At 40.1% G+C, this 72089-nt stretch overlaps 2 pseudogenes; both read right to left on the reverse strand.

Moving 5' to 3' along the window:
- Nucleotides 1-35033: 35033 nt before the first annotated feature.
- Nucleotides 35034-35683, reverse strand: LOC149263031 (plasma membrane ATPase pseudogene; annotated as a pseudogene).
- Nucleotides 35684-40947: 5264 nt separating this feature from the next.
- Nucleotides 40948-41629, reverse strand: LOC149263032 (ATPase 1, plasma membrane-type pseudogene; annotated as a pseudogene).
- Between the last annotated feature and the right edge of the window lie 30460 nt (nucleotides 41630-72089).

A 72089-nucleotide genomic window follows, 5' to 3' on the forward strand; every position in this document is an offset into this window, starting at 1 on the left:
AGACGAAATATTGTGGTGTTATGTGCTTGACTTTGAACGAAGCATAATCCTTGTTGAGGATCATGGAGGAGCTGCAGGGGGACATTATGCAGGGAAAGCAATAGCGTAGAATATTCTACGCGCTAGGTTCTGGTGGTAAACCATGCACAAGGATTCGAAAGCATATTGTAGGGAATGTGATGCATGTCAAAGGACTGGCAAGCTGTCACAGAGGGATGAACTGCCTCTGATGCCATAGGTGATGTTACAACCATTCAAAAAATGGGTAATTGACTTTGAGGGACCAATTCAGCCTCAAGGAAAGAAGACAGGTGCGTGGTACATCATCACCGCAATTGAGTATTTGACCAAGTGGGTGGAGGCATAGCCTATGAAGGACTTCACAGGTGCGAAAACAACAAAATTTATTTTTGAGTATGTCCTCACAAGATTTTGGTGCCCAAAGATCTTGATGAGCGATCGTGGTACGCACTTTCTTAACAAAACAATCAGTGCGTTGACATAGGAATTTCAGTAGTATCATCAAAAAAGTACCCCTTATCATTTGCAGGCTAATGGGATGGTGGAAGTGTTCAATAATATACTAGAGAGCGCACTCACGAAGGTTTACAATGCTCAGAGAAATGACTGTGATGTGCGCGTACCCGCGGTGCTATTGGCCTACAGAACGAATTGCCAAAAGCTGACTGGACAAACACCTTTCAGACTCGTGTATGGTGTAGAAGTTGTGATGCCAATGGAATACATTGTACCTAATCTATGCATAGCAACACTTATAGGAATGGTGGATCATGAAGTCGTTGAAGAGAGCCTTGCGCAGCTAGCAGATCTTGAGGAGGACTGATTTCTAGCTAGATTTCATCAACAAGTTCAAAAGCAGTGCGAAAAGGCATGGAATGATTGACACATAAAACTGCGCACCTTCAAGGTAAATGATCTGGTCTTGTTATATGATAGCAAATTTGATAAATTTCCAGGGAAAATTAGGACTCACTAGCTAGGGCCGTATGTCATCAAGGAGATTACCGATGGTGGAGCAGTTCAGCTGGTCAAATTTAATGGAGAACCCTTCCGAGGGAAGGTGAATGGTAGCTGATTGAAGTCGTACACCAGTGATCTAGCTAGGTGACTATATGAGGGAAGCATAGTCTTAGTGCTCCAGGAAGCTGAAAGGAAGCGCGGATTATAAACTAATTTGCCAGGGTCGAAAAGTTGTGTGATCGGGGAACTATGTGAAACAAATAAATGTCACAAAACCAGCAGAAGCATGCAGGGATCTACGTTACCAAAGGAAAATCCATGCAGGATAGCTGGAAAGTGATTGTTAAAGTCATTGTTCATGATTTGATGGTGAGAAAATGGCCAAAGTGACCAGGGGGCAGCATTTGAGTCAGAATTTATGGACCATATCTTTGAAAATGTGCCTCCAATCTCACATTAATGAACTGATTTTTGGGGGAACGGTTGGATTATAATTCGAAAATGCCTATAAATTACAAGGGGTTGCCCAGTGGAAAACACTTTCCATTTTGAGAATTGAGGTGTTGAGCTCTCAGGCGCACATGAACCATTAAAACTTTGAAGTTTTCATAGCAAGTTTATTATTTGAGACATTGCCAAAGGAGATAGAGGAGTTGTTGCATAGCATCATGTCGATGCCCGCAAAAGCTATGAGAATTGAAGCAGTGACATCTGAGGGAGTTGTTCCAGAGGTAGCTATTGCAGCAGAGGGAGCTGCCCTGGAAGTTGGCATGTGGAAGTACTAGCAGAAGTGCCTAAATCCCCTAGGACACCCAGGACAAGACCTGCGCCAACCTAGGAGGGTCCAAAACCAAAGAAGGACAAGCAGAAAAAGCAATCTTCGGTGCATGCATCACCAAAGAAGCACACATAGCTGGGAAAATCCACCGTGCAAGAAACGGCCAAAATGATTGACCTAGGGTTGAAAGAAGAAGCCGAAGAAATCCCCATGGATGATGAGGATATTGTAGTGGAAATGAAGGACATTGAAATTGATGGGTTGGAGCCCATCTCTACGCTGCCTAAATACATTCCTCCATGTAGGGACAACATGTAGGTTCTCAAAGATATTGATAAGAGCAATGTTACCCTACACACACCCCTCCTGCCGGACCAAATTGTCTTTGAGGGACGGCACTTGGGGTGTGTCCCCCTTTTGAAGTTGGAGGAATAGGATTTAGTTGACACGGAGCGCTTCCCTCATTTAGCGACACACCAAATTATGCATCGTGTCTTCCACAAAAATATTGGAGTGACGGCTTTCAAGCCGATGAAGTGGATGAAAAGCGTAGACAAGGCAGGTCTGCTAAACCTGCTATGGGTGTCGCATTACAACCATGCACCTATCACGATGGTAGTGATCAATCAGTTGATGTGCTTGGTGCATGATGGGTGTATGTGGCTAGAGAAGCCAATGCCCATCACTGACATGATGATCTGTAGGATCATGGGGCTTCCATACACAAGAAAAAATCCGGTCATGGTGTTTGGCGGAAAGGCCAATGAGCATGCACTTACTGAGGCAATGAAGGAAAAATTCAAGCTTAAAAAGAAGCCACATGGCTATGCCATTTCGAGTATCTCTGACCCCATGGTCAAAGTGGTGACAAAAATCTTGGCAGGGAAGGTCATGCGAAAGTGTTGCGCAGATGAAGCGTCGACACTAGTGATAGCTTTGGCGGCCTAGTGCGTAGAAGGAGTTTAATTTAACTGTGCGTGCTACCTATATGGTGAGTTCCTCATGAACTATCGTGAGGCACAAGATCAAGTAAGACTTTCCACTATGCATGGCTATTGTTGTCCATAGTGTTGGTTGCATGGGAGCTACCTGAAGATAGCTAGTTTTCTCAGGTCACGCTAGACCTACCAGAGGCAGCAAAGTTCTCTTCGTTGTGGGCGATGAAGGATCCTCAATGGATAAAGGATAGCAAAATCTTCTAGATCTTGATGGAGATGAGCATCCATATGGCCATCAACCACAACCCGCGGCTAACTCCTACAAATTTTGAGAAGTTGCAGGAGTACGTGGAATTCAAGGCTAACATCCACCATGTCTCAATACGGGAACGAAAGGACCCTGAGCAGAAGTGGCACGACCTACCATACTTGGCCACAGATGATGAAATTGCGGTAGTCCTTGACTGCTAGCTAGCAGATTGGCGCAATGCCATGGACTCAACAATGGGATCTAGCAAGACTGTCGTGCAGCAGAAGAAGGAAGAAGCCAAGCTAAATATGGAACAGCTAGCCATGAAGAGGAGAAAGGAGGTCAACACCAAGGCAAAGGTAGAGCACGTTGCTGTGATTAGTTGGATGGACAGGCAGGTGAAGAGGAGCACAACTCTGACTAGAGTTAGAATTCGCCTTCCCCAGAGACCGAGGAAGAAGATGATCAGACGGAGCAGGGAGGAGTGGACCTGGAGACAACTTTGTTCCACATCAAGCGCACCAAGAAAGCAGGGTTGTGGAAGAAGTCCAAGGCTAGCAAGATGTCTCTGGACCCAATCACCATAACAGAGGGGGACTTATATGACATAGGTGATATGGTGTGGGATGCCACCTCGAAATTGTTGCAATAGTTTGAGAAGCAACAACAGTAGGCATTGGGTGCTATATAGATGGGTCTGCACGAGCTGCAAATCCACACATCACAGATACAGACCAGCATGACGTCAACTATTTTGGCACCTGGCACCTCAGAAGCCACGAGGATGTTGCACGCAAGGGATCCCAGAGCAATAGTGTTGTTGCATGGAGCACTGACAACAAAGACTAAAGTTGACAGACCCGCTGTCAATGCCCTCAAAAGAGTTGGACTCAACCTAGCCACGCTTCCCAATGAGGTGCTTCACCTTTTGTAGGATGGTGTGATCATGGAACTTCGGGCCCGTGAACAGCACACGTTGTAGGTGATAAACAAATAGAAGGTAAACAATGCCCAGATAACCATGTAGAGAGACTTTTCCCTTTACCTTGTAGAAGAAATTAGAGACAAGAACCAATGCTTTTCCTAAGTCATAGCTGAGGTGTGTAGGACTGTCCCAGAGCTGGGCATTCTCGAGGTTGATCTGATAGATGTGAGGGTGTGGAAGCTTGTTGCTAGAGTGCGCGACGCATGAACTGAATTGGAAAAGGTTCAATTGGCGATGAACCTCAAAGTTGCAGAGTTGCAGTTGAAGGCCCAACCTTTGACTCCACTAGAGATCAGAGAGCAGTGCGAGACCAGTGTGAAATACATGGTAGCAGCAGTAGAGAGCATAGTGAAGGACTACACCATGCTCTCCGAGCAGTCTCTCGAGGTAGTCACCTCCCTACAAGAAGATCCTACTATACAATGGCTGGAAACAGAAGCACGAGAGCTGTAGCAGTACTACGACGAAGTCAAAGTGATAGCGCGCACTGTCTCCATCACACACAAGTTAGCTAAGATGCAAGAGGCCAAGGCATTGAAAGAGCAGGTAGATTTAGCTCAGCACAAGGAAGCACTGCTGAAGGCTCGCTTACAGCCTTGGTTGGATGAGGCCTATTTGATCACAACTACAATTTAAGCCAAGCTGGCTAATCTGTAGAAGAATCAGCAAAAGATTCAATCAGATGGCGCAGGGCCAGCAATGAAGAAACTAGTCAAGGTGATGAAGTAGCTGGCAGCAAAGTGTACTGCCGAAGTTGTAGTAGTCCAAGTTGAGCTAGGAGGTCTTTGCGACAAGATCTCTACGCCAGCTGAGTGACTCGAGGGAAAGTCACCATATTTTTGTTGGCGGCTTGTTGGGAACGGGTCCTGTGGGGATCCATTTTGGGGTTAAAAACCCAAGTTTTTGGTGCAAAAGTCCCAACGTTTGTATAAAGAAATGTAAAGTCTCCGCCCTTTGTGGTCACGAAGCACGAAGATATCAAGAGTCAAAAAGGGTTTTCTACCCTTAGTCTAGATAGGTTGTGTTAGTTTTAGAGATCCGCCCTTGGTCTGCGGACCATGGGATTGTATAGAAAGGAGGTCTTAGAGGAGTCTAGGGGAAGAAGTGAGTCAAGTAGAACTGCTTGATGAGTTTGTAAAGGGCTAAGAGTGAGAGTCTTAGCATACGAAGAGGCTATGCATCTGAGTGCGCAGAGACCTAGGGTAGAAGTCCGCAGCTGAGTGCATGGACCCCTACAGCTGTGTGTGCAGGGTAGATAGAGTCTGTATTGAAAATCTAAATCATCAATAAAGAAGTATTATGATATTACTGTGTATTTTTTTTTTTTTAATTTTGTGGAAAAACCTGTGAACAGTTTTGAAACCAACGTTTTCGACTAGCTTAGTGAGTCCATCATCAGGGCAATGAGATTTGTATTTGATCCTATGTGGATCACATGTGATTATGTTATGTTGAGTATTGGGTTTATGTTATAATGCTAATTTCATATGCGAATGTATATGTTTCTATCTGTTATATGAATGCAAATAATGATATATGTTTACGGGAAGATAATCTTAATTTCATGGAAAATTTGGTGAACACTTAAGATAATTCAGGAACTTATACAATAACATATTTACAAAGGCATGTAAGTGCTTGAATCATCGTCTAGGTTTGCACGAAGGATAGTCGGGTATCTTCGTGAAGGCCCTGAAAGATGAGAGAGAAATTACATCAATAAGCCCTAACAACTTATCAATTTGTGCAAAGTAAGAGAAGAAGGTACAAAGTAGACATCATGACCATCTCACGGTGCAGAAACTTGGTTGGTACATCCCCCTATACTGTGTCGGGTGAGACTTCGGTCCGTGCTCCGCGAACTGATGCTGAAAGGGCCAGTAGTGTTGGGATTTTCTTAGCTGACTAAAGTTGAACCTGGGTCAGAGCCCTTAAAGATAACACATCACTTTGCTATTGGACTTCTCTTCTTGTGGTTTTGAAGATCTCCTGTCATTTCTACAGGAAACGCCTGTAGGATTACAAGGAATCCTATAGAAAACACAAAATTTATGTGAAATGAGCTGCAGTGGTTTATAGATTGAAGAGTGGGGGAATAATGGAGGATATGAGATGGGTGAATTAAAACATGGCTTTTGTAGGTCCTGCTATCCTCCTCATGTTGTGTGTATCCTCCTCTTGCAGACCTACAAAACAGAATTGTCATATTTTGTATCTTTTCTTTTTTTCTTTCCTTTTTTCTCCTTTTAATTTTTTTTTTTTTTTGAAAAATAACTAGTCTACTCCCCAGGAGATTTTCATCCTAGTTGCCTACCTTGGGTGCCTCAAAAGAGGTTTTCACCCAGAGATCTTTTTATTTTTCTCCTTTTTTTTTAAACACTCTTGGGCCACCGCAAGCATTAGGGGACTTTTGAGGTCTAAAATAGGCCTCCTAAGAAAAATGTACAACCAAAATAAACTTTATAAGAATCAATAGGATTCAAGATGATGATGTCAACCATGGGGGATGATTCACCATTTTTGGAGTAAAAAGGTACATATATTAAAAAATAATAAAGTAATAAAACTTCCTTTTCAACTCGTATTTCTAAATATGTCCCTAAGGTTTTCCTCAAATTTCAAGTAGGAGAACTCGTGGGATGCAAAATTTAATTCCTCGTCCAAGGAGTACCCATGTTGCATAGTTTCGATGGACCTTGCTACATGAAAAACGAAAAATACATGAAAAAACATGATTGCAATCACGTTTTTCATGTATTCCTCATTTTTTGTGTAGTAGGGTCCATCAAAAGTATGAAACATGGGTACTACTTGGATGAGGAATCATATTTTTCATCCAACGAGTGTTTATGTGCGAAATTTCACTAAACCCATAGGGAGATAAGTTGAAAAATTAGCTTTTTCTTTTTTTCGCTCTAAACTTTGATGATGTAATCTAATCTTATTTTATTATTTCCACTATTATTTTATAATTTCCTTAAGAGGCCCATTTTAGACCTCAAAATTCCCCTAATGACGTTTTCAACCCAACAGTGGGACTCGGGTACCTCATGAAGGTTTTCACCTGAGTCCCTTTATTTTATTTTCTTTTTCTTTTTCTTCAGTGACTTGGTGGGGTGGAAGCTAAGACTGGCTCTACCACCATCACTGTCTTGCTGATGCTATTGATGAATTCCAGCTTTGATAATGGCTTCTTGTAGATTTTTAATCTATACCCATTGAGAAGAAAAGGGATAGCCTCTACATCAATTGTTCTTATCTGCACAGCACCATTATCATGACACTTTTCTATTACATAAGGCCCTAACTATCTAGTCCTTAAATTTCCTTTAAAATCCTTGTATCGGGAATCATACAAGAAAGCCCAATTACCTTTTTGAAACTATTTGTCTTTAATATTCTTGTCATGACATATTTTCCTTTGAACTGGAGTCACATTTGTGTGCAGAAGGGCTTGCATCCTAAATTCATCTAACCCATTCAGATGGATCAATCTTTCTTGTTGTGCCCTAGTGATATCTAAATCCAGTTGTGTTGCCATCCTTGAGGTTTTGTATTCAAATTAAATGGATAGGAGGGTTTTCTTCCCATAGACTAGCTCATAAGGAGTGAAGCTAGTGGTGGTCTTCCAGGTCGTATTGTAGGCCTAGGAGGCCTCAACTAATCTGTCTTCCAAATCCTTTCTACTGCTGCTAATCACCTTGGTCAAAATTCCTTACAATGCTCTGTTGGTTACTTCCACTTACCCATTAGCCTATGGGTGGTAAGGGGTGGATGTTTTGTGCTTGATCTTGTGATGGCTTAATAGATTTTCAATCATGTGAGATGTAAACTTATAAAACACATTCTCCCTTAATAATTCAACCACTTTTTCTTATGTTGCTACTTTGAGGGCTTTGGCTTCAACCCATTTGGTTAAGTATTCAATGCACACAATGATGTACTGCTTCTGTTTGGATGGAGGGTCAATGGGCCCAATGAAATCCATGCCCCACTTTTCAAATGGGTCGAAAGTCACTTGAGGTTTCTAAGGCATCTCATCCCTTGGGGTAGGTTTACCCATCCTTTGGCATTGATCACACTGGCTAGTATACCTCCTCACATCTTGGTGAAGAGTGGGGCAGTAATAACCAGCTGGTAGTACCTTGAATGTTGTTCTTTTGGCTCCAAAGTGACCTCCACAAGGCCCTTCATGACAGGCCAGAAGGATGTCGAAGACTTCCTCCTCCCTGACACATTTTCTTAAAATTTGATATGAACCTAGATTGAAGAGATTTCCCCCAATCCAAGTGAATGGGGCATTCTTTTTTATGATCTTGCTTTTTTCCTTGGAGGAAAAATTTGGTGGAAACTCTACAGAAACCAAGTATTTTTCTATGTTAGCAAACTATGGAGAGAGAATTGAAATGGAGAATAAATGTTCATCTAATAACTGATCATCAACCATTCCTTCCTCCCCTACAAGCAAAGTCAATTTGGATAAAAAATCTACACAACATTCTTCTTTCTAGGCTTATCAATAATAGTTAAATCAAATTGTTGCAATAAAAGTAACCATCTAATAATTTGGGCATTTACATTAGGTTTATTAATCAAGTATTTAATTGCAGCATGGTTAGTATGTACAAATTTTTGGTATCTAGTAATGTAATGCCTAAATTTATTTAGTGAATGCACAACAGCTAAGAGCTCTTTTTCAGTCACTATGTAGTTCAACTAGGCTTTCGACAAATTCTTACTAATGAGGTAAATGGCATAAGACCTTTGCCTCTTTCACCCACCTACCTGAACTAGGATTATATCTTCAGCCCTACAACAGGAATGCATTGCATGTTTTTTTAGTTACCCATTTTGCTAGACCTTTACAGCTGCTTATGGGATTGGCATTGGGATCAGAGCCCTGCCCTAGATCTAGCCTAGAGTTGCTCCTATAGCTTTGTGAGAGGCATCGGCCTGGATGTGAAAAGGAAGAGCCCAATTTGGGCCTTGGAGAATATGTGTAGTAGTCAACTTGTCCTTTAGGGTGTCCAAGGTTTCTTGACAACTTTCTGACCATAAAAATTTGAAGTCTTTGGACAATAACCCAAATAAAGGAGAAGATAACTTGATGGAATCTTTTATAAATCTCCTATAGTATCTGGAAAAACATAAAAAAATTTTGACATCCGTCTGTTTCTACGGAGTCGGGACCCTTTTGATGATGACTATCTTATTTGGGTCTACATGTAGTCCTTCTCGGGATATTGAGTGACCTAGAACAGTCCCTGTATTCATCAAGAACTCACATTTTCCAGGACTAAGGGATAAGTTCATTTCAATGCATTTATTTGGCACCTTACCCAGGTTAGAGAGAGCCTCCTCGAAATCACACCCATAGGGTGTGAAGTCGTCCATATAAATTTCTAGTGCATCATGGACTGGCTCTACAAAGGTATTCAAGACAACCTTATGGAAAGTGGTAGGGCATTGCATAGACAAAAAGGCAGGATCCTATAAGAGAAAGTACCCCAAGGGCAGGTGAAGGTGGTTTTATCCTAGTCCTTTGGGCTAATCTGGATTTTATTGTACCCGTTGAACCCATCTAATAAAGAGAAAAACGTTTTCCCTGCCAGGCCATTTAACACTTTATCAATGAAAGGTAGAGGAAAATGGTCCTTCTTTGTTTCCTTATTTAACTCTCTGTAATCAACAGAAATCCTCCACTTTCCATTTTTCTTTACTACCAGCACCAAAGGAGACACCCACTCACTGTCTAAGATAGGGTAAATGAATCTTGCATCCAGCATCTTTTGTAACTCTTCTTTGGCTATATCCCTGAGAGATGGATTCATTCTCCTTTGAGTTTGTTGGACTGGTTTGGAACCTTCTTTGATGTAAATGTGGTGAGTGCACACCAAGCAGTGAACTCCCTTCATTTCTTTGTAATTTCAAGCAAAGGCATCCAAATTCTCTCTTAGCATAGTACATAACTCTTCTTCTTGGTGTATAGAGAGAGAGGGGTTTATTTTCAGTGTTCTTTGGGGGATGAATTCTATTGTCTTGACACGAGTAGGATTTGAGTCGGCTAAGCATAGATCAATCCAATGGTTGTTCTTGGTTTCCTTCACTACTGCCTCTAGAGTCATGGTATTGGGAGTTGGATTTTGGAGGACGTGTTCATTCAAATCATCTTCATCAGGATGCAACTTCTAGGGTATAGATTTGGGAGGAGTAGACTTCATCTTCTTCCTCCTCTTCTAGCCATAAAGGTAAGTCATGTTCTAAATATGGCCGAGCAAGAGGGTACAGGACCAACTACTTGGATAGATGCCCATTTTTTATAGTCATGTTTCCAGCCCTGCAGCTTATGTAGGCATCAACAGTGGCTAACCAAGGCCTCCCAAGTATGAGATGATAACCATTAAATTTTTTCTTAGGATGGAGAACTAAGAAGTCTTTAAGGTACTCCCAAGAGTCAATGAAGACCATCACATCATCAACAATCCCCTTAGGGGCCACTGTGGATCGGTCTACAAGCTACAAGACTGTCGTGGTCTTTCTTAATGAACCCTGGATATTTAACTTGAGCATAGTGTCAATATTCATTACATTAATGGTAGCCCTAAGATCAATCAAGTTATGGGAGAAAATGGTTCCATTGATGTGTACATCTACTATAGGGCTCTCAGGGTCTAAATACTTTAGGAAAATTACCTACCCCAACATTAAGTTGGATAGCTGTCCAATGACATTAATGGTAGGGGTGTCTCTTTTTCACCTCCCTGGATGTTTGAAACACTTCTCTTTAATTAGCTTGTTGTAAATTGGTACATCTTTAATTTCTTAGAGAAGTGGTCTTTTGACACATAGATTCTTTAATTCACCGAGAAGTTCATTCTCTTTTGTGATATGTTGGACTAGAAGAGTTAATCTTTCAAGAAAGGGTGGTAGATTCACTCTAGGAATACTTTCCTCTCTTTCCTCCTTACTCTCCCTAGGTGGAGATGGAAGTTGGTTATCTAGGATCACTCTCCCAGACCTAGGGTTGATTTCCTGAATTTCCACAACATAAGAAAAGTAGGATGTCTCTCCACTGTAGACCTATTGTGCCTGTCTGTTGTTCGGGTTCGGGTTTGGTAGGTAAGGCATGTGAGGTTGTTTAGGTGGAGAAGAGTGTAAAAGTTGTGGTTGAGATGGAGGTGAAGGCAATAAAGTTAGAGCATTGTTATATGGGCGCCTCCACCCCTGGGGTGGTGCATTCTAATGAGGTTGTGGAGAAGTATATGGCTGAAATGATTGGTCGGTCATCTTGGAATGGTACTGAGGTGAAAAATACCAGTGAGAAGGTGTAGACCAGGAGGGATGAGCAGGGGGGGCCAAGAGGGAATGGATATGTTTTGGTTAGGGTTGTAATATTCATAGGATGACCCTTGCATGCCCTACTAGTATGGTCGAGGCCCATGACACCTCCTTTGATTTATGTAGCAGAGTTGTTCGGTCACCCCTTCAATTCCTTGGTACACATATTTTAGTCCAGGCAAAGAAGGGCACTTGTTTCTGGAGGGGTTTTCTTCCCATACCGAGCATATTTCTATAAGGCTTAATGGACATTCATTCCTAGGGTGCCTCCTTGTGCATCTAGGGCAGAAGATGGCTAATTCTCTCTCTGCTTCCTCTTTATTCCTCTTGATTTGCATAATGTCTATATGCAAGGCAAGGGTTTGCAGCATTTCACTCTTAAAATCTTCCAACATGCTTCCAATTTCACTTTTTATATATGTGTTAGAAGAAGATGAGATGGCCACTGTTTGATTCACCTTACCCCTTTTTCTAGCTGCCTTAGAATGGTTCTTGAAAATGGTCTTGGTATCCTCACAGGGTAGTTGGTAGATTTCTCCTCTTGATAGTAGGTTCGCAGTTTCTAGGAGATCCTCCCTAATCCCCCTAAGAAGGAATAAATTAAGTGACTCAGGATCAAGTGTGCACCTATCCCTTTTATAGCTAAGCTGGAATCTTTCCTCATAATCCTATAAGGACTCATCATGCCCCAAGGTCATTCTAAAAATTTCCTCTTTGGTGTCTTTAGACCTGTAGTAGTCCCTATACTTGTTGCATATCAGCCCAGGTGATGATATTATCCCCAGGTAAACCCATGAACCAGCATAGAGCTACAACCTTGGGAGTGGATGGGAATAATTTCAACTTATGATCAACATTGGTGTAATCATAAGTTTTGCAAATGACAACAAATTCAAACAAGAAAGTATATGGATATTTTGAGGTCAGGCTATGGAAGTGAGGAAGAGCAGAGGGGCTTATGTTTTTCATCTTAGCATCCCCATTAGTTTCTCTGATGGGAAAATCACACTCAATTATTTCTCTATCTTCCCTTTCATTTCTATTTTTAGCAATTATTTCAGTTGGAATGGGTTCCTCTTCTTCCCCTATAAGCTCTTCAAAAATCTTTGGTTGTTCACCGAAGGGGTCCTCTAATTCACAGCCACCAAAGAAGAAGGAAGGTTGGTTGTTTGAAGTGGTGGGGGTATTTGATAGAAATTTTCCTAAGTTATCCCTATTCCTATGAGGCATGAAAGAAGTGTTTTTGTTTTTTTTTTCAATCTTTAAGACTAACTGCAGAATTGAAAAGAAAAACTGAATTGAAACTAGCTACTGAATGAAATCACTTGCATAATGGAAAGGAAAGCAAACCAACTTACAACTACTTTGTGAAAATGAAACTAGTAGCAGAATGAAAGAGATAAGAAATGGAAGAAAAAAAGTAGAAATCACATCTACTCAAACACCTCCCTAGCAACGGTGCCAAAAAATGGTGAGCACCACTATTACAACAAGAATGATGCAACTCTTGGGGCTACCAACTTTACTTCATCAACTCAGGGTTCATACAAACTTGGAGGTGAAAGTGTTGTATACACAAATAGATGTAATGGATCCAATATATGTCACTGCTGAGCTAGGATGATAGACCACTAGGGTTTCTCAAACTAGCCTTCTATTGATTTAGAAGAAGTTTGATTACCAATTGAGAAAGGAGAATATTACCCTAATTGAGAGGATTGAAATGCTACCTATTGCAGTAATGAATGACTAAAATAGATGCCTAAAACACACAACTCATCTAGCTATTTTTTAAGATACCTTGCTTCAAATGAATGATAATTTAACACAAGTGAAATCTTAGCTAACCTAAGCATGAAATATGATCTAAACAAGCACTTAACTGCTCTGCACGTGAATAAGCATAACAACCTTTTGTCTTTTTGTCTTTTTGTAAAAACATGAATGCTAATCCTTCGTGGTTGCATGGAAGGTGGGATAGGTGTGGAGGGAGATGAGTGTAATGGGTCAAATGGCTTGGGAGGCAAGTAGTCTTCTCCAATCTTTCATGATGTTTTTGTCACAAACTGGGCTCAAAACAGACCACTATAGGTTTTCCTACAAGATGTCTACAGGATGTCCTAGTTCACCTACAATATCCCTTGTTTTCCTATAGGAATAGGCCGAGAACATAAGGAGTGATTTGGACGGTAGTATGGAGATTAGTGAAGGTGAGTGATGGGAGGGATAAGGAAAGGAAGTGGTTGGAACTCACTCAAAACTCAAATGAAGCTCTATGATGGTTGGATTTTCTCAACAAGCATGGCAAGTTGTCCTTGTAAAATGATAAATCAAATTGAGAACTTAGTGGCCTTTGGTGATCATGGGTTGGTATGGTTTGGCTAAGAATAATGATATGAGGTCTTCTTGCAATATTGAAACTCTTGCAACATACACATCATTGTTGGCATTTATCCATAAATCATCTCAAAACATAAAGGGTTTACAACAATATAAGGAAACAAAATTTGCATCATTTATTTGCCAAGTTCATGCATTGAAATTCTTGAAGCCTATTATGAAAGCAACATGACATTAATACAAAACTTAAGATATCAGAAATGATAGCTACAACCTATGTTCTAAAACTGAAAAATGTTGACCTAATTAGCAGAAAAACCCTAAGTTTCATAAGAAACCAGAATTCTGTCTTTTTGGGCTAAATGGGAGTTTTTCCTCAAACCATGGTCCCTAAAGGGAGGAATGAGGTAAGATCCACCTATTATCAGCCTTTTTTGAATATTTACTTATCTCTCCAATTCTATTGTTAAAGCTATGCACAAGTGGAAGCAAACTAATCAAATTTACCAATACTTGCAATGTAACAACACCAAAATCAATTTAACAAGTAATCCATGAAATAACCTAAGTATAAAAGTACAGTAAGAGGAATCTCTAATGCTAGGGTTAGGCCCTAATGCAAGAGCTTTAGCCATCTGAGTCAGCTCAGTGTTGGATCAAGGGAATGTTGCTCATTTTCATTAACATATCAAAAAATAACATAACAGTGTTTGGCCACAGTCCTTCAACTCGAAAATTGCTTAGCTATTTTGCATAAAAAATCTGATCCTAATGAGCATTTAGGCCTCTTTATTTATAAAACTGAATTTTCCAACAACTTCCTTAAATCTAGGTATCTGGGCTCCCAATGTTGAGATTAACTGGTTCTTAACTATCACTAGCTTGGTTGCCAATGATCATCATGACTCGACTGCCTGCAATTCCGAGCTGGTGTGATTTTATTGAGGGATATTCGAGTGAGTGAGGATTTAATGAGGGAGATACATCTCCTATAAGCTCTTCTTCTTGTCTCATTCGAGATCCTACACCCTAATTGGCCATAATTTTCCCCCAAAAACTTGCAATCAATGCACATTAGACCACTAGACATGACATCTTACTTTTACACATCTCATTAAGCAAAATATAATTAAAACATGTAAAGAATTATGAGAAGAGTTTATTTTAGTAATTTTGGAGGTGTATTAAGGTCCATATATTTTACCCAATGATGAGCCTCATTAGCTACAAATTTCAAGGTCGCGAAAATGGTGGAAGTATTGTAGAAGTATTTCTATTGCTCGAATATTTGACAAGATGTCGAAAAGTACATCAGATCTTGCACTGCCTACGCCATTGCCAAACTGACCATCAAGAAGCAAGGTTTCTATACTCCACTACCTACCCCTAGTCGACCTTGGAAATCCATCTCCATGGATTACATGTCAGGCCTTCCTTCTAGTAAGCATGGAAACAACTTTAACTTTTTTGTCATTGACAGATTCTCAAAGATGGCCATTATGGTAGCCTCCAAGAAGAGTATAACAGTAGAAGCCATTGCTAAACTCTTCTTTGAACGAGTGTGGGTACACTTTGGGATCCCACAATCTATCATATTAGATCGGGACAGTAGGTTCCTCAGTACATTTTGGTCCAGACTTTGGTTGATGCTGGACACCAAGCTCACTAAGTCCACAACTTTCCATCCCCAAAATGATGGCCAGACTGAGGTCATTAACAGGATGATCATACACATACTGCACATGTACAAATCAAAGCATCCATGCACATGGGATGAGAGCCTCCCCTATGTCTAGCATAGCTACAGTCCGGCTCTCCACAACTCAACTGACCACAACCCTTTTCAGGTGGGCTTGGGATTCCGGCCACTATGTCCCATTGATGTGGTCATACCATTTGCAGTGACTCAAGATGATTCGTCTCATGTCCAGTCTGAAACTGACAAGGAAAATAGCTTCATTGAGAACATTCAATACTTCTACAAACAGGTCCATAAAATATTAGACAAAGCCAATGCTAAGTATAAGAAGCGGCATAATCAACATCGAGTGCCACACAAGTTCCATGTGGGCAACAAAGTTTGGCTACATTTGCACAAGGAGCGTCTTATTTGCACAAGGAGAGTCTTGTTGGGCCCCACCACAAGATTCTCCCACTTCGATATGTGCCATACACCATCATCAAGTCTATGGGAGATAATTCTTTTGAGCTCAAAATTCCCCCATTCCTTGGCTTGCACCCAATGTTAAATGTGGATCGCCTTCGGCCATACTTTCCACCATTACTGGACACATCCGACATTGCAGAACATCTCACACCAACAAATTTAAATCCAGATTGCATGGAACAAATTGCAATTGATTGGATCATGGACACACGTATCTAGAACAATTGCCAGCAGAAGATCCAACTTTATCGAGTTCTCAATGTCAGCCAACTCCTGGACCAAGGAAAATGGCTCACTAGGGCCAAGTTTAGCAGAAGTTTCCTCATCTCACGGAGGAACTCAATGCAATCGAGACCATTGCTTCCTAAGGGGGCAGGAATGATCCAGGTGGATATTGCTGAGCACTTGCCTATTCCCCTTGGACCCGTACCATTTTTTCTTTTAGTTTTTTAGTTTCCTTATATGTAGCACAATTTACTGTTTTTGGTAGTTTTTCAGGTCCTAAAATTCTGAAGCTTTTTTGAGGCCCTAAACGACATTTTTTTTTCTTTTTTCCAGTTGTAGTCCTCAGAGACATATTTCCAACGAGGTAACATGCACATCAAACGGAGATAATAAGACCAAGTTACGACCCCGTGAATTTTGTTGCCCAACCAACCCCAACGGGGCCCATAAAGTCTTGGTGATACATGTCCTCAGGTTAGGGTTTTGGTTGTTTAGGGCTTTCTCTTATAGTTCAATATTAAAAAGACCCTTGGAACTCATTGTAACTTAGATCAAAGGCATGTAGACACCACATCTCTTCTCAAAGATAAGCTACCATTGCCCGACCTAGTCTCATTTCCATTCTGTTTGTAAGCATATTTCATTATTTTATATTAATGAAAGGAAGTGTTATTTATGTTGCTTCTCTGTAGTTATGGTTATACCTGTAAATTCCTGCGTTCCTATTGAAATTTAGATCAGTGCTATCAGTGCAGAGGTTGCTCTTTCTCTATTTTTCTTTGCATGTCCCTAACAAGGTTAGGATATAAGGCGTTAGGGCTCAAAATGGTCGAACCTTTGCAAGACTAGCCTCATAAACCCCGACGACCTCCCATGGGGGAAGAAAAGAAAGATGAGGGAGCAGGAGATCCTATCAAAATATTTCTCGAAGAGGCCCTCGAGAAACAAAGGAACATGATCATGGATAACTTTTCCCAGATCCTTCAATGGTTTCTCGCCGGTGGCACATCCACATCCAACAACCACTCTGGAGGCTCCACACCTTTTAAGGTACAAGTAAACTTTGACATTCCCATATTTTAGGGCCAAATAAATGCAGACGCCATTGATAAATGGTTGAATCGACTAGAAGGATATTTTTTTGTTCATGATTTTTCCAACAGAGAAAATATTACTTTTTCTTTACTCAAAGCTGCACCCCACGTTAAGGACTGGTGGGAAAGTTATTGTGAATAGAAGTATGAAAGTACGACCTCACTATTTTCAGTTGCTACCACCTAGAATTCATTCAAGGACACCATCAAGGAGTAGTACTACCATGTCGGGAGCTACAAGGACAAATACATAAAGTGGGCCATGCTACCACAGGGAAGGGACCAAGACATGCCAGAGTTTAACAATGTTTTTCATGCCCTTTGCACGAAGTTGGGTATCAAGGATTCTAAGAAACAATTGGTACTTAAGTTCCACGACTGCCTACATAGATACATCTAGGATGAGATGGAGTTCCTATACACTCCTCACTCATCAAGACGTACCGATACACTGTCAAGATCGAGCAGAAATTTAAACAAAATAGGAGAAACTTTGGATCTATGAATCTGAAGCAATGGAAGGGTACCCCCAAACTGCAGAAAAAAGGACAAAACCAAGGCGTGATGGCCTAGGAAAAGTCACCAAGGCAACAAGAAAATGACAACATTGCAAAGCTGAAGAAGGACACGAGAAAGAGGTGTGAGTTCCATAAGAGCTCCACCCACAACACAAGTGAGTGTCGAGCCAAGCAGTCACTTGTGGCCAAGCTGAAGGCTTCAGAATTAGATGCATGTTCTGACTCTGTGTTAGAACCCAACAAGGGAATGACAAAGGGAAGCATATTATTGATGCGGAGCCTAACGCCACTATCACCACCACAAAGATCGATAAGGAGGAAGGTGAAGATCCAGAGGAGGAGGGGCGTCTCTTCCACTCCTAGATGTGGGTAACAGGTTCCCTGCTACAGTTCATTGTTGACATCGGGAGACAAAAGAACCTCATTGCAGCATAGTTAATGAAGTATCTGGGCTTAATGGCCATAGCACACCAACAACTGTACACCATTTGATGTCTTTACCAAGGACGGGATTTGCGCATGAGCCAACAATATCACCTTCCATACAACATCAAGCACTTCACAGATGAGGTATTATGTGATGTTGCTCCCTGTATGTTTGTGATGTATTATTAGGCCAACCATACTTGCAGAAGCGGCATGTTGTGTATGATTTGAGGCCTCACGGTGTTATTGTTACATTAGGAAATAAGTTGTACAGGATACCGAAGGTAGCACTGCATACAACCATTTCTCTGGTTACTACAAAACAATGCAGTAAGATCATTTCAAAAACTGGGAATTTTTTTTTCCTCATGATACACCCTTAAGGAAAAATGAAGACAGTGGCCATGACCTTCAGACAGGGCCCCTTCGCATGACAACAACAGATGGACAAGGTCGTGGAGCAGTATGAAGACATCTTCACCTCCCCGCGGGGTGTCTCTGTATTGACAGGTCAATCACTCCATCGATCTGACCCCAGGTGTGTTGTTACCCAATGGGCCAATCTATCAGCACCCTTTTCTAGAGAACGATGAAATCAAGAGGCAAATTCAGGAGTTGATGCATAAAGGTCACATTCGGACGAGTTCATTGCCCTGTCGGAGCCCAAACGTGTTGGTACATAAAAAGGATGGGTCTTGGAGACTCTGTATTGACTATCGGGCGCTACACAAGATCACTATCTGGAATAGGTACCCGATCGCACGGATTGATGACCTTTTCAACCAACTCAAGGGGGAAAAATGTTTCAAAAACATCGACTTGAAGTCTGAGTATCACCAAGTACCAATCGAACCATCTGATGTGTGGAAGATTGCCTTCAAAGCCAAGGAGGGCCTTTTAAAATGGTTGGTTATGCCTTTCGGGTTGACGAATGCTCTTGCAACCTTCATGAGGCTGATGGATGATATATTGTGACCATTCACCAACTCATTTGGATGACATCCTGATCTTCAGCCAGAGTTGGGAAGAGAACCTCCACCACATTTGAGAGGTTCTCCAAACACTTCAGCAACACAAGATGTGTGCCAATTTGGAGATATGCACCTTTGGCATGACCCAGGTTCAATATCTGGGATACATTATTGATGAACGGGGTGTGCATGTGGATCCAGTGAAGATCCAAGTCATTCAGGATTGGCCAGCCCCAAACTCTTAAAGAGCTCTGCAGCTTTCTAGGTCTGGCCAATTCTACCACAGGTTCATGTTTGGGTTCTCTCATATCACTTCGCCCTTGAGTCAAGCCACCAAAACAGGAGTGAAAGAAAAAATATTTTGGTCTGAATCTCAATTGAAGGCATTCACAGAGTTGAAACATTGCCTCTGCTCTGCACCAGTGCTCATATTACGAGACTTGCAACAACCCTTTGAGATTGACATAGATTCCTCTGACTATGATATTGGGGCAGTCCTTACTCAACAAGGGCATCTAGTGGCATATCACAATGAGACACTTTCAAAAACCTGGGACACATTTGTGTTCCTTCAAGTGAGCGTGTGAAGATAATTTGGGAAGCACACTACAGTCAGGCAACTGGGCATTTTAGAGTTGATAAAACGGTGGTATTAATATAGAATTATTTCTATGGGTTGAATCTTTGACAGGATGTCAGGAAGTACATCAAGTCCTCCACTACCTGTGTCATTTCCAAACTAAAAATCAAGAAGAAAGGTCTCTATACTCCGCTACCTAACCCTAGTCGACCTTGGGAATCCATCTCCATGGTTTACATGTCAAGCATTCCTTCTACTAAGCATGGAAATTACTATTTTTTTGTGGTCGTCGACAGATTCTCGAAGATGGCCATTATGGCAACCTGCAAGAAGATTATCACAACAGAAGCCACTGCTAAACTCTTCTTTGAATGAGTGTGGGTACACTTTGATATCCCACAGTCTATCATCTCAGATCGCTACAGCATGTTCCTCAGTACATTTTGGTCCAGTCTCTGGTTGATGTTGGACACCAAGATCACTATGTCAACAACTTTCCATCCCTAAATTGATGGCCAGACAGAGGTTGTCAACAGGATGATTGTACACATTATGCGCATGTACAACTCAAAGTATCCACGCACATGGGATGAGAGCCTCCCTTATGTCCAACATAGCTACAACCAGGTTCTCCACAACTTGACTAGCCACAGCCCTTTTTAGGTGGGCTTAGGATTCCAACCACTATGTCCCATTGATGTGGGCATACCATTTGCAGCGACTCAGGCAGATTCAACGCATGTCTAGTCTGAAGCAAACAAGGAAAATAGCTTCATTGAGCACATTCAACACATCTACCAACAAGTCCATGACATATTGGACAAAGCCAATGCTAATTGCAAGCAGCGACATGATCAGCATTGGGTGCCACACAAGTTCTAGGTGGGCCACAAATTTTGGCTACATTTACAAAAGGAGAAACTCGTTGGGCCCCACCGCAAGATTCACATGCTTCAATATGGACCATACGCCATCAACAAGGCTATGGGGGATAATTATTTTGAGCTCAACATTCCACCATTCCTTGGCCTACACCCAATGTTCAATGTGGATCACCTTCGGCCATACTTTCCGCCATACTCAGCACATCCGACATTGTAGAACAGCTCACACCAATAGATTTGAATCCAGACTACATGGAACAAGATGCAACTGATTGGATCATGGACATTGTTATAGACATTTTTGGGCACTACAACCCTAGTCATAAATGTCTGTAAAAAAGGGCTCTTAAGTCCCTAAAAGTGTTGTTCCAACCTCTAAAAGAACAATGTCAACTGATTACATCTTCTCCCAGATGTTCTCCATGAAAAACTGCTCAGAACTGGTCAAAACTGGACCATCAAACCTGCTCCATGGTCCAAGTGCATTGCATCCCGCCTAAATACACACAAGAGGTGCGATGCATCTTGAAAATCCCTTCTATGGGGTGCGATGGGTGAGAGTGGACAAATGGCAGGGTCAATCTGCAAGGTGGAGGATCATGGAATCTTCTAGAAACTTCTCCTGTGACACTTGCCTCTCTGCATTCGCCCAGGGATGAGTAAGAGATCATCAATCTCCAAGTGGAATCAAGAACTATCAGAGAGAGGACACTAATCAAATCTCAAAAGCTGACTCACCCCCCCTTGCAAACATCTATATATGGATCCCTCATCTCAGAGATCCAGAGGTTGGAATTTCGTATCTTGTAAGGAAGTGCTACTGGTTTCATGGTGCAATATGATAGTGTTGGGTGATTTAAGCTTTTCATGAGGTGAAGAAGGGATTTCTTGCTGAGAGGATGATGCTGGGTCAGAAAAATTGGTTGTAATCCTCTTTCCTATTTCTTGATTATCAATAAAGCTATTCAAGTTTTCCTCCATATTCTTGTATGACTGATGATATATGCATTTGTGTGGTCAATATATATCTGGTCCTATATTGTTTATGATAATAGATCTATGTTCTTGGATAGTTTTATGTTGCTTTGATTCTACAGGTGCTCTTTGAAGCTGGGTAGACGAGGAAGCGAGTGGCGAAGATCTATCAGAAGGGAGAGGAATCGAGCAAGGAACCAAGCTCAAGACAGAGGTCGGTCTCCTTTATTCCCCTCTTATCTATTTCTCATAAAGGAAAATGAAAGTAGTTTCAGTTTGTTTGTTTCTAAGGTAGCTACCAGCCTTAGTGGGGCTAGCAGCTCTGCATAAACACTAGATTTCCCGATAACAAAATGGTGACTCCGCTAGGGAGCAAATAGATTTTTTGTTTATCTACATTTGTTTACTTTATAAACTTACATACAGAGCCTAAAGTTAAGCCAGCTAGCCTTCGAATTACATTTTCTATGCAAGTGCAAAGTAGATCACTGCTGCTACAGTCTATCTTCGGGTTTCATTTATGAACTAAACAATTGATTTACAAGCTCTCTAATTGCCCTTGTGGTGGCTCTAGTAACCTCTTTAGATCTACCCTGTGATTGATTTACCGATTAACACTTGCTCGACCTAAATCCCTGAACTGAGCTATAAACTGTGACTGGGAACCCAGCTAAAGTCTCGTCCCTGGTCCAACGTACTGTCTCTTCTGTGAATTCTGGATGCATCGCACTTCCTGAGTGTAGTAGGTGCGCTGCATCTCTTTTTCACTGTGTTACAAGTGCGTTGATCAGACAAGGCCTTTCATGCTCCTAGATTTTGGTTTCTTTGTTCACTCTTTTCAGCTCTATTCAAGAGTTTTGCTGCCTGTAGTCAGTACACCTCTGTTGAAACCCCCTTCCTTGCCATTATTCTACCTCCATTGTGCAAAGAACTGTAATTTTTTTTATGTATTTTGAGCCATTTTCAATTCTCTTTTAAAAAGAAGTAGCGTAATTGAACTGTCGTTTCTTGATTTGAAAGTGTCGCAAGTGTCATTTTCAGTCATAGAAGAGAATCCGATTGTTCTTGATAGTCGATTACACTGTTACTCTTGTATTTGATTTGAATTAGTATTTTTTCAAGTGTCGAAAGCAAGTTTTCAATTCCAAATCGCAAAGTGTCGTCATTGTCCTCATTTTGTCTTGAAAAGAAACTGGCTAGTAATGTCACTTTGAAAAATAATTCAGATTTGCGCTTAGCTTTCTTTTTATCATTCACACATTAAGAAGGTGAAAAACAAATACATGCACGTGCATTTGCATTTTCATTTAGACTGTTTGTTGGTTTGATTTAGGACAATGCATATAGTGTGTGCTCTCTGCTCTATGTTGAAAGAATATCATCTCTCTTTCCTTTGTAGCTAGGATTTTCATTGCAGAAAGAAGATTAAATGACTGTTTATCATCTTAGATTGCATTTTAGGAATTGTACATCTACATCACGTGGTGAACCTGAAAGGAAAATTTCTTAAGAAAGATCAACTGTAAAATAAATTTAATGAATCTAAGAATGCTTTGGAACCTAACACACAACATTTAGAAGTCTAGGCTAGAGACGTATTTCGGCGTCGTAAAGCCTGGTAACTATTGTTTTCATTGTTGGTTGGGTGATTCCTCCACCTTGAGACGATAAGTGCTAGTAAAAACTTGTGCTCCCACGTATCGTCCAGTATATATTGGGAGACCACAATAGGCTTTATCCTTTATCCATAGGAAACCGTGTCTGCCGCCCTATCGATCGCAATGCACTGAACACAGCATTTGGGAAGATTGACTGTCGTACCGTAAAAAGTATTCTGCAGTTTTGTGGTTGGTTTGGTAATCCCTTTGTCTAGATTTCCAGAGCAATCTCTTTTGTTCCTTTTTAGATTCCTTAAAGGAAAAGGTCCATCTAAGCACTTTTCACTTCATGCTCATTAAAAATCGAAGGCACCTAGAGTCATCTTTTGTTTTTTCTCGACTCTTAAAAATTGAAAAAACAAGTTGTGTCAAAGCATCCAAAATTTATTTTAAATGGAATAAATATCACCTTTCCTATGTTGGTCTTAGGTTGAGAAAAATGGAGTCCACCAACCAAGGAATTCCCCTTGGAGGAAATCCTAGTCCCTTCTCCTCTTGCGGAGATGTTGGTGCACCCCATATGGCCACATTGTCGCTTCCAGGATTGACAATCGGCTTGCCCATATGGCTCTTCTCAACCTCTGTTGTTCAGAACACCGTGATTCCTGAACAATCAAGTCAACAACTAAACGATACCAAAGTTACCCCCCAACCCTCTACTTCGTCCAATTCTTCCTCTCCTCCTTCCTCTTCACTTGATGAAGCTGGTAAAGCAAAAAATCAAGTAACTGAGAAGAAGAAGGAGAAGAAGAAGAAAGAGAAGAAGAAGAAGGAGCCAAAGGCAAAAAGGGCCGACCAGGCATCGTCTAGCAAAAATCCAGACACTGCACCATCCAGGCCTAAATCGCCATGTGTGATTTGCAAAGGAGACCACTATCATCGAGATTGTTGTTGCATCCCTCGGATCTTAAGGGACTGGTCTCCTCGTTTGCATAATCCGGTGTCATCAACCTTTGATGGTCATGTTGAAAGTACACTGTCAACTAGTGAAAGTGAAGCCCCTGGACAAAAAGGAAGATGTACATTTCCTTGTAAACTATGTGAAGGTGATCATGCCGTCCACCGTTGTCCCTTCTTAGACGAGGCTAAAAGAGTTTTGGATGACCGTCCAGTTTCACCGTTACGGCTTCCTCCTAGATATAAGAAGCTCTTGCCGAGTCCGTCACTAGTTGAAAATCTAGGTGACACGCCCTCGTGGTCGATCGAAACATCTATCATTGAAGATAAACTAGCTGAATCCACACCAGACGAAAGTCAAAAGGTCGAGGCGGCAGTTGAACCTCTTGCCTTCAGAGGATCCATCTTCAGATGATACAGTCACTGAAGAGAACAAGAATGACATCGTCCAAATTCTCTTCGTAAGCACAGACTTCGATGAGCATGGGGGCAGTCACCCATTCCTTTACCGCAGGAAGGAAGTTCGTCAGAGTCGTATCCGGCCATCTATTCGGTCCCACCTCCAAGAAACCTAGTTGTTTCCTTCGATTGGAATCTACTAGGCAGACCCTGCTTACCGGCTAGTGTACCATTTCGAATCATTGCTCAAATATACAGAATGGTCATGGTTGGTACCATCATAGATGAAGGGGCTTCTGTGCGTATCCTTTCCTCAAATGCTTGGAAAGCGCTTGGTTCGCCATCACTTTTGCCTGAGATGAGAAATCTAACAGGCTTTGATAAAGGAACCAGTCGACTATTAGGGATCCTTCCCAATGTGTCGATAACATTGAGAAGGAAAAACATTCACATGAACGTAATGGTAGTACAAGGACCCCTAGATTATAATCTACTCCTTGGATGAGACTATATTTATTGCATGGGAGCCATTATCTCCTCACTCTTTAGAGTAATGTGTTTTCTGCATGAAGGAAGAGTGGTCAAGCTCGTATACCAGCTTTCATTCCCCAGTTCACACATAACAAATAGTCATACACCAACCCTGAATGGTCTTTTCAAGCAAGGAATGTCCATCAATCCCCAGTCTGTCCTCCTGATGAGCACGAGTGATTCGGAGGATATGACTGAAACCCAGGGGGCATGCACCCTGGCTTGTTTCGACAGGAAAACCTTGGGTATAGGGTAGGTTTCCACGGAGGATATATGACTGGCTAAAACACCCGTCCATTTTGGAAAATGGGATTAGACTGAAATAAGATACCTTCGTTAGAAGGTAGGCCTTTCCCGATAAAACAAATGTTTTGTCTGCAAATTGAAGGGTAACCTGGAAAAGGTAGGCCTTTCCCAATAAAACAAATGTTTTGTCTACAAATTGAGCAGTAACCTCGAAACTCTACTTCACTATACCTGGGGACATGCAAACCTTTTGGCATGCAAGCGAAGAGCGACCATTTATTTTTTAAATTTATAGGTCCTCTAACCTTTTAAACTAGTAGGATTGGTCGTTTCCTAACTTGCATAAAGAAATGATGCGGGGGCAAAGCTTTGAAAAAATGTCATTTTTATATGAGACATCCTTATTATACGACTGGATCGAGCAGTTTTAAAACGGAATTCAAGCTCGTTAAAAAATAAACATAAGCAATGAGCAAATGTTCCCCCAGAGTTTAAGCTCATTAAAAAATGAACCGATTTCTGGTAAATAACCTTCGTGAATGTATTATCACCAGCCTTTGAAGCCTTGGTCGTGTTCTCATCATCACCTCCACTCTGTATTGGCCGATCATTCACCTCCATTTGATTTTTTACCCTTTTTGAGGAACAGCTGCGAAGAGTGATCCTGTTAGCCATCCTTGTGACACTGCCTTGATTGGAAAATTACAAACCTTACGTGGAATCAGCTACTACCCGAATTTATCACTCGTTCCTCAAAAAATGACTCTCCTTTAAGCTCTTTTCAACTAACTCGTAAAATATGGAAAGATTGTCGAGCCATTGGCCTCTCCAGCTCGTTAAAGGGACCGGAAGTGCTATCTCTCCTTTCGATTTTAATATTTTTGGACTTGAGGGATTATTACACAAAAAGATCAAGCGCTTGTTTTGTTCGGCTCATTAAAAGTACCGAAAATTTATCCCTTTTGTATTGTTTTATACTTTTTCGGACTCAAGGGATTATATGACAAAAAAGGATTATTGGATTTTTCTTTACGTCCCTTTTTCAGACTCTCTAAAATTGAAAAGGACCGAGTTATCCTTGTCATTAAACTCGTTAAAACCGAATAGCGACAAACTTATCCATACAGACAAGAACGCGTTTCACTATCGCTAGGCTCGTTAAAACATAGCGATGAGTTTGCCCGAAGGGTAAATTATAGAACAAGCATATGTTATCCTCCTCAAGCTTGACAAAAATAAAGAGGTACTGGTCAGTAATGACTGGGGAATAATTGGGAAGAAAACTTGAAGAAACTTTATCGGTAGCAAGTCGCTCTTGAACATGACACTTTCACTCCGCATCCGAGTCGGGTTGGGTTGTTCCATTCACTGGTCAAATCACCATGGTTCTGTCACACCATCCATATTTGGGGTTAATTCTATCAATCCATCATGTCAGTGTTGCCGATATGTTCAAGAGAAGTCACTCAGAGAATTCACCTGTGTCTCACCCACTACAATACATTTACGCTCCATTCTTTCATGACTGCCACCCTGAACCTTATATCACCAGATCGTTTTCACCTCCATTAAAATAATTTGCTCTGTTCCATGTCATTGTTGTGGGATTCACTAAGGCCCTCCTATGATGGATCGCTTCTTGTCGACATTAGCTCATTATCCAAGAAGTCGATCTAGGAACAACCCTTTCAGTAATTTGAAGCTTGCATGCCTAAATGGCAAGTTTCTCACTTCCAGCAACAGGTTTACATCAATGGCCTTCGACCGAAAGATTTTTCATGGTGTTCGATGCCAAGTCCCTTATTCACACCACGTGAATTGTACTGTAGTACCTTGAGGGTCATCATCATTATCGGTGATTCCTCTCGCGCCTGTTAACAACTTACATCATGGGCTGGTAATCAGGCGATGTCTTTCCATGTTCAACTCCAGAACATCTCTCACATGGATCGACTTGTACTTTGAGTGAATATCGAACAAGATTGAAGACCTCGGATCTAGTTTCATCCATCTAGGCTGCGATATATATTCAGGAAAATAAAGACATCAAATGTACATCATTACTGCACAGATAATCATCCAACCTAAGTGATGATGGCTCTACCAGAATCATCAGTCTACACTCAGACGATTGTCTATCTTATGTACATGAAAATTAATTGATAAAGCTGAGCCTAGGAATTCCCGCCTCAGCTAGATCATGAAAATATTATGAAGATAATGTATGGTATTATATCTTATTACAGGTCACCTTCCAGCTTGAAAGAACTTCAAATCCTCATGATAAAGCATTTCACCTGACATCAACATATTAACGACCTCATGCTTTAGGGGGCAACTGTTATAGACATTTTTGGGCACTGCAACCCCAGTCATAAATGTCTGTAAACCAAGGGCTCTTAAGTCCTTAAAATTTTTGTTCCAACCTCTAAAAAAACAAGGTCAACTGATTACATCTTCTCCCAGAAGTTCTCCATGAAAAACTTCTCAGAACTGGTCAAAACTGGACCATCTCACCTACTCCATGGTCAAAGTGTGTTGCATCCCACCTAAATACACAAAGGAGGTGCGATGCATCTTGAAAATCCCTTCTATGGGGTGCGATGGGTGAGAGTGGACAAATGGCAGGGTCAATCTAGAAGGTGGAGGATTATGGAATCTTCTAGAAACTTCTCCTTTGACACTTGCCTCTCTGCATTCGCCCAGGGATGAGTAAGAGATCATCAATCTCCAAGTGGAATCAAGAACTATCAGAGAGAGGACACTAATCAAATCTCAAAAGCTGACTCAACCCCCTTGTAAACATCTATATATGGATCCCTCATCCCAGAGATCCAGAGGCTGGAATTTTGTATCTTGTAAGGAAGTGCTGCTAGTTTCTTGGTGCAATATCATAGTGTTGGGTGATTTAAGCTTTTCATGACGTGAAGAAGGGCTTTCTTGCTGAGAGGATGATGCTGGGTCAGAACAATTGGTTGTAATCCTCTTTGCTATTTCTTGATTATCAATAAAGCTATTCAAGTTTTCCTCCACATTCTTGTACGATTGATGATATATGCATTTGTGTGGTCAATATATATCTGGTCCTATATTGTTTATGATAATAGATCTATGTTCTTGGATAGTGTTATGCTGCTTTGATTCTATAGGTGCTCTTTGAAGCTAGGTAGACGAGGAAGTGAGTGGCGGAGATCTATCGGAAGGGAGAGAAATCAAGCAAGGAACCAAGCGCAAGACAGAGGTTGGTCTCCTTTATTCCCCTCTTATCTATTTCTCATAAAGGAAAACGAAAGTAGTTTTAGTTTGTTTTTTTCTAAGGTAGCTGCCAGCCTTAGTGGGACTAGAACCTCTGAATAGACACTAGATTTCCCGATAACAGACATGCAGGTCAAGAACACTCACCATAACAAGATCCAACTATATAGAGTTGCCAAAGCTGGCCAACTCCTGCACCAAGAAAATGGCTCACCAGGGACCATGTTCAGCAAAAGTTTCCTCATCTCATGCAGGAACTCAACGCAATGAAGCCCATTGCTTCCTAAGGGGGGAGGAATGATCCAGGTGGATAGTGGTGGCCACCCACCTATTCCACTTGGACCCCCACCAATGCTTCTTTCAATTTTTCAGTTTCCTTAATTATAGCACAGTTACTATTTTTGGAAATGTTTTGGGTCCTGAACTTCCAGAGTCGTTTTGAGGCCCTAAATGACGTTTTTTTGGAAATATTCCTATGGATGATTTCATTGTAACCATGTTTTAGTTATATTCCTTGGAGATGTATTTCCAACGAGGTATCATGTGCATCAAACGGAGATAATATGACCAAGCTATGCCCCCGGGAAGTTGGCTACCCAACTAACCCCAGAGGGGCCCATAAACTCTTGGTGTTACATCTCCTTGGGTTAGGTTTTTGGTTGTTTAGTGTTTTCACTTACTATTCAATAATAAAACGGACCTTGAGCCTCATTGTAATGCAGTTTAGAGGCATGTAGTTGCCATATATCTTCTCACAGATAGGCTACAATCGACTTAGATAGTCTCATTTCCATTTTGTTCTTAAGCATATTTCATTATTTGATATTAATGAAAGGAAGTGTTATTTTTGCTGCATCTATGTATTTATGTCTATATCTATAATTCGTTGCATTCTTGTTTAAATTCAGATCAGTAGTATCAGTGCAGAGGTTGATCTTTCTCTTTTTTTCTTCGCATGTCCCCAACAAGGTCAGGATATAAGGAGTTAGGGCTCGAACTAGTCAAACTTTTGCAATACCGGCCTCATAAATCCCGACGGCATCCCATGGGGGAAGAAAAGAAAGATGAGGCAGCAGGAGATCCTATCAAAATATTGTTCGAGGAGGCCCTTGAGAAACAAAGGAATGTGAAAATGGATAACTTTGCCTACATCCTTCAACGGTTGCCCACCGATGGCGCATCCACATCCAACAGCCACTCTGGAGGCTCCACACCTTTTAAGGTAGAAATAAACATTGACATTCCCATATTTGAGGGCCAAAAAGATGTAGACACTGTAGATAAATGGTTGAATCTGCTAGAATGATATTTTTTTATTCATGATTTTTCCAACCGAGAAAAGATTACTTTTCCATTTCTCAAAGTTGCACCCCACGTCAAGGATGGTGGGAAATCTATTGTGAGTAGAAGGATGAAAGTAGGACCTCATTGTTTTCAGTCTCTCCCACTTGGAATTCATTCTAGAATGCCATCAAGGAGTAGTACTACCCTGTCAGGAGCTATGAGGACAAATACATAAAGTGGACCACGCTGCGGAAGGGAAGGCACCAAGATGCATCAGAGTTTACCAATGTTTTTCAGACCCTTCGCACGAAGTTGGGTATCAAGGATTCTGAGAAAATTTGGTACTCAAGTACAATGGATACCTACATAGATACATCTAGGATGAGATGGAGTTCCTAGACATCTCTTCACTCAGCATGGCGTACCAATACGCCGTCAAGATCGAGGATAATATTAAACAGAAGAAGAGAGACTTTGGATCTACAAATCCGAAGGAAGGGAAAGGTGCCCCCAAACCGTAAAACAAAAGACAAATACAAGGCGAGACGACCCACGACAACCCGCCAATGCCACAAGAAAAGGACAACATAGTGAAGCCGAAGAAGGACACGGAAAGTGGTGTGAGTTCCATAAGTGTTGCACCCACAACACTAATGAGTGTTGGGCCATGCAGTCACCGGTGGCCGAGATGAAGGCTTCAGAATCATATGCATGTTTTGACTCTAAGTGGAAACTTGACAAGGGGAGCCAAAAGAACCTCATTGCAGTAGAGGTTATGAAGCAGTTGGGCTTACCGACCACAACACACCCACAACTATACACCATCGGGTGGCTTTTCCAAGGACTAGATCTACGTGTGAGCCAACAATGGCACCTTCCATACAATGTCAAGCCCTTCACAGATGAGGTATTATGTGATGTTGCTCTCGTTGTTGCTTGTGATGTATTATTAGGCCAACCATACTTATGGACATGACATGTTGTGTATGAGTCAAGGCCATGCTTTGATTATTTTATATTGGGAAATAAGTTGTACAGCATACCGGAGGTAGCATCGCCTACTGCAATCTCTCTCGTTACTACAAAACAATGCAGTAATCTTATTTCAAAAAACGGTAAATTTGCTTTCCTGGTGATACGCCCTCAAGGAAAAAAGAATATGGTGGCAACAACCTCTAGACAGGGCCCCTCCACCTAACAATAACATATGGACAGGGTCATGGAGGACTACGCGGATATCTTCACCTCCCCCGTAGGGGTGCCTCTGCACTGTCAGGTCAAGCACTCCATCAATCTGGCTCTAGGTGCACCATTACCCAATGGACCAATCTATCAACGCTCCTTTATGGAGAATGATGAAATCAAGAGGCAAATTCAGGAGTTGTAGCAAAAAGGTCACATTCGGCTGAGTTCATCACCCCGTGGGAGCCTGATCATGTTGGTACATAAAAAGGATGGGACTTGGAGACTTTGTATTGACTATCGGGTGCTGAACAAAATAACTCTCTAGAATAGGTAGCCGATCCCACTTATTGATGACCTTTTGGACCAACTAAAGGGTGAAAAATATTTCAGCAAGATCAACTTGAAGTTCGGGTATCAACAGGTAACAATCGAACCCTCTGATGTGTGCACGACTGCCTTCAAAGCCAAGGAGGGCCTTTTCGAATGGTTGGTTATTCCTCTCGGGTTGAAAAATGCTCCTGAACCCTTCATGATGCTAATGGATGACATCTTGAAGTCATTCACCAACTCATTTTTAGTGGTATATTTGGATGACTTCCTGATCTTTAGCCAAAGATGGGAAGCGCACCTCCACCACATCCGACCGGTTCTCCAAACACTGTGGCAACATAAGCTGTGTGCCAATTTGGAGAATGCACTTTTGGCATGACCCACGTTCAGTATCTAGGATACATTATTGATGAACAGGGGGTGCATGTGGATCCACCCAAGATCCAATTCATTCGGGATTAGCCAGCCCCAACCACTCTGACAGAGCTCCATAGTTTTCTGGGTCTTGCCAATTTCTACCGGAGGTGCGTGTTGGGGTTCTCTCATATCACTTGGCCCTTGAGTTAAGTCATGAAAGGAGGAGCGAAAGAAAATTTCTTTTGGCCTGAATCTCAATAGAAGGCATTTGTAGAGTTAAAACATCGCATTTGCTTTGCACCAGTGTGCACATTACCAGACTTGCAACAACTATTTGAGATCGAGACAGATGCCTCTCCTTATGCTATTGCGGTAGTCCTTACTCAACAGTGGAATCCAGTGGCAAATAACAGTGAGACACTTTCAGACACAGTCCAGAAGTATCCCGCTTATGACAAAAGAGATGTGTTACATTGTGCAGGCCTCCCAACAATGTAAGCATTACATTTTGGGGAAGGAAAAGTTCATCCACACAAACCACTGACCCTTGCAGTTCATATAGATGCAAGGGAAGTTACATAATGATCACCATCAGAGGTGGTCCACATACCTACAACAGTTCCATTTGAATATCAAGTACAAGAAGGGCAGCACAAATAATGTTGCAGACCGCCTCAGCCGACCACCAATCATGGCGTTAACCACTGTGCTGAACTCTTGTTGGAATGAGACTTCTGTAATGGCAGAAGTGTCCTTAGACACGTAATTTTATTAAGCAGAAAAAAATAATTACATAATTAATTTTGCAAGAGTTTACACCCAAACAACACAAACACTCTTGCAATGAGCTATATATAATCTCCATGTCCTAACTACCTCTAATTATGGATCACTTATTAAATAACAAGTGTCCATTTACAATAAATGCTATTCAAACCATCTAGCTAACTAATCTCCTAAAATAGAGCCTAAGATACGACACATTTGGAGATTCATATCTAGTTACAACAATATGCTAATTCTAAAAGTCTCCATTAAATAATTAAACATTCTAGAATAATAATTATTAATTTAATATCTTAAATTAATAATTATTTTATTCTAATTTTATAACCTATGATAAGATTGTATTTTTGGATCATCTAACATTCCCCCATATGATCCAAATATACATTACAACAGATACCAAGTTCATCCCTGAACTTAGTAAATTTTATTCTGTCGAGCGGTTTTGTGAAAATGTCGGAGATCTGATCTTCTGAAGGACAATAAACTAGTTTGAGGAAATCTTTGGCAATGAGAGATCTGATATGATGATACTTGGTGTCCACATGCTTTGTCTTTGAATGAAAAACTGGGTTCTTAGCAAGTTTGATGGCTGACTAGCTGTCAATGAATAATGATGTAGCTTCTGCCTGAGAAATGCCCAAGTCCTGCAAAATTCGGCACAACCAAACAATTTCACATGCTGCTTCCCATGCTGAAATGTACTCTGCTTCTGCTGAAGAAGTGGCCACTGTAGCTTGTTTCTTACAACTCCAAGATACTACTGCTGATCCCATGTTCATTAAATAACCTGATGTTGATGCTCGATCATCAATACTCCCAACAAAGTCGGCATCAGAATATCCACCAAGTACAAAATTTTTAGTCTTTGTGTAAAGAAGACCAAAATCTTTTGTTCCTTGGATATATCAAAGAACTTTTTTGGCTGCATTCCAGTGGCTGTCTCATGGTTCTTGCATAAAACGTGAAAGAATACTGACTGCATAAGATAGATTAGGACAAGTATTTGTCAAATAAATCAAGCTGCCAATCAACTGTCTGTAAGTTGTACTGTCCACCTTTTCCCCCCCTTCAAATTTTGAAAGTTTCAAGTTTTGCTCCATGGGGGTAAGAACGGGCTTGCAATCCTGCATGCCAAAACGCTGAAGAACGTCTGCTGCATACTTACTCTAAGAAATGAAAATATGATGTGGACGTTGTTAGCGCTTGAGATTTCACCCTAGGCTGAGGAAGGTAAACCTTCAAGGCTACATCAAACCATTTCACCTCGTAGCTAGCCCTACGAGGTATGAGAAGGCTCTCTCGGGTCAGATTCGGTAGATCTTTCAATAGGATGAGCTGACCCAATTAGAATCAGAGATATTAGGCTAGTAAATTGATAAGGAAGGTTTGTTTGGGGTTTTTAATTAAATGACGGGGCTTTTCTGGGCTGCATGGGCAAAATCACAGCTTTGAACAGAGAAATATAATGACTACACAGATTATCAACTGAGGCAAGGTAGGCAAGCAATTTAACACCAAATCTAGATTTTAAATGGGATGGCAAGACTGGTGAGGAACTAAGGAGGGCAAATAATACTTCGAATCCTCCTTAAACAGAAGAAAACATTGAATATGAGCAAATTTATAGGAGGAGCATACAATACTATGAATTCCTACCTAAACACTTCATTTGCTCAATTAGATATGATCATGAGGTGAATGAAACATAACAGTTTACATATGAGACAAAGGGAAAACTTATGCTAAATCAACATACCACATGAATCTCAGCAAACAGAGCTGTGAAATTCCATTAAATTCTCTGCCAAAAACTGTACAATGAAAGCTCTGTTCCAGCACTCAGCACTCAGAAAAAATCTCTCCCCTCTCTCTCAAATGAATTTTTTAATACAATAAATACATATGCTGCCCAAAACAGGGGCGCTGTTTTAACTATCATTACAAAAAGTAGGAAAGGGCATTTCCTAAACATAGAACAGCGTTCTGTAAATCTTATGATAATTGGCCAGTTGAGAGATAAATACGGAGCAAAAATCTCATGAAATCATAATTGATGATGAAAATAGGCGAATTTGTTTATTTTGAAATCTTTGGAGCACTGCTTAACTGAGGTTATAGATAAGAAAACGAGTTTTATGCATCTGGTAACAGGTGTCTTCTGGTGACTGAAGTGAAGGGCAGGTGTCAATCCCATTTGCTGAAGCTACAGGCAATCGAATCCTGAATGCCAGTTTGCAACGATTGCCACGTTACTGATATCTTTAATTCACATGCAGAAGGTTCTATAAAACAACGACTTATGTATAAACAACTCAATGCGGTTTAAAATCCTCTGCTGGCCACTTAAAGATATCAACTGGGGCGTAGATCCACCTGGAGATTTAACTGAAGCTATTAATAGAAGATCGAATCTTATTTCTCTATTACGCAGGCTCCCATTGATGACACAATCCTCCCATGTTGACAACTGGCCAGCCACGCGGTCTTCACATCGCATACCACTCTGGAAGATGGCTTCTGCCAAAATGGAATGATAACCACTGAAAAGATGTTTGCCACTTTACGGAAATTGCCATATAGGGAACAGTAAGATTGAATTTTATTATGCTATAAAAAGCTTCTATTAGCTGCTGCGTTTTGATTTCTGAGGTCTTAAAATAGGAAATTAGTTCCTATTTTTCTGTTTGCGGTCGATGTCTTTGTAGCGTTGATGTCTTTGTAGCGTGAAAGATCTTTTTGATTCCTATCAACGCTCAATTTGTTGAGAGTGAGTGTCCCGATTTTATCACTGCAAAGAATTTTCATGGCAACCATTTCCTCTATGGCAGTCATTCTCTTTGTAATAGCCCCCCTGCATAGAGAGCTTGTGAGAGCCAATAGCCAGACAAGTGGGCATCGCAATAGGAATTCCACCAATCAAAAGCACCAAGAGGTTACTGTCGATGTTGAATAAGGTACATGACAACGATTTCTATGGCAATTCCAATTGCAATTGAACATATACAGAAGTTACCAATTGCAGTAATAACCTTTTGGAAATGACCCACTTGGTTTGTGCTATCCACCAAATGAGCTGCCTTTCCGAAGAAGGTGTGAACCACGGCTTCAATTTCTCCTTGTTTACAAGTAGAACCTGAGTAAACTTCATCTTCAGGATTCTTAGTCACTGGGAGAGACTCTCCGGTTAGAGCTGACTGATCGATCTTTAAAGGATCTCCTTCAAGCAAGCAAGCATCCGCAGGAACGATATCTCCCAATTTAATACTGACTACATCACCCGGAACAAGAAAACTAGCGTCCATTTAGGAAAATATTATACATCGACAGCCCTGGTTTTGTAAAAGTATTTTCTTCAAGCCGCGTTAGCAAATTTAAAGCCTCATCAAGATAGCCACCTTTACAAAGGGCACACAGAATATATAGATAACCACTTTGGCCAATGTTTAGCTTCTTTTCCTCCATAAATCTCAACAGCTCCATAGCAAACTGTGGGTCTGGAGCTTTCGAGCAGTACTCAGGTAAGGACAATCACCAATTGCCAGATAATCCTCCAGAGACCCAAGATATTTCAGGAGATTGACTGCCATTTTCTTATCTCCCGAGTGCAGTGCATAAATAATTTGCACTTTTAAAGACTGCTTTAATAGAACTGCTCCATCACCACCCATTTGACTACCTGTTCTCCATTGCCGAGAAGTGAAGGCATCAGTAATCAAGCCTTGAGAAGCACTAGGTGAACTTGATGACTAAAATTGTATTGCAGGACAACCCAGCCCCTGAAGGAGATGGCATCACAAAGATACGAGGGCTCTACCGCTTTCTCAAACCCGAATTCAACTGTCATAGCCATGTGCCGCATGCTTCTTGGAAAGATCTATCATTCCACGGATTTTGATATGAGCCTGTATGTCTCAATCCAAAACACGAGCCAACACGAAACAATTGAAGTTCGATGCATTTTGGAGGCTTTCTGGACGAATGGTCGTGCCCCTCCTTCGAGTGGTCGCGCACCCTTGGAATGGTCGCGCGCGAGAAATTTAACACAGGATTTTGGCGCTGGAGTGGTCGCGCCCCTCCCAGGTGGTCGCGCACCCTTGTGGAGTGGTCGCGCACCCTCCAAAAGACTGAAACTGCTGCAAATTTGCTAAAATCGCCTTTCAATCTCTCTTACTCATATTCTCTTGCCTTTAAATGCATTATGATGACCTCCAAGGAGGGAATTTACCTTTATAAGCTCATATTTAAACAAATTTAACTCAAAAACCCACTTTATAATGTCTTGACTTTTGCATTTCTCTTTAACACTGTTTTAGAGTCTTTTTGTCCTGAAATGAGCCTTTTGATGCGTTTGACTCCGTTCTTTTTGCAGGTTGACCATCTGATGGACTGTGGCGAAGGAACCAGGGCTGTTGCCGGCACTTTTGCAAACTTTTGAAAATTTCTTTATTTTTACAAATTTGACATGACCTTGGACTTAAAAACAGGGTTTTTTAAATCCAAGGCATAAAAATGAGCTGTAGCTGATGAAAATAATAATGAAACATATGTACATACCTACTTCTGGCTTGCTGGACACTCACTGACCTTGAACTCATGACCTTGTAGTGATTTTGACTCAAAACCCTAGACCTAAGACCTGGGAGCTCAAGGCAAAAATAAAAACAAGTTCAATTTCATTGTGGTATGACCTGATCCAGCAAAGCCAAGAAGGGAACAAAGACTAGCCCTCCATTCATTGTTATGGCATGCCTAGCGGGATGCAAAACTGACACTGATGAGACACCTACTTATGCATATGCAAAGAGCTATTGATCACTGATGGAGGACTCAAGACCGACACTAACATTGGCTCCAATGGGGATGGCAGCTCCTTGGAGGTGCCAAGAACCTCAGACCTCTTGGGAGAGCAGACCAGTGCTTTATTCATTAGGCAATGGAGTCAACTAGTACAAATATAACCATACTCGAACAGACATTATTTGATTTGGATTATAAACTGAAAACTTTCAAAGGACTATGACTCAAACAAACTCGATAGCAAACTGAAATAACTTGAAAAAACTCACTTAATAGACCAAACACAAATGACTCATGACTGACTTAACTAAAACAAGAGAAGTGCAGCAGTCCATCAAGATGTGAAATCATGATGACAACCACCTGTGTTTCTTACAAGCCAAAATACCATCAAACTATATCAAAATGCCAATGCAACCAATCAAGCAGATGCCTTCTTGATTGATTCTTCTTATCAGATCTTCTGGTCAACATTACAAACCTATCCCTGGGCATCCAAAAACATAGCTGACCGTGATCTCCTTCATCACTGAACACGGCAATAAACACTATCACTGCTGGTTGCAACAAACTTGCTAGAGGATCATGAAAAACATAAAGATTTGCCACTGCCACCTCCTGTTGCAAGATCAAGGTGTCCTTTGCTTCAAACTCTGATCTTCCTTCATCATGTGCTTCGATAAAAGTATGCTCATGGGCTTCAAAAAATTCTAAACAAGTAGATGAGCAGATCTCTTCTTGGAAAAACATTTCAGCACATGAAACATATGAAGAATCTGAAAGGTAATCCTGTATGCTATAATCTTCGGTGGTCAGACAATATGGTAGGTGATCTTCATATGATATGACAGCCGGATTCTCATTACATTCTTCAATCATAAGGAAAGAAACTTCAGCTGATTCTTGAGGTGCAAAAATGACATTTCTATCATCTACCATAAATTCATCCAAAGGAACTGTTTCACTTACTTGAATGAAGATCTCATCTTGATTTTCATGAACTGACTGAATCACCTCCTCATGCAGGCTTTGCATGTTGTCTTCTTCTGTGGGCAGATCTGAAATGAGCTCTTCTCTTTCACCATCTTCAGCCATATAACAAATTTCAACCTGCTGATCTATAAAGCTGCTTACAAGACTGTCATCCTTTTCAGAAGAGGAAGAAGGTCCACCATCATCTTCTTGACCATGTGTGCACTGCAAATCTGCATTAACTTGAGCTGGAGCAAGACCTCTCAAGAGCTGATCTATCTCCTCTTCGGACAAAGGAGATAATGCCTTTTGTTTTCTTCTGCTCAAACAATGATTGTCTTTATTGATTTCAAGTGAAGGAGTATACAGATTTTCCTCATACTGCTGATCCATTTCATGCAATTTCTGTTGATTGTCAAGAGGCGAAATTTTTTCATTTTCCACCATACTAAGATCTTGGTCCTGCTGCAAATTTTCATGATCGTCTCTATGGGAATCCTCTAGGTTCTCTTCATGTTGCTGAAATGGATTCTCATACAAAGCCTCCATGATCTCAACATCCATAAAATTATCATCTTCATAATACTTCTCAAGGCTTTCAATAAAATTATGTACATGGCTACAACAGTTCTGAACTAAAATCAAAGATGGATATGATTCTTTATACTTTTCAAAGAACACGGTATGAAAATCCCTTAAACAATAAATTGAAGCAGATGGCAAACTTTCATACCAGAATCGGGCTTCATCTTCCAGAGTAGCCATAAACATTTTCATCAAATAGTCCTCAGGAAAATTGATCTTTAACTTGCGAACATGCATATGAAATCTAATCAAATGTAAAGCAGCATCCTTCTTACCATCAGCATTAAATGTGGGCAGATTCCTTGACCAATCTACCTTGGGCATCTTATTCGGAAAACCTGGAATGTGATCTCGGCTCAAGGGAGCATATCTTCTTGCAATCTGATCCATCTTGAGAAATCTCAAAGCTACTGATCTCTCTGCAGTGAAGTCACCATGAAGCACAGGTTGCTGGATTCTTCAGTGAAAGGAGTCGCCAGTGAATGATTTCAGCCTTTCAAGTGTCTGATCGTTGTCCACTATCAACAATCAGATCTGAACTTGATATATGTACTGGGGTAAAAAAATGCAAATGAAGTGGTCGTATTCACAAGCTCACGGAGATTGACTGAAGCAGCGTTTATCTACTAACGCTGATGTAAAACAAGAGCGTTTTCGAAGGCTCCTGGCGTAACTTCAGGCTCCGTCTAAGACTTGTGAAACACACACATCAACACACAAACAAGTTTGTTCTTCCCCAGTATGGTCGCCACTATGTTAGCGCTTGAGATTTCACCCTAGGCTGAGGAAGGTAAACCTTCAAGGCTACATCAAACCATTTCACCTCGTAGCTAGCCCTACGAGGTATGAGAAGGCTCTCTCGGGTCAGATTCGGTAGATCTTTCAATAGGATGAGCTGACCCAATTAGAATCAGAGATATTAGGCTAGTAAATTGATAAGGAAGGTTTGTTTGGGGTTTTTAATTAAATGACGGGGCTTTTCTGGGCTGCATGGGCAAAATCACAGCTTTGAACAGAGAAATATAATGACTACACAGATTATCAACTGAGGCAAGGTAGGCAAGCACTTTAACACCAAATCTAGATTTTAAATGGGATGGCAAGACTGGTGAGGAACTAAGGAGGGCAAATAATACTTCGAATCCTCCTTAAATAGAAGAAAACATTGAATATGAGCAAATTTATAGGAGGAGCATACAATACTATGAATTCCTACCTAAACACTTCATTTGCTCAATTAGATATGATCATGAGGTGAATGAAACATAACAGTTTACATATGAGACAAAGGGAAAACTTGTGCTAAATCAACATACCACATGAATCTCAGCAAACAGAGCTGTGAAATTCCATTAAATTCTCTGCCAAAAACTGTACAATGAAAGCTCTGTTCCAGCACTCAGCACTCAGAAAAAATCTCTCCCCTCTCTCTCAAATGAATTTTTTAATACAATAAATACATATGCTGCCCAAAACAGGGGCGTTGTTTTAACTATCATTACAAAAAGTAGGAAAGGGCGTTTCCTAAACATAGAACAGCGTTCTGTAAATCTTATGATAATTGGCCAGTTGAGAGATAAATCCAGAGCAAAAATCTCATGAAATCATAATTGAGGATGAAAATAGGCGAATTTGTTTATTTTGAAATCTTTGGAGTGCTGCTTAACTGAGGTTATAGATAAGAAAACGAGTTTTATGCATCTGGTAACAGGTGTCTTCTGGTGACTGAAGTGAAGGGCAGGTGTAAATCCCATTTGCTGAAGCTACAGGCAATCGAATCCTGAATGCCAGTTTGCAACGATTGCCACGTTACTGATATCTTTAATTCACATGCAGAAGGTTCTATAAAACAACGACTTATGTATAAACAACTCAATGCGGTTTAAAATCCTCTGCTGGCCACTTAAAGATATCAACTGGGGCGTAGATCCACCTGGAGATTTAACTGAAGCTATTAATAGAAGATCGAATCTTATTTCTCTATTACGCAGGCTCCCATTGATGACACAATCCTCCCATGTTGACAACTGGCCAACCACGCGGTCTTCACATCGCATACCACTCTGGAAGATGGCTTCTGCCAAAATGGAATGATAACCACTGAAAAGATGTTTGCCACTTTACGGAAATTGCCATATAGGGAACAGTAAGATTGAATTTTATTATGCTATAAAAAGCTTCTATTAGCTGCTGCGTTTTGATTTCTGAGGTCTTAAAATAGGAAATTAGTTCCTATTTTTTTGTTTGCGGTCGATGTCTTTGAAGCGTTGATGTTTTTGTAGCGTGAAAGATCTTTTTGATTCCTATCAACGCTCAATTTGTTGAGAGTGAGTGTCCCGATTTTATCACTGCAAAGAATTTTCATGGCAGCCATTTCCTCTATGGCAGTCATTCTCTTTGTAATAGCCCCCCTGCATAGAGAGCTTGCGAGAGCCAATAGTCAGACAAGTGGGCATCGCAATAGGAATTCCACCAATCAAAAGCACCAAGAGGTTGTTAATTCCATCTCTGTACTGTCGATGTTGAATAGGGTACATGACAACGATTTCTATGGCAATTCCAATTGCAATCGAACATATACAGTAGTTACCAATTGCAGTAAGAACCTTTTGGAAATGACCCACTTGGTTTGTGCTATCCACCAAATGAGCTGCCTTTCCGAAGAAGGTGTGAACTTCAGTAGCAATAACCACGGCTTCAATTTCTCCTTGTTTACAAGTAGAACCTGAGTAAACTTCATCTCCGGGATTCTTAGTCACTGGGAGAGACTCTCCGGTTAGAGCTGACTGATCGATCTTTAAAGGATCTCCTTCAAGCAAGCAAGCATCCGCAGGAACGATATCTCCCAATTTAATACTGACTACATCACCCGGAACAAGAAAACTAGCGTCCATTTAGGAAAATATTATACATCGACAGCCCCGGTTTTGTAAAAGTATTTTCTCCAAGCCGCGTTAGCAAATTTAAAGCCTCATCAAGATAGCCACCTTTACAAAGGGCACACAGAATATATAGATAACCACTTTGGCCAATGTTTAGCTTCTTTTCCTCCATAAATCTCAACAGCTCCATAGCAAACTGTGGGTCTGGAGCTTTCGAGCAGTACTCAGGTAAGGACAATCACCAATTGCCAGACAATCCTCCAGAGACCCAAGATATTTCAGGAGATTGACTGCCATTTTCTTATCTCCCGAGTGCAGTGCATAAAGAATTTGCACTTTTAAAGACTGCTTTAATAGAACTGCTCCATCACCACCCATTTGACTACCTGTTCTCCATTGCCGAGAAGTGAAGGCATCAGTAATCAAGCCTTGAGAAGCACTAAGTGAACTTGATGACTGAAATTGTATTGCAGGACAACCCAGCCCCTGAAGGAGATAGCATCACAAAGATACGAGGGCTCTACCGCTTTCTCAAACCCGAATTCAACTGTCATAGCCATGTGTCGCATGCTTCTTGGAAAGATCTATCATTCCACGGATTTTGATATGAGCCTGTATGTCTCAATCCAAAACACGAGCCAACACGAAACAATTGAAGTTTGATGCGTTTTGGAGGCTTTCCGGACGAGTGGTCGTGCCCCTCCTTCGAGTGGTCGCGCACCCTTGGAATGGTCACGCGCGAGCAATTTAACACAGGATTTTGGCGCTGGAGTGGTCGCGCCCCTCCCAGGTGGTCGCGCACCCTTGTGGAGTGGTCGCGCACCCTCCAAAAGACTGAAACTGCTGCAAATTTGCTAAAATCACCTTTCAATCTCTCTTACTCGTATTCTCTTGCCTTTAAATGCATTATGATGACCTCCAAGGAGGGAATTTACCTTTATAAGCTCATATTTAAACAAATTTAACTCAAAAACCCACTTTATAATGTCTTGACTTTTGCATTTCTCTTTAACACTGTTTTAGAGTCTTTTTGTCCTGAAATGAGCCTTTTGATGCGTTTGACTCCGTTCTTTTTGCAGGTTGACCATCTGATGGACTGTGGCGAAGGAACCAGGGCTGTTGTCGGCACTTTTGCAAACTTTTGAAAATTTCTTTATTTTTACAAATTTGACATGACCTTGGACTTAAAAACAGGGTTTTTAAATCCAAGGCACAAAAATGAGCTGTAGCTGATGAAAATAATAATGAAACATATGTACATACCTCCTTCTGGCTTGCTGGACACTCACTGACCTTGAACTCATGACCTTGTAGTGATTTTGACTCAAAACCCTAGACCTAAGACCTGGGACCTCAAGGCAAAAATAAAAACAAGTTCAATTTCATTGTGGTATGACCTGATCCAGCAAAGCCAAGAAGGGAACAAAGACTAGCCCTCCATTCAGTGTTATGGCATGCCTAGCGGGATGCAAAACTGACACTGATGAGACACCTACTTGTTATCACTTGGAAATATAGTTCATGTATATAAGGTTGTCCATAAGTTTTATATAAAGTCTTGAAGTCTTGTGTATAGGTTTATTAGCATATGTCAATTTCAAATTTGAAATTCAAGAGCTATTGATGTGAATTCGTGTAAAGGAAAAATCATTAGACACCCTCCATCATTGTTAGTTAAAGCATGTCATGTCATTGGTACTTTGCGCAGTTTCGCAGCGTGGGTATGATGTCTTTGGTACTTGCGCAGTTTCGCAGCGCGGGTGTGATTGGTCAGTTTAGCTGCAAAATAATGTTTTCGTGTTTTCGCAGCGCTCTGTTTGTCAGCGATTTCGTAGCGCATCCTGTTAAATTTGAACTGCCCGCGCTACGAAATCGGGGTTTCAGGGTTTTTTGCAGCGTTTTTCTCTGAATGTCAAATCCGAGAGTAGTGAGTCACAAGTCCGTTCATGATTGTCATTTCACACCCTCTCCATGTCATGATAAGCCATTATTTCGCCATAAGGTCCGAAGTCATGTAGTTGTGTGTCAGTTTAGGGGATGTTATAAGAGGTGGTCATTTCATAATGGGTTCTTCATATCATATGAACGTGTTTGCTATATGAAAAGCTCAAGCTTTTATTTAAACGGACTACTGCAAGCGAGCCTGCTCTCCAAAGCTGAAGTTTGTTTTCGTGCTACAAGCCACCATTAGTCCTTTGTGTTAAAATACTCAAAGCAGCATGGAAAGAAAGGAACACCGTTCTGGTAACTGTGTGAGGATAGAGCCGGAGGGGTTAGATGTTACTCTCAGGGATGAAGAGGTAGCAAAGGCATTTCGAAGTGCTGGATGCTGGCGATTTTGCGAAAAATTGAAGGGAGGACATGCAGAAGTGACCAAGGCTTTCGCATTAAACTTCACTGGACTGAATTCGAAGGTGGCCATGTTGGAGTTTCCGTGTCCCCTGAAGTTATTTCCACTGTCACAGAAATCCCGAGGGGTGGCCAAGAATGGTTCAAGAACTTCAAGTTTGACATGGGTCCATGCAAAGAGTTTTTGAAGGCACCTTATGTAGATGAAGATCTCACTAAAGCAGTCCCAAGGAGCTATCTAAAGGAAAATTATGCTATGCTATTGACATGCATCCAGAAGTACCTGACATGTGAGGGTAGGTACAATAAAGTTTACTCCTACCACTTCAAACTTCTGTTACACTTCACTGGTAAGAGTTCAATAGACATACCTTTCTATTTGTTCAGGAGTATTAGCAAAATGTGTGATAAGATTCAGTTAAACAAAGATGCTTATGAAACATCCCTTTTTCATCATGGTCTAGTAAAATTGCTGGTGTTGGATAGTTTACAAAAAATTGGTAAAGACTGGGATTCATTTGTGTTTATGGCCGGTTTCCCAAGCAAAACAGGCCTCACTCCATTACCTGTGAGAGAAAGAGAAGAAAGGAGTGAGGAACCTACTTTGGCTGAACTTAGAAGAGAAGTGACAGACCATAAGAAGCCTAAAGCTAAAACAAAGAAATCAGAGAGGTCTGTAGCAGTTAAAGAAGCACCGGAAGCATCAATGAAGAAAACTCCTAAGCCAGCAGTTAAAGAAACACCTGAAGCATCAGTAGATAAAACTCCTAAATCATCTAGAGTATCTGAAAAGGAAACCCCTAAGTCATCACCTAAGGAAACACCTCAGTCATCAAAGCAGAAGACTCACAAAAGGAAAGATGAAACTAAATCCAGTGAAGTTGAAAAGGTTTCAAGGGTGAGAACTAGAAGCCAACTAAGCAAAGAGAAAGGAAAGTCAGTCCCTGTGGAAGAAAGTCCTATTTCAAAGGGTAGTTTAAATGACTTACTTGAAGCCATTGAACTAGAGCAAGATCATCCAATACAAATTGAACCACTTGAACTTGAGCAAGATCAATTGGTACCACCAATGCATATTGATCTAACTCAGTCTTCACCTGAAAGTTCTAAAAAATCAAGGGCTTCTAAAAGGTTAAAGTTTGAAGAACCAAGTGAAGAATATGCCTTTAAACCACGCAGACCAGTGACTAGAAGGCAAATTAAAGAAGTGGAGAAAGCTCAGAAAGAGAAAGCACCTTTGGAAGTGCCTAGGACAGAGGCACTTGAAATCTTCTCTGAAACAGTTCAAGCAGCCAAAAGCAAGAACAAGGATAATAAGGTTGTTATTAGTCAAAGTGGAAATGTGATTGCTATTAAGAAACAAGCTGGAGCAACAAAGGAAGAAATACCTCAGGTTCAAAATGTTTTTAAGGAAAAGGCAGTAAGATATACAAGTTATAAGAAGGCTGTAATGAAGGGCAGAACAAGTTTGATCAGTCAAGCTGACTCAGTATCTGATGCATATGTGTGGACAGTGCCAGCTCTGAAGCAGGAAAAAATCATGAAACAAATGAATGCAAGTTTAAGAGCAGAAAACAAGATGTTAAAGGAAGAAGTCAGCAGCTTGAAAGGGAAGCTAGACAAACTAGCTAAATGATCCAAGGACAAATGTGCTTTCCAAATTTTGGTATATTTTGGCTGTCAACATTTTAAAGCTTTTTGAGACTTTTTGATGTCCTTACACCTGTGTAGAATGACTGAAGAAATCACTGAGTTAAGTTATTGTTGCTTTAAGGTTTATATGCTTAGTTTTGATTACCTACAGCAGTTTCGTAGCGCGCTACGAAACTGCTGTAGATGACTGTTTATATTGAAAACTTGAGTTTGAATGCTGAGGTCAGCAAATATTTAAAGGGATGACTTAATGCCAGCATGGAGACTATAGAAAGTCAGTCAGATGTTTAAAAAGGATGCCAGGTGTAAGTATTCGAAGAAAAGGTGAAATTTTGTCTTTTGTTGAAAGTTTTCACTTTATGTCCGAATTTTTAGGGTTTTGATAGAGCTGCCGAGGTGTTGAGTGGTACACATGTTCAGTTATGGGATGGCCAGGTCATTAGTTTTCTTCAGTCATACGGGACTATCAGGGGATTAAATGGCTTGAAACATGATCATTAATGCATAAACACTAATGGGAGGCAGAAACCGTGAATGTAGGGTACATATTCTTATTGGTTGATGAATCATCTACACATCAGGCATCCGAAGCTGCTCATCCATTGAATGTGTTTTCAGTTTGTTTTGGCTATTATTGAAGTGCCACAAGTGTCAAGTTTCCAGAACACAGCAAAGTACACGAGGAGATAGACTTGAAGTGTCATTGTAATGGAGTCCTCTGTTTTCGTAGCACAATATCTCTTGTAATTAATTAGTTTGTTTATGATATAGATAAGGTCATTAATGACAGGGTTCCGAGCTCCCTTCATGCTTGTTGAGGAGTCTCAGGTAGTAATGTTTTGATTGGCTATATATAGAAATGACTCATATGTAAAAAAGGTTGGACATTTTATAGAAAAACAGAGTTGTTTTGGGCCATTGTAAGACTTTTTTGACAGTAATAGTAAAACAGTGTTGTTCTCTACTCAAGATTCTCGATGGATTGTTATGTTCAAATATAATGATGGTGTTTTATACTTTATGTTCTTTTATAGCCTTGTTGTAACACAATCACTCAGAATTCATAATCTTATGCTCTGACTTCCTGTGTGTTTGGCAAGCTATGTTTTGATTGAGTATGTTTGACATGTAATGCAAAGAGCCTTGACTTCCATGAGATGACTATGTTTTCCTTGTTTACTTAATATATTAGACTCCATTGCCCAATGAGAACCAGTTTGATATGTTTCCAACCAACTTTGCTTTCATGAATGAATAAAGAGTTAGCCATCTATTGTAGTGAAGGATTTTATCAAGAGTTTGTGAGAGAGCCCTCTCTGATCAAAGAGGCTAATCTTTGATCTAAAGTTAGGTTGAAATAGTTACATGAAATCTTGCTTGGTTGCAGCCCTCAGTAGTGATTTTGTGATAACACTACTTATGCATATGCAAAGAGCTATTGATCACTGATGGAGGACTCAAGACCGACACTAACAGACGTTGGAAGACTTCAACTCCAAGATAGTAGTGAAGTAATCCCAAATCTGTCATCTTAAAACCTACATGTAATTCCTTTTTCACCTGTGCAATATGATCATCATGGTTGCCAGTAATGATCAAATCATCTACATACATAACAAGAATTACTAGATATTTTCCCTGTTGTCTCACATACAAAGTATCATCAGATTCACTTCGTTGAAAACCAACTTTCTTAAGGTATTCATCCATCTTTGCATACCAAGCTCGTGGAGCTTGTTTTAATCCATATAAAGCCTTGATCAATTTGAAAACTTTATGTTCTTGTCCTTCAACTTCAAAACCTCATATACACTTCCTCCTGTAAATCCCCATTGAGAAAAGCACTTTTCACATCCATTTGATGAACTTTCCATCCTTTTTGAGCGGCCAATGCAAGTGTTAATCAGATGGTGTTCCATTTAGTTGTAGGAGCAAAAGTTTCCTCATAATCAATGCCTTCCTGCTGCGCAAAACCTTTTGCGACAAGTCGTGCTTTATATTTTTCAAGTTCACCCTTCTGATTATACTTAATTCTGTAAACCCATTTACATCCTATGGGTTTAACATTTGCTGGATAATCAACAAGTTTCCAAGTGTTGTTATCAATTACTGCTTGATATTCTTCAACCATAGCCTGTTGCCATTCTTTATGTTTTACTGCTTCTTTGTATGTGGAAGGTTCAGTAAAATCATTTGCTATCAAGGAAAAATTGCCTTCACTTCTATGTGCCCTTCTGGTGCCAGTTTTATTCTGTTCATCAGGCTTTACATCTTTCAAAAGTTGAACTGCCCATTTCGGAAGTTGGTGCTCACTTGTTTGCACTTCTGTAAAGTCCCCATCATTGTAAAGAGGATTAATATAAACTGATGTTCATCGTTCAGGTGAAGAATGTGGAGAATCACTGTCAGAAGAACTACTGCTGCTTGGAGATGCGGATGAACTGCTAGAAGACCTAGATGATGTTGTTGACGTAGATGGACTGGATGACTCATCTTCAGAGGAAGGAAAATCTAGTTCATACCAATTTGGTGAAGTTGGTTGACTTTGCATTTTTCCATTTCTTTTACTTCATTTAGTTTCTAACCTGTGAAGAAGATTTTCAATTTCTTCAGCACTCTTACTCTCTGTTTCATCAAAAATGACATCCCTGCTCAAAATGAATTTTCCATTGGTCAAAAGATGATACCTTTCTTCTCATTAGAATAGCCAATCATTGTGCAGTTTAAACTTCGTGAGTCAAGCTTAGTTCGTTTTTCTTTCGGAACTAAGGCATAACACACTGACCCAAAAACTCTAAGATGTTTAACTCGAGGTTTGAAATGAAACCAAGCTTCATAAGGTGTGATTCCGTCTAAAGAAGTAGTTGGAGATCTGTTTCTTAAGTAGACAGCTGTATGGATTGCTTCTGCCCAATATGTTGGACTTAACCTTTTGAAAGTTAACATGGATCTCACCATGCCTAACAAAGTGCGATTCATTCTTTCGACTACTCCATTTTGCTGTGGAGTGTAAACATTAGTAAGATTTCGTCTGATGCCATTTTCACTACAATAAGTTTTGAATTCATTTGAAGTGAATTCTCCCCCATTATCTGTCCTAAGAGTACCTATCTTTTCTTTGACTTCATTTTCAACAAGTTGGCGAAAAATTTTAAACTTATCAAATGCTTCTGACTTGTTCTTCAAGAAGTAAACCCAAGTCATTCTGCTGAAATCATCAATGAATAGTAAGAAATATTTTCAACCACCAAATGAAGTTTGTAGTGGACCACAAACATCACTGTGAACTAGCTGTAGCCGTCTGTTTGCATGCCATGAACTTGCTGGAAAACTTTCTCGGTTTTGTTTGCCATAAATGCAAGCTTCACATTTTGCATTTTCCCTTTTGAATGTGGGAAGTCCTTTAACCATTCCTTGTTTCTGCAATTGAGAAAGACTCTCAAAATTCAAATGTCCATATCTTACATGCCATAGTCTTATAGGTGAAATACCTGTAGTCACTGCCCCTGCAAAATCAGAATGCCTTGGAATAACTGTCCCTTTCATCCGTAATAGTTTTCCATCTTCATAACCTGTCATGACTGTTTTCAAGTTCTGTTTCACTGAATTAATCTTCACTAAACCATCTTCCATAGTCACCTGATGTCCTGCTTGTCGACTCGTGACTAAAGAGAGATAATTTTTCTTGAAACTGGGTATATACCATACATTGGAAATCATTTTTTCTCCAATACCAGGGAGAAAAACTTTCACTACTCCTTTTCCATAAGGAGTATGTTTTGTATCATCAGCAAGAAAAATGGAATTAAGTTGGCAATCTTGAAAATTCCAGAAAAAATCACGTCGACAAGTCATGTGCTGAGTTGCCCCGGAATCCAAGATCCAGGCATCTTCATAGTCACTTCTAAGATGGGATGAAATTTGTGATGCTGGTGAGGAAGTAAAAACATATTCTGAGTTATCTTCATCTTGATCATTTGCAAATTGTGCTGAATGCTGCTGAAACTTGGGAATTTTATTAAGTGATGTTCGACAATCTTCAGCATAATGGCCAACTTTGTTACATCTTCGACACACAATTTGACTTAAGTCTCTTCCTCTTCCTGAAGATTGTCCTGTGCCTCTGCTTTGACCTCTATTTTGAGATTGTCCTCTACCAAGGATAATTTTAGGGGCGAATGTTCGCCCTTTGGCGAAATCAAGGGGTTTTAAATTTTTAGTGGGCGAATATTTTGTATCATAGTACATTTTTACAAATCACCTCAAATAGCCCACCTTATTTTAAGGGAGAGGGTAAAAAAGGTAAATTTAGCCCTTGAACTTAGGACTTACAACCTTCCATTCGCCCATTTTCAAGAATAGGTTTTATTGAAGTGAATCCATTCGCCCATTTTCAAGAATAGGTTTTATTTAAGTGAATCCTATGGGCCAAATACCATATTTATAAAAGAGGTATGGTAAATTAATAAAAATATAAATAAATGAGAGGTATGGTAAATAAATAAAAATATAAATAAACTAGACGTATCGTAAATAAATAAAACCTCTTTTTATATTTAGTCCATAACCCTCGTTCTATTTATGAAGGCTCAAGAAAGAGGTTTTATTTAAGTGAATCCTATGGGCCAAATACCATATTTGTAAAAGAGGTATGGTAAATTAATAAAAATATAAATAAACGAGAGGTATGGTAAACAAATAAAACATTTTTTTATATTTACTCCATAAGTCACCTTATATTTACGAACACTCAAAAAATGGGTTCTATTTAGGTGAAACCTATGGCCAAAATACTATGGGACAAATACCATGGACTAGATTGTTATTAATACCATGCAAAAAACCATTATTAGCCCTAATATTAGAATTAATAAAAATAAAAATGGCACATGGTATTGACCATGGTATTCACCTGGAATGTAGCCTATTTAAATGGGGGAATTAAACCAGCATGTAACCTATGCTAAGATTCACTAGGACTTTACAAAGTTTTATTATTTAGTGAAAGACTCGCCAAGATCTTACAAGATTTTATAATTGAGTAAAATATTCGCCATGCCTGGTGAGAGATTCGCCAAAAAATTATATATACATATTATATTATTGATAAAATCACCTTCCATTTTTCCTATATACCATGGAGATTCGCCCATTTATTATATTTATAAATTTAGGGGGGGTTCTTAAAATTTTCCCTGTCCTCTATCTTGATTATTATATCCTTGTCCTTGAAAATTGCCTCTTCCTTGGTTGTTTCCTCTACCTTGAAAATTATTTCTTCCTCCTCTGTTAAAATTGTTGCCTCTGCTTTGGCTTCGACCTCGATTATGTGCTGCTTGATTCTGATTCCATCTACCTCTGCCTCGAGAACTATCGGCTGATTACTTACTAGTGCTGGCCTCTGTGAGAAAAACATCTTCACCAACTTTCTTCTTCTTCCCAAAAGTTTTATCATGTTGAGTTAACATTTCACAGAGTTCATCAAACTTTAATTTCTCTAATTTCCCAGTTACTTGTAGAGTCTCCAAAAAATGCATATAGGAAGAAGGAAGCCCAGCAATTACAATTGTGACCATAAATCTATCATCAATTGTGCAAAAACCAGCATTAATAATTTCTTGCCTGATATTCTTAAGTCTTGAGATATATTTAAGAACATCACCGTCTTCAGTTAATTTTTGTTGCAACAATTTTAATTGTAGATCGACTTTCTCTGATTCAGGCTGAGTATCAAAGAGGTCTTCAAAAGTTTTCAAAGCAGTCCATGCATCTAAAGCATTTTCTATATGGACATACATTTCATCATTCACAGACGATTTAATAAGAGCTAAGGCCTTAGCATTCTTGATTTCCCATTTTGCTAGTGCAGCTGCATCTGTGGGTTTATTCGGCTTAATATCTCCATCACATATTCCCTACCATAATTCATTGTAAATGAGTGTGCTTTCGATGAGTCGATGCCATGTTTTATAAGATTTGGTGCCTTCAAGTTTGTCGGAATCAGAAAACAAATTAATCAACTTAGACATTTTAGCGTTGAAGCGTCGCACCAAGAATTAGAACAAAAATGACAAGATAGTCAACACAACACACCACGCAAAAAACAACATGATCTATCGGGGCTTGGCCTTGACCCTCGAATAGTCGTCAAAACAGGAGAAAATTGACTGAGCTTTGCACTTGGCTCTAGTCAATTTCTCAAATTTTTACAAGGCAACTTTCAAAATTTGACTTTTACAATGGTGCTTTTGCACAATCTGGTAAAAAAAAATTACCCCCCTCAAAGTAAAATTACTTTGAGTTACAATGTCAGGCTTATCAAAGCCAGGTTTATCTCTCAAGAAACAAATTACAAAAAAAACTCCTTATTGCTCCAAAAAATTACAAATCACCTTATTGCTCCATCAACCATAAATTCCCAAAATTAAAAAATCACCATATTTCTGCACAATACAATATTCCTTATTTCACCACAAAATTTACAAATTTGATTTAACTTTCATAAGTTCAGCCTTGCACTTTCTTGATGGATGGGTATGTATTACATCACTAGCGTTGCTTCTCTTTGCTTCTGCTCTCCTTTGCCCGGCTGAATCACATCACTGCTTTGAATCTGGAAAAGCCGCTTCCTTGTTAGTGCACAGTTGTATATCCACAGGATTGAGACCGTTGAGGTAAATCCTTGAGCTGCTCTATTCAACAACATTCGAATCTTTCAGACCCAACGCTCGCCATGATAACAGAGATGTCTCCAAGGTTAAAGCGCATCTCAAGTTCAGAAATACGCAAAGTTTTATCAAGCAACAGAAGATCACCGCTCAAGACTCTAGTACAATTTTTGCCAGATCTTTGCCGACAAAATTAGTTCTAGACCATAACAAATAATTGCCTTTTAATCAATATGATTCACCGGTCTTCGACTGTTGGATCAATCCATAGATGCCACCGAGTCGTTGTCTGGTCATACAAATATATCCCATCGATTATACAAGGGATAATTTCATTGATTATGCAGCCTTGGCTCTTTTACAGGTTGCATGCAGGTGGTAGATTCCCCACACTGAGATTGCCGCAACAACGATATAAAGTCAGCTGCTCGATGTCGCAGGCTTGGGAAATCAATGGGATTCGAATCTTTGGAACGACATATGAACAAGATAGAAACCCAATTGATATGGAGTAACGCTTCCATATATTTCATCAATTTGTTTTCCAAAGATTCATGCAGAGATATTCTCTATAACACCAGCTCATCACAGTAGGATATTCAATTGGCGTGCACCTTGTTAAGGCCTGTTCCCTCTGCTCTGAGCCGAGCAAAGACAGAGAATGTTACAGATAAAGGATATGGGTGTGTTAGGAGAGTATACATAAAGACTACAAAGGACCGAGCCTTTCCTGTTGGGGTTCAGGACACCATGATCAAGATGAACCCACCTCACAGAGTTCTTAGCCTCAACTACGATCACAGCCCTTTCTTCTCAGCTGCCCCAGAACTCCACAGAATGTTTCTTGGGATCTCCGTCGCGTATGGCAGGTGAAGACCATATTCTAAGGGAGGGAATGGTTAACAGAAGTTGAAGCCCAGAAAATAATAGAAATTCAAGACCTAACGATTTTGATTATAACTCAAAAAAATTGATTTTCAGATTTCAAAATCTAAAATCAATAAAATAATAAAATTTCTTCTCTTTTAAACAAAAAATTTGACAAATTTCTTACCCAACATTCACTGAACAATTCAATGGAGTTTTCCAAAAATTTGTATAGCTGGAACTCCTCCTCACATCCACTGCAGCATTACTGGAGCTCTGATACCACAATAATGGCATAAGTGTCCTCAGACACGTAATTTTATTAATCAAAAAAAAAATTATTACATAATTAATTTTGCAAGAGTTTACACCCGAACAACAGAAACACTCTTGCAATGAGCTATATATAAGCTCCATGTCCTAACTACCTCTAATTATGGATCAATTATTAAATAACAAGTGTCCATTTACAATAAATTCTATTCAAACCATCTAGCTAACTAATCTCCTAAAATAGAGCCTAAGATACGACACATTTGGAGAGTCATATCTAGTTACAACAATATGCTAATTCTAAAAGTCTCCATTAAATAATTAAACATTCTAGAATAATAATTATTAATTTAATATCTTAAATTAATAATTATTTTATTCTAATTTTATAACCTATGATAACATTGTATTTTTGGATCATCTAACATTCTGATTGGCCACTTCTCTACAAAAGCAACCCAGAATTCAGCCAAACATACCATACGCTCTTGGAGGGTTAGAAAGTTCTATATTTTCACCTCTAGGATGCTCTGTTATGCAACCTAGGACACCTTTTTGTTCCTTCAAGCTAGCGCGCGAAGATGATTTGAGAAGCACACTATAGTCGGGCCACTGACCATCTTTGGGTCAAGAAAACGATGGTAGTACTGCAGAATTATTTCTATTGGCCGAATCTTGGACAGGATGCCCAGAAGTACATCAAATCCTACACTACCTACGTCATTGCCAAACCGACCATCTAGAAGCAAGGTCTCTATACTCCTCTACCTACCCCTAGTTGACCTTGGGAATCCATCTCCATGGATTACATGTCATGCCTTCTACTAAGCATCGAAACAACTGTTTTTTTTTGTTGTTGATAGATTCTCGAAGATGGCCATTATGGAAGCCTGCAAGAAGAGTATCACAGTAGAAGGCACTGCTAAACGCTTCTTTGAATGAGTGTGGGTACACTTTGGGGTCCCACAATCTATCATCTCATATTGGGACAACAGGTTCCTCATTACATTTCATTCGAGTCTCTGGTTAATGCTGGGCACCAAGCTCACTAAGTCCACAGCTTTCTATCCCCAAAATGATGGCTAGACAGAGTTCGTCAACATGATGATCGTACACATTTTGTGCATGTACAACTCAAAGCATCCACACACATGGGAGGAGAGCCTCCCCTATGTCTAGTACAACTACAATTGGGATCTCCACAACTCGACTAGCCATGACCAATTTCAAGTGGGCTTGGCATTCCAGCCACTATGTCCCATTGATGTGACCATACCATTTGCAGTGACTCATGTAGATTTGGCTCATGTCCAGTCTGAAGCCGACAAGGAAAATAGCTTCATTGAGCACGTTCAACAAATCTTCCAATAGGTCCATGAGATATTGGACAAATCCAATGCTAAGTACAAGCAGCAGCATGATCAGCATCGAGTGCCACACAAGTTCCAGGTGGGCGAGAAAAATTGGCTACATTTGCATAAGGAGCCCCTCGCTAGGCCCCACCACAAGATTCGTCTGCTTTGATATGGGCCATACACCATCACCAACATTGTGGAGGATAATTATTTTGAGCTCAACATTCCCCCATTCCTTGGCCTACACCCAGTGTTAAATGTGGATCACCTTCGGCCATACTTTCCACCATTACTAGATACATCCGACATTGTAGAACAACTCATACCAACATAGTTAAATCCAAACTGCATGGAACAAGATACAACTGATCGGATAATGGACATGTAGATCAAGAACACTTTCCAGCAGAATATCCAACTATATCAAGTTGTCAAAGCTAGCCAACTCTTGGACTAAGGAAAATGGCTCACTAGGGACCAAGCTCATCAGAAGTTTCCTCATCTCACGGAGGAACTCAACTCAAAGGAGACCATTGATTCCTAAGGGGAAAGGGATGATCTAGGTGGATATTGATGGCCACCCACCTATTCCACTTGGACCCCCACCATTTTTTCTTTCATTTTTTTAGTTTCCTTAATTGTAGCACAGTTTACTATTTTTCGTAGTTTTTCGGGTCATGAACTTCCAGAGCCATTTTGAGGCCCTAAACGAAGTTTTTTGGCAATATTCCTATGGGTGATATCATTTGAATCACGTTTTCATTTTTATTCCTCAAAGAGATCTTTCCAACGAGGTATCATGCGCGTCAAATGGAGATAATATGACCGAGTTACGACCCTAGGAAATTGGCTGCCCAACTAACCCCAATAGGACCCATAAACGCTTGGTGTTACATGTCCTCGGGTTACGGTTTTGGTTGTTTAGGGTTTTATCTTATTTTTAAATATTAAAAATACCCTTTAGCCTCATTGTAACTTAGTTTAGATGCATGTAGCCACCACATCACTTCACATAGTTAAGCTACCATCGCCCGAGCTAGTCTCATTTCCATTCTATTTGTAAGAATATTTCATTATTTGATATTAATGAAAGGAAGTTCTATTTCTGCTGCATCTCTATATTTATGGTTGTATCTATAATTTTTTACATTCCTGTTTAAATTTGGATCAATGGTATCAGTGCGGAGGCTGCTCTTTCTTTGTTTTTCTTTGCATGTCCCCAACGAGGTCAGGATATAAGGAGTTAGGGCTCGAACTGGTCGAACCTTTGCAAGACCAACGCCGTAAATCCCACCGGCCTCCCATGGGGGAAGAAAATAAAGATGAGGGAGTACGAGATCCTATCAAAATATTGCTCGAGGAGACCTTCGAGAAACAAATGAACGCAATGATTGATAACTTTGCCTATATCCTTCAACGGTTGCCCACCAACAGCGCATCCACATCCAACATCTACTCTGGAGGCTCCACACCTTTTAAGGTACAAGTCAACTTTTACATTACCATATTTGAGGGCCAAATAGATGCAGACGCCGTACATAAATGGTTGAATTTTCTAGTATGATATTTTTATGTTCATGTTTTTTCTAACTGAGAAAATATTATTTTTGCTCTTCTCAAAGTCGCACCCCACAGCAAGGACTGGTGGGAAACCTATTGTGAGTTGAAGGATGAAAGCAATACCTCACTACTTCTAGTCACTCCCACTTGGAATTCATTCCGGGACGCCATCAAGGAGCAGTACTACCCTTTCGAGCGCTACGAGGACAAATACATAAACTGGACCACACTGTGCAGGGAAGGGACCTATTAGGTTCCTATAACAATAGGAGTCATAATTTTGAATGACTAAGGATAAGCCTTATAATATTGTACATAAATTTGCATTCTTCAAATGCTTTCCATATTAAAAAATTAAAAAATGTAAAGAGGGCATGTCCTAAAAGAAAAATCAAAGTACAAAAAGGATGAGGAAAGGTCAAAAAAAAATGAAAATGTATGAACCCCAAAAAACAAAAAGAGACCATGAATGTGAGCAAGTCTAAATACCACTAATATTTAATTTTATGCATAACAAGGATTGTGTGCAACTTGTTATTCATGCCACAATCCATGGTAATCAAACTATTTAATCTTGGTTATTTCATCCTTTGAATTTTAGGTTTATAGTTAGAGAATAAAATATGACCAAACGGTTTAATCTGGGCAGATCATTAGATAGGTAGAGAAATTAAAAGGAGCTCATAAGCTTAATCTGAGCCCTTGGATGATATAAGGTTAGCATTAGATAGTTTGTTTTAATAAAGAAAAGATGGAATAAGGGTTTGTTAGCCTAAATCAACCCAAACAAATGAATAAAACATGTTAGGGTAAGAGATTGGTAAGTGTTATCAGGAAATCTAGTGTCTATGCAGAGCTGCTAGTCCCACTAAGACAAGTAGCTATCATAGAAACAAACAGATTAAAGTTACTCTCGTTTTCCTTTATGAGAAGTAGATAGGAGAAGATCAAAGAATACCAACCTCAATCCTTCGCTTGGTTCTTTTCTTGTTCCTTCTCCTCACCGACCAGTTTTTGCCACTTCTCCCTTGACCGCTCTGCTTCAAAGAGTACCTGTAAAGTCAAAGCAGCATAATACCTTCAAAGTGTAGAGATATACAATCATAAACAATATAGGACCAAATATATATTGACCACACAAATGCATATACTATCAGACATACAAGAATGTGGAGGAAAACTTGAATAGTTTTATTAATATGAAGATTAGAAGAGAAGATTACAACCCATTGTTCTGACTCAGCGTCATCCTCCCAGCATGAAAGCCCTTCTTCACCTCATGAAAATCTTAGATCACCCAACATTATGATATTCCACCAGAAAACCAACATCACTTCCTTACAACATACAAAATTCTAGCCTCTAGATCTCTCGGATGAGGGATCCATATATAGATGATTGTAGGGAGGTGAGTCAGCTTCTGGGATTTTGATTAGTGTCTTCTCTATGATAGTTCTTGGTTCCACTTGGAGATTGATGGTCTCCTACTCATCCCTGGGTGAATTCAGAGAGGCAAGTGTCACAAGAGAAGTTTCTGGAAGATTCTATGATCATCCACCTCACAAACTGTCTCTGCCATTTGTCCATTCTCACCCATTGCCCCCTACAGAAGGGCTTTTTAGTATGCATCGTACCTTTTCACTGGGTAGGTGAGATGCATCACACCCTTAGAACTGAGAAACCTGTATGGTCTAGTTTTGACCAGTTCTGACCAGTTTCCTGTGGAGAACTTCTGGGAGATGATGTAATCAGCTGACCTTGTTCCTTTAGGGCATGAAACAACACTTTTAAGGACTCAGAAGCCCTTGGTTTATGGACATATATGATTGGGGTTGCAGTGCCCAAAAATGCCTATAACGGTAAGTAGAAGAAAGGTTGCTGAACTACAAAGTTAATTGGATTGAAACACATGCATCATGCTTAGATACATATTTCAACATGTATTATCAATTATGCATGCAAATGCAAAGGTTTACAATTTTATGTGATTAAGTCCCCCTCATTCATTTTTCCCCTTTACTTACTATTTCCTATCCACATGTATGTTCTAGTACTTTAAAACCTAGATGTCAAAGAGGCTCAGAGAATTTATGTGACTTTTGGTGGGACCAGACCCTCGGCTTAATGACTTATCGACAAAAGTGCTAGAATCCCCTTTATTAAATTTGTTTCCCCCCTCATTTCCCTAATAAAACCCCTTTTCCTAAGGTTAAAACTCTTTTTCCTAGGAAAAGCGAAAACCCCCCATGTAAATCCCTTTTCACCCAAAAACCCAAAAAAAACCTTTTATCCTAAGTATTGAGCGTATGTGTGCAAAAATTACATTTTACCTTTTTACTTAAGAAAAAACCCACTCCGCCACATTTCATATTAATTACTAACTTTATTATATAACTCTCCAATGAAATACCTTTTCCCGTATATTAATTAAATCCCCTATGTAAATACCACCAACCCTTAGTTTTAATAGAAACTAATACATTTACCCCATATCCTGACAAAACCCACTTAATTTACCAAATCTTAGTAAATTTAAGTTAATCCCATCATTAAGTTCCACCCGAGCCCCTAACCTCGTGATTAACCCGACAATAATCACAAACCGCCGTGATTAAGGCCCCTCGGCCCCCCCAAACTCTCGTTCATTTCCTCCACATATGTTTTCCACCCGACTACTGTTCAATCAACCATGCCCTCATCCGATGGTACACAGCCATGTCAACTTCACCCGGCAGCCGATCGTTACTCGCTCGATAAAGTAGTTTTTCTCGACCCCTCTGAAATATGCCCCAGCCTCCATAAGTGGTGCAATGGCCTGGGAAACTGCCTCCCCACTCAACCCACCAAACCACCTACTCTTCATTCAAAATTTTCCTCCAAAAAATAATCGTTGCTCCATAAAAAGATCGAGAAGCCCTTTTTCACCTTTTCTCGCTAATTTTTCTCTGCGAACCAATGTGATTCCTACAAATGAAGAATTCACCATTTAAACCCCAAATTCACCCCTGAAAAAAGTTGCAGAGACCCCAGTCGACCTCTCAGTCCGTACCAGATTTCTTCAGACCTCTGCAGCTGCCATGAACTCCAAAATTTGTAGATTATTCACCCAATTCCATGTATTTCAACACAAATTACCATTAACCCTTTCAAATTTGGAAATGCTCAGCCTTGTACAGTGTTTCAATTAAGTAAAATCAGTTGAATAATACTTTAAATTTAAAAACCCACAATGGAACCCTCTGAAAAATCCTAGTTGTAAAAAAACTTTTGAATAAACCTGTAAAGCCAAATTTAAATCCACAAGAACTAAATTATGCCTGCCCCTGTTGCCTTAGACGTTAGACTTGTCACAACTCCCCATTTCGATCTCGACCACCTTCCCTTGGCTGACAGGGATTTCCAAATTAAGGATACATCTACCCAGAACCTCCTGCTTAAAATCCATTGTTCAAGTAGGGACAGATACCTCAACCATGCTGATGATATTGGCCTTTGGGAGTCAAATTTGTTGGCATTATGATTCAAGTGTTGTCCTTGATGGCAACTCACTCAGAGGTTGGTACAGGTGCTCAGAGGTTGGTACAGGTGATGGCAACTTAATCAGAAGACAGATCTTAGTACAGCATGCCAAGGAAGTTCATATACGCAGGTTCGTTAAGCCCAAGTAGCGTGTACACGCAAGTTGGATTCAGAAAAAGCGCGTGTATGTGGAAAAGTACCTTTGGTCCATGGTGGTTAGTCCTTGGAAGTTGTGCCTATGATTTCGGACCATTGTGTCTCGACGGGCGTGTCGATCCCTAGTTTTGAAGTTGATGGTATTGTGTTACTATGGTTTTGGCTCTTGGTATTGAGCAAGGCCTAAGGCTATATAAGGAGAAGAAGATCATTAGGCAAAATTATCTTTCGACAAGGCTTGAATATCTAAGAGAGAAAGAGATCTGATATGCAGGGTCTGGGTTGCTTGATATGAGCTAAGGAGAAATCACATCGGTGGATGGAAGACTAGATCTAAGGATAACTCGGGATCTAATGGTTTGAAATGCACTATTATGATATGGTTGATTATGCGTATTTCTAGATCTGCATACTGTCGCAATATTATGTTCTGGATCTAACTGATGTCTGGTACAGCTGCAAGTTGAGAGAATCTATTTTTAGATCTGTACGCAGGTTGGCTTAGGTAAAAGCGCGTGTATACGCGGGTTTCGCTCATTGAAGTAGCGTATATCTCTTAAAGCTTGATTTTTGGGTTTGCAGTTGGATCTGTCTGTTATTACAGAGTTCTGTAGACTGCTCTGTGTTCTGGTATCTGGTGATTGACAGGGTTCAGTGGTTCAGTGATTCAAAGTTTGATAATACTAGTATTGGTTGTTTTATGCTTCAATGATCTGTTGTGAAAGTTGAATGAATTGGGGTCTACAGATTGTAATGTTGTGCTTCAGGAATATCCAGTCTGAAAATGTATGAAAGGTGGTACCTGAAGGAAAGAAGATTGTAGGTCAGCACCTACGTACTAGTATCTTGGCTAGTACAAGAGCAAAGGGGGTTGGAGCTCCCTTCCAAGGAAGTTTGGAGAACGAGAGAAGGTTGTAGCCTTCTGCAGGTTGTAGCCTGCGTACTGGTATAAGGCTGCACCAGTACAAAAGATTGTAAACTGAAGTTTCATATTAAAGAAAGATAGAGACAACTTGCAGCAGGTGGTTTTCACCCACATTGGGTTTCCACCTTACATCTTGGTGTTCATGTGTGTGGCTTTTGATCTGTTCTGTTATACTGCACCTGTTTACTGTTAATGTGGTGAATAATGTCCTGATGAACTGAACTGAAGAATAAGCTAACTAAATTATGAGTTTTCTTCTTATACGCCTTTTTATTTAGTCACAGTAGCGTGTACACGCTGGTTCACCTAACTGAAGTAGCGTATATGTTTCTGAGCATTGAAAAAGTTTGATTGATCTAATAATACTGATTCACCCCCCCTCTCAGTATTATTTCCAACAATTGGTATCAGAGCAGGTCCTTCAGAGAAGCTTGATCGCTTGAAGGTAGATCATTCATCATGAGCAACTACGAGAAAGAAGCATCAATCAGGCCACCGATTTTTGATGGGACAAATTTCAATTATTGGAAGGTAAGAGTTACTGCATATCTTCAATCTCTTGGTACAGAAGTTTGGAACATTGTAGAAACAGGCTATGCTTTTCCTTCAGCTACTCCTACAGATCCAGCTGAGAAAAAGCAGTATGAAACAAATGCAAAAGCAGTCAGTACTCTATTAGGAAGTATATCCCAAACAGAATTCATGAAGGTCATGCACTTCAAATCAGCAAAAGAGATATGGGACAAAATGATCACTAGCTATGAAGGAGATGAACAGGTAAAGCAAGCTAAACTTCAAACTCTCAGGATTCAATATGAGACTCTCAAGATGTATAATGATGAAAGTGTGGCTAATTATTTTCTTCGGGTAGATGAGATTGTTAATTGCATGAAAAATTTGGGTGAAGAAATAAAAGAGACTATAGTAGTTCAAAAGATTCTAAGATCATTATCCCCCAAGTTTGAATCTAAAGTATCTGCAATAGAAGAAAAAGAAAATCTCCGTGTTCTCACTATGTCTCAGCTACATGGAATTCTAACTGCTTATGAAATGAGAAAGGGAGGTCCATCTGACAGAAGGGAAGCTGCTTTTAAGGCATCAGGAAAAGAAGATTACTATGAAGCAAGCCATGTTCCAGAAGAAGAGGAAGAAGAATCAAATTTTGTCAGAAATCTTCAAAGGGGTTCTGGAAGATTCAGAGGTAAGCTACCTTTCAAATGCTTTGCTTGTGGAAGAGTAGGTCATTATGCTGCAAAATGTCCTTATAAGGATAAAGGAAAAGAACCTGCTAGATGGAACAAGAAACAAAGTGCAAATAAGAAAAGCTACTACACCCATGAAGATAGTGATGGCTTCTCAAACAGTGATGAAGATGAACAAGGTAATAAATATAAGCTGTTAATGGCATTTGAAGATGATGATTATGAGGATGCTGTAGATGTGGATAATCTCTATAATGAAATTACTAGACTCAAGAGATGCATAGAAGAAAAGAGTGTGATCATTGATACTTTGCAATTTCAAATTGATGAAAAGGAAAAACATCTTGAAAAACTAGAAGGTGAAATTGTTGGTCTCAGAAAAGAAATTGAGAAAACAAAAGCTATTAATCTTAAGTTTGTCAAAGGATCTGAAACTTTGGATGAGATTATCAATGTGCAGCGGTCTCCTCTAAACAAGACAGGTTTGGGCTATAATGGAGAAACCTCTCAAGCATCCACCTCAAAAAGTTATCTTGATGCAGCAAGAAGAAATGAGCAGAAGAACAATGAAGATAATCAGGTAAAGCAGGGACGAATTACAAACAGAAACTATCAGGGACAATCCTTCTTAAGGGTGAACAAAAGCTACAACCAACCACAGGTAAAATCTTCTCAGTTTGGCTCAAGAATAGATGAAAATAGAAATTACAATCAGTTGGCTGGTAGATTCAATAACCGCAGAAGCTTCTTCAATGGACAATGCTTTTCTTGCCATAACTTTGGTCACAAAGCAGCTCAGTGTGTTGCATATAAAACAATCATGACTAGGGAAGCTCAAAAACAAAGAAGTATGACAGGGATTACAAAGAGGACCTATAACAACTTTTCGGTTCTTGAAAATGAAGTTGAATGTTCTATTTGCAATAATTTTGGTCATAAAGACTCTGAATGCAGGAGCAGGTTTCAGGAGAAAAAGGAACAAGCCACGAGTACCAAAAAATGGAGAATAAAGGAACCTCAAACAGAAAGATGTGGGATAGCTTTTTATGCAGAAGGACAGGAAAATCTATGGTACATTGACAGTGGATGTTCGAAACATATGACAGGTGATAAAGAAAAACTTGAATCTTATTCTACTTTAGAAAAGGGAAAGAAAGTTTCTTTTGGAAATGATACTCCTGCAACTATAAAAGGAAAAGGTATTGCTCCTTTGAAAGAAAAGGTCAAGGCTGGAAATGTTTTGTATGTTGATGGATTGAAGCATAATCTACTAAGTGTCAGCCAGATGTGTGATCAAAAAACCGAGGTTATTTTCAGATCGAATGGATGTCTTGTTCGTGATCTTGATACAGGTAAAACAGTTCTCAAAGGCAAAAGAACTCCAAATAATCTGTACATATTTGAAGAAGGACAACAACAATGCTATCTTAGCAAGGATGAAGAGCACTGGTTATGGCATCGAAGGTTGGGACATCTAAGCTTCTCACAAATAAGGAAAGCATGCAAATATCAGGCAGTTCGCGATCTTCCAGATATCAAAATTCCAGACAACACCATATGCAAATCTTGTCAGTTTGGAAAGCAAACCAGAACTAACTTTCCAGAGAAGGAAGGATCAGCTAGCTTGCCTCTTGAGCTAGTCCATACAGATGTATGTGGTCCATTTAGGAAAAGGACACCTCGAGGAGAAGAATATCTGATATTATTCATTGATGATTTCTCAAGGTTTGTTTGGTTAGGGCTTATGAAGCACAAAGATGAAGCATTCGAAAAATTAAAATCCTTCAAAGCATTGGCTGAAAATGAATCAGGACACAAAATTAAGTGCCTCAGATCTGACAGAGGTGGGGAGTTCACATCAAATGAATTTTTCGATTTCTGCGATGAACATGGGATAAGAAGAGAATTCTCTACAGCTAGAACTCCTCAGCAAAATGGGGTTGTGGAAAGAATGAACAGAACTATCCAACAAATGGCTCGTGCTATGCTCGATGAATCAGGTACTCCTGCAACCTTCTGGGGTGAAGCTGCACATGCTGCTGTTATTATTCTTAACAAAACAAATGTCCGAGTAAACAGCACTCAAACACCTCATGAGCTTTGGAGTGGTAAAACTCCTTCCGTGAAGCATTTCAAAATCTTTGGGAGCAAATGTTATATTAAGAATACTGATGAGCAACTTGGCAAACTTGAACCTAGAGCAGATGAGGGCATTCTTCTTGGTTATTCTCCACATAGCAAAGCATACAAGTGCTACAATAAAAGACTTGGCAGAATTGTTGACAGTATTGATATAGTGGTTGATGAGAAGGGATATATTCCTAGGCAAGTTCATCATGAAGACATTGAAGAAGATGAAGGTTACTCTCAAAGGCGAAATGATGAAGAAGAAGAACCTCAAGAAGAAGAAGAATCTCAAGAAGAACCAGAGGAGCAGACAAGAATAGAAGAAAAGACTCCATCCAGATATGTTCAAAAGAATCATCCAGAAACTCAGATTGTGGGGCAGAAAGAAGCAGGAGTACAAACAAGAAGGACACTTGCAGAAGCTTCAAGCTACTTGGCACTACTCTCCTCCACTGAACCACAAAATGTGAAAGAGGCATGCAAAGATGAATGTTGGGTCAAAGCAATGGATGAAGAACTTGAGCAAATCGAAAAGAACAACACTTGGGAATTAGTTCCTAGACCAAAAGATAAGAATGTAATAGGAACAAAATGGGTCTTCAAGAATAAATTAAATGAAAATGGAGAAGTAATTAGAAACAAGGCCAGACTTGTTTGTAAAGGGTATGCACAGCAAGAAGGAATAGATTTTGAAGAGACCTTTGCTCCTGTGGCAAGACTTGAGGCCATCCGAATGTTCCTTGCTCTCTCAAGCTTTCAAAACTTCAAGGTATTTCAAATGGACGTAAAATCAGCCTTCCTGAATGGAGACTTAGAAGAAGAAGTATATATTGAGCAGCCAGATGGTTTCATTCTTGGGAATGATCCAAACCTTGTATGCAGATTGAAAAAGGCACTCTATGGACTCAAACAAGCTCCAAGGGCTTGGTACTATCGGTTGGACAAATATCTTCACCAACAAGGCTTTTCAAAAGGAGCAGTAGATAGCAATCTCTATATAAAAGTTGAAAATAACAAATTGCTAATTCTTGTTGTTTATGTAGATGATATTATTTTTGGCAGCAATGAAGAGACTATGAGTCAAAACTTTGCCTTGGTTATGCAGAAAGAATTCGAAATGTCACTTCTTGGAGAATTGACATATTTTCTTGGATTGCAAATCCAACAAAATGAAGGAGGTATCTTCTTGTCTCAAACCAAATACCTCAAGCAGATCTTGAAGAAGTATGGCATGGAAGAGTCAAAGCCAGTATGTACACCCATGGTTACAGGATGCAGCCTCAGTGCAAATGATGAATCAGCAGCAGTTCACCAACCCACTTATAGATCCATGATTGGGAGTTTGCTTTATTTGACAGGTACTCGACCAGATATTACACATGCAGTAGGAATGGTTGGAAGATTTCAAGCCAACCCAAAGGAAACTCATCTTCAGGCAGTCAAAAGAATCTTCAAATATCTTCAAGGGACCCAAAACTATGGCTTATGGTATCCTAGAAATACAGATCTCACTCTTCATGCTTACACAGATGCAGATTGGGCTGGAAGTGTGGATGATAGGAAAAGCACAAGTGGTGGTGCTTTCTTCATGGGCTCCAGATTAGTATCTTGGTTCAGCAAGAAACAGAGTTCGATTGCCTTATCTACAGCTGAAGCAGAATATGTGGCTGCAGCATCTTGTTGCACACAACTTCTTTGGATGATGCAGACCTTGCAGGACTTTCAAATCACTTGCACTCCACCCGTCTCTATCTTATGTGATAATACAAGTGCAATCAGCATTTCAAAGAATCCAGTCATGCACTCAAAGACCAAGCACATACCAATCAAGTACCATTTTCTTCGGGAACAAGTGCTTGAGCAGAAGGTCAAGTTGGAGTATGTTCCTTCTAAGGAACAAGTTGCTGATATTCTCACAAAACCACTGCCCAGGGAAACTTTTGAATATCTCAGACAAAAGCTGGGAGTAGTTGATGCTTCATCCTGCTGTTGAAGCTTGTCTGTTCTACAGAAAAGTTGGTATACGCAAGTTACGAAAGGTATATACGCGTATACACGCGGATGTATGGTGGGAAAGTCGCGTGTATGGTGTACGCATGTTGCAGAGATTATATCCGCGTCCATACGCCGTTTCATGCAGGAGAAATCGCGTATATGAAGTTCTGAACAGCAAGGGCAAACTCTGGAGTTCTGAACAGCAATGAGTATGTCAGAACTCTTCAGGCACGGTTTCAGGGGGTGCAGCAGGCACAGGTTCAGGGGGAGCAGCTTAAAAGTCTCATAAAGTATTGTTGGCATTCAGATGTTTTGGTTGTTGATTTCAGGAAAAGGAGCTCGGAAAGAAATCCTGGTTGCTGATCTAAAAAGATGTTTATCATATGCTGCTGGTGACTTTCATAAGTCTTGGTCTAGATCTGTTGTCTCTATGTCATGTATCTCTCTTGTCATATCTCTTTTATGGTGTCAAGGTCATGTAACGGCCTATGTTGGTTTCCCCACTATGCCTGGGATGAATGCTGTAATATAATTGGTTGTTTCTGATATGTCCCCTCTTGGTAGGGAGTATGGATGTATGTATTGAGTCTTTTGGTGATAGGAAGGTCCCTTATGGTGTATAAGTCTTGGTTCTTGTTGAAGAACATCTTTTGCAGATCTGGCCTACTGTCAGGGGGAGCATGAGTCAGCACAGCCAAGCAGAGGTATCAGCATGTCCTCAGGGGGAGCACAGCCCTTTGCCCTTGATGTCAAAGGGGGAGAGTGACTTGGTGTGGTGGTTGCCATCAAGTCCAAAGGGGGAGATTGTTGGCATTATGATTCAAGTGTTGTCCTTGATGGCAACTCACTCAGAGGTTGGTACAGGTGCTCAGAGGTTGGTACAGGTGATGGCAACATAATCAGAAGACAGATCTTAGTACAGCATGCCAAGGAAGTTCATATACGCAGGTTCGTTAAGCCCAAGTAGCGTGTACACGCAAGTTGGATTCAGAAAAAGCGCGTGTATGTGGAAAAGTACCTTTGGTCCATGGTGGTTAGTCCTTGGAAGTTGTGCCTATGATTTCGGACCATTGTGTCTCGACGGGCGTGTCGATCCCTAGTTTTGAAGTTGATGGTATTGTGTTACTATGGTTTTGGCTCTTGGTATTGAGCAAGGCCTAAGGCTATATAAGGAGAAGAAGATCATTAGGCAAAATTATCTTTCGACAAGGCTTGAATATCTAAGAGAGAAAGAGATCTGATATGCAGGGTCTGGGTTGCTTGATATGAGCTAAGGAGAAATCACATCGGTGGATGGAAGACTAGATCTAAGGATAACTCGGGATCTAATGGTTTGAAATGCACTATTATGATATGGTTGATTATGCGTATTTCTAGATCTGCATACTGTCGCAATATTATGTTCTGGATCTAACTGATGTCTGGTACAGCTGCAAGTTGAGAGAATCTATTTTTAGATCTGTACGCAGGTTGGCTTAGGTAAAAGCGCGTGTATACGCGGGTTTCGCTCATTGAAGTAGCGTATATCTCTTAAAGCTTGATTTTTGGGTTTGCAGTTGGATCTGTCTGTTATTACAGAGTTCTGTAGACTGCTCTGTGTTCTGGTATCTGGTGATTGACAGGGTTCAGTGGTTCAGTGATTCAAAGTTTGATAATACTAGTATTGGTTGTTTTATGCTTCAATGATCTGTTGTGAAAGTTGAATGAATTGGGGTCTACAGATTGTAATGTTGTGCTTCAGGAATATCCAGTCTGAAAATGTATGAAAGGTGGTACCTGAAGGAAAGAAGATTGTAGGTCAGCACCTACGTACTAGTATCTTGGCTAGTACAAGAGCAAAGGGGGTTGGAGCTCCCTTCCAAGGAAGTTTGGAGAACGAGAGAAGGTTGTAGCCTTCTGCAGGTTGTAGCCTGCGTACTGGTATAAGGCTGCACCAGTACAAAAGATTGTAAACTGAAGTTTCATATTAAAGAAAGATAGAGACAACTTGCAGCAGGTGGTTTTCACCCACATTGGGTTTCCACCTTACATCTTGGTGTTCATGTGTGTGGCTTTTGATCTGTTCTGTTATACTGCACCTGTTTACTGTTAATGTGGTGAATAATGTCCTGATGAACTAAACTGAAGAATAAGCTAACTAAATTATGAGTTTTCTTCTTATACGCCTTTTTATTTAGTCACAGTAGCGTGTACACGCTGGTTCACCTAACTGAAGTAGCGTATATGTTTCTGAGCATTGAAAAAGTTTGATTGATCTAATAATACTGATTCACCCCCCCTCTCAGTATTATTTCCAACAAAATTTTCCCAAACACCAGTCCCACAGGTACATGTTTTCCCTGAAATTGTCCACGAGTGCCATGCCTATTACATTCCTAGCCTAAGAGCTATTATGTCACCTAACCAAAATATTTTGTTCACCATTACAACTCATTCCATAAATGAAATGTTGCAACTCCAACCAGGACCAAACCTGACCCCACTCTCAATTGGAGATTTGTTAGACTAATATTCCAAGTTAAGTCCCTCTAGGTTGGCCCAATTGTTCCAAGATTTCATTGTTAAAGAGCAGCACATTCCTAAATTTCCCCCGCCCCCCCATATGTTTTTGCCATGTTCTCTGAAAGGGGAAATCAAATCATCACCATGATATCTTGTGTCCTAGGCTACTCCACTGATGAATTTGATGATGAACTTGTCTTGGCCTTCATGTCAATTTATACCCCAAGATAGCCTCCTACTATTTTGTAAAATTATGCTGAGTTCATAGCTGAGAGAATGCATGAACAGTTCACTAGGATGCATAATGAGAGAGTATTTAAATAATCCTTTGTTCTATACCATATGTGTTTTTATTATCAGCCAGACAGATTTCCTTTTCCCCTCCAGAAGATGGATACCAAAGGCCAGCCTAGGTCTGTCATTTTTTGGACCCCACTGTTCCATAAGTTTGAGTAACCATATACCTATTTAGATTTCATAGATTCTTTTGTTCATCCCATCATGACTATGTTGATAGGAAGCCCTCCACCCAGGATAAGTCCAGAGATCAAAAGGGTCCTTCAGTTGTCTAAACAAAGAAAAGCGGGAGATGTGTACCTTTACCAAAACGACACAAAGATAAAAATTTATGGTTGCTAGCTTTCACCATATAAACTACCCATATATCTCCCCATGAGGTTATTTTCTCTAGAGTAATATAGACAAATAATGAACTCTAATGAGATAAACGTTGTCTCGCCAAGAAAAGATCACAATTCAAAGTAAAAAAATAGTTAGGCCCCTTCATCTATAATTATAGAGAGGCAGGGGAGGAAGCAAACCAAATTTTGCAGCAAATGAAGTTCCAAAAGAGTTTCATGTGGAGGTATGACCCTCAAGAATTTATGACCAAATTGAGAAAGAAGGCCAAGTTGGTACCTTATATTCACCACCCTATACCAGAGATAGAAAGATATGCAAATCAATCTGAGTGGGTGGAAAACACTCTTGTAGATAGAGACAGTACAAAGGTATCTACAGATAATGCCTTATGTGACTTACAAATATAGTTTGATAAGAGCTCGTTTCTACAGGTACCTGAACAGAAGGAGCCAGACATGAGCACCCTTCCTATCATGCAGACTCCTCAGAACGAGGAAAAGAACCCCAAAAGAACCAGGGAGGAACCCTCAAGTTCAGGAATGGGCACATCAAATATACAATATGAGACCAGTCAGAGCAAAAGACCTAGGCTAAATCTTGTTTCAGAGTAGGAAGACACAGAAGGTTCAGTAGAAATAACTGATACTCAGCTAGATAGAAGTAAAGGCACAACTCTATCTAAGGAAACACACGGGCCATCCACATCACAGACCCAGATTTTGGAAAGACAGCTAAGTGTAGAAGTATCCTCATTCAATAGACCTGCTAATAAGGATAAGGATATAAGAGATATATATAAAGAGATTAAGATGAGAAATGAGAAACTAAATGCCAAAACTTATGCTCAGTATCTCAAACTAACACCTAACAATCAGATAAGGTTGATGACATCTTCTGACATCAAGGAGGGAAAACTATAGATTTCCTTCATAAAACCAACTACACAATAGCCAAGGACATCAATAGATTACAGGAGAGTTTATTTTGAGTTATTGGCAAGGGATATTCATCCCATTGACCAAATCGAATTACAGAAACAGGCTAGAGAGATGACATACTCCACCCTCACAAGTAAAGCCATAGTTGCTCATCAATTACAGAATTCATTGAGTAATATCTCAGTTCAATATCAGTTAGAGAAGGCCTCCTCACCGGCCAAGGATACTAGAATCATGTCTTTGGAAGACTTAGTGATTGAATTGGGACATGATCCCAAAGATATTAAAGCCACAGAGTAGTTGATTAAGAGAAAGAATGATGACATTGCTGCACTGAAAAAACAATTGAAGATACCTTAGCTGCAACATCCCCAAACACAGGAGGTCTTAGAGAGCCAAACCAGACATGAAGAGTTGATCGACTTAGTTCTCAAACTTAATGATCAGTTAAGGGAGACAGAGAAGAAATTAGACACTTTAATTTGATTAAAGAAAAGTGATATTGCCACTACATCAGCAAATGTCATCCCAACAGTCTCAACAATAGTCCCTTCAACATTGGCAGCCTCATTGGCTCCCATAGCTCCCATGCCTACAGTACAGCCAGTTTCAACAGAGTCTACATCAGCAGCAGGTGCATCAGGAGAAGAAGCAGCAAAGTTGGTCAGAGCCATAGAAAATTTCTATTCAGGCTACAGAAATGAACAAACTAGAAGAAAAGGTGACAAGCTTGGAAACAGATTGCAAGCTTGCCAAGATCATGCACAAGGAAGAAGTACAGAAAGTTGCAAGAATGAATGAAATATTAAAGGCCATGGAGAAAGATCTAACACTAAAGGAACCCCTTGGGCAAGCCAAGGAACTATTATGGGCCAATATCTTTGACTCTCTCAATGATATTTGGCCATCCATTCAAGTGATTTTTGAACAAATAGAGATATCTACAGAAGTTATCCAAAAAGTCAAGGCAGAACTAGGAGACATTCCTGAAGATGCAACCAAACTTATCCACTTCCTCAACAGTAAAAACAAGTATGAACTTCAAGAATTGGATATAGAGGATAAGATAGAAACAATTTTGGAGGTAAGAAAGGTCCTTTCCAAGAGAAACTTAATGTTAAACTTGAGGACAAGTGTAAAAATATGCAGGTAGCAGTCGATAGATTTATGGCCAAGCTTCAAATTTTGAGAGAGAAAGGGTTACCCAGTCCCTTGGTCATAAATGACAAGCTCATGACACAACAGGATCATAACAACAAAATTAGAGAGCTAGCTAAAGAACAGGTCAGTCCATCATCGATAAAGGCATTACCAACAAGAAAGGTTCTTTACCAAACATTTGAAAACCTATTTTTCCTCCAGCATGAAGTGAAGCACCTATTCATCACCAGGCCTACTTTTTCTAAGTACACTGAGGCAGATGAGATATATAGAAGGATGTTGAAAATTAAGTTACCTGATGCTGAATTATGGGAAAAATTGACTGATTTACTATAGTAAAATGTAGTAAAAAGGTTAATGTATAGTCAGCAGGGTAAAAGGTAAAGGTAGGTTAGCATGGTTAAAGAGTATCAGTGCCAAAGAGTATCAGATGAAAGCCAAAAGTAACTAAAGCCTCCAACGTGAAAGTTCAAACAACAAAGAGCATAAAGGGCTACAAACCAAACTATAAAGGCTAGTAGCACCACAATAAAAGGGACAACATGAAAGCAGTTCAATAGTTGTCTCTATCTTCTTGCAA

Source organism: Pinus tabuliformis, chromosome 6 (genome assembly GCF_031772625.1).
Source record: "Pinus tabuliformis cultivar Carrire ecotype Pingquan chromosome 6, CPIR1, whole genome shotgun sequence".
Classification (NCBI taxonomy): Eukaryota; Viridiplantae; Streptophyta; class Pinopsida; order Pinales; family Pinaceae; genus Pinus; species Pinus tabuliformis.